Genomic DNA, 72089 nt, shown 5'->3' on the forward strand with positions numbered 1-72089 from the left:
GAAACTGAATTTGTAACAATCTACTTTATTGAAATGATATTTATTACAAATTTTTAAAATAAAGTACTCAAGTGGAAAACAAATAACGCATCACATGTCTACATCAAAATTATCTCCAAGGATGCAACAATTTTGTATTGATCTTGTATAATGCGTATGATTTTTTAATTTAACTTTTTTCCCAGGAGACTTCATAAAAGTCAAATATCAGTTTACAACATGATTTAAAATCTTGACCCGTGTTGAGGTTTCAATCCTAGATCGGATTGATATAGTTTCGATATCATATCGTGTCGTGCCGATATTGTTTCGATATTTTTTAAATATAAAATATATTAATTAAAAATAAAAAATTTAATTTAATATTTAAAAATAAATAATAAAATATTATATATATATATATATAATGGGATAATTTTTTTAAGCTTAAATTAAGTCTATCTAAATTATTTCAATCATAACTAGAAGTTGATTAAAGTTATTAGTCTAAGTTATTTTATTAAACCTAACTAAACCTTGGCGCCCTCCTGTTCTGCCGTGTTTCACGATGCATCCTAAGGCGTCGTTGAGCTCGCGTGACCTGTCCGGATGTGTCGCGCTCCTGTTCCAACTTGTTCTGCAATGCTCCCAAGCTCGCGCAACGACACATCCGCGGGGCTCGGTGGTGCTCTAGCATAAGAGGCATGCATGTGCTGGTGCCGGTCCGTGGGTGAAAAAAGATGTTTCGCCATTATTGGACGAAATGACTCGAGATTTTAATCAATGATTTGCAGTAGTAAGAAAAGTTTCTATTCTTTCCACATTAAGAACATAGAATCATTGAACTATTGCAATTTGCCTCAAGTTACTAATTCAATACATTCCTTTCCTGTATATATTTATTGTTATAGACTGATCCTTAAGAAAAGGACTTCAATATAAGAAAGGAGGCTGGTAGGAGATCTTTTAGAGCTGTTGTTAAGGAATACATATCTCCAGTAACAAACAATTTTCTTGAAATCCATTTCTTTTGGGTTGGAAAGGTACTTGCTGCATACTGTATAGTCATGCAAAGCAGAATTTCGCTTTCTTATTTGAGATGGCCAACTTCGAATATTTAGTGATGCTGGGACGTGGCTCTGCTGTGGACTTGGTGAAGACTCTGCGCTGTCCTATAACACAAGGAGCATTAGTGTTGGGCTAGGGAAGAGGTCCTGGTGTTGATCCTCTGATGCTCACTCAGTCTTAGAGAAGAAAGTAATGAACTGTAGCGAATGACGTGTGCAAATAAAAAGCATCACATACCTCCGTCTATAGATGGAGACCCCTTTTATAGTGTGATTGTTGCGTTGTTCACGCATCTCAAAGCATTAACACGTTTCTCAGAGCTTTCCTAAGAAATGATAGGTCATATGAGCTCACAAATCGTTGTAAGTTGATGGGCTGGAAGCTTCTAAAGGATGATTTGCCGGCGGGATATTCTTTGTCCTTTTCGGCACAAACTTCCAAAAAAATATGATATGACATGTAGGTGGGTCCCGCTATAGGCCGACCGGCCGTCACTCGGCCGGTATGTCACCGCTCGGCCACACAGAGTAAAGCTACTGATATGTTCTTCACTTGGCTTTCATATTGTCAGAGAGGCGTATTGTGTCCGATCGAACCTAAGGTTATATCGGCAAGGTAGGTGGGCCGGGTAACTTAGCATTTGGCTCTTAACCACAGCTGCAAGTTTTGAATGGACAACCGTTTGAACGATCCAGTCGGCCTTTCACGTTCGACCGGTGCTTAAAGTCTGCTCAGCCAACCTTGCCTGATCCGCAGTCTCGTGGTCCATCCGACTTTGCGAATTTGACCGTTTGACTTTGACCTCCACGTTAGCCGGTCTTCACTGCTTTGACCCACTTTTTGGGGGCCCATCTTTATCACCATATCATTTAGAATGACTGCAGATTTTACACCTGCCGTATCAAATAAACCACTTACTGCAAGCCCTGAAAATGACCATAAGCATAAGCGTTTAATTGTTGTTTTTTTTGCTGGTGTTGCTGTTGTAGTGTTGTTAGCAATATGTGCAACCTTTATGTTAATTCAATGACAAAAAAGGATAAATGAACCATCTAAAGGTACTTGTCAGCATACTAATTACTCATATAATCATAGCTTAATTAACATTTTAAATCTCTTGGCAAAATGTTTTGCAGTATTAGAAGGACTAGATGTGAAATCTTACCCCTTTAGTTATGCTGAACTGAGGGCTGCAACCGAAGACTTCAATCCTACCAACATATTGGGAGAAGGTGGTTTTGGTCCAGTGTTTAAGGTAAGTATAATTGGTTCAGTGAATAACAAGTTTACTTCCTCTGTATTCACACAATCACATAATTTGGATGGTTAACCATTTTTTTAAGAGCATTGTACATGTAAGTTATTACCTAAATGAAAGAAGGAATTTATATTGGTCAATAAATTAATGGTGAAGTGAAAATTATTTTTTACTTATTTTACACTAAGTTACCAATCATTTATTCATACAATAATAAGTTGGGACCAATTGAAGCAAATTGTCATGCTGATGAGAAAGATGAAGGCGTCAAGTGCATTTTGAAACTTACAAAGCAAAGAGAAAGATCAGAGGTATAAAAAAAAAATAATTTTATAGTTGTTCACTCGTATCGTCCCATTGCTATTTGAACTTTTGATGTTTCAAACATTCTTCTCATTGTTAGTCTCTTGTGTGGCAAAAGGTGATTCGCTCGCCCCCAATGCCCCTGCCAACCCGTCCCTAGGTCAACACGGAGGAGGTAAATCATGGGTGACTACTAGCTATTAGTGCAGGTGGCCAAGGCAAGGGAGAAGGCATGCTCGGACGCGTCGAATTTCTACCCCAAGACCTCATGTGGTAACACCCCATGGCTTAACCACCGCACCGTCCCGAGGGGACAAATCTGTAACTTGATATGACATCCGTTCATGATGCACAAACAGATTGAACTCCCAATAGAACTAGTACATCCTTTATTCGTATTAGACATGAAATATTTTTGATTGATACTATACAATGCCCTATATTGAAGCTCGACAACACTATTTCCTCGTTGCTCCATGTATTTAAGTGTCTTAAGTATTATCCTTAGTAATGCACTTGCCATATGCAAATTTCGTGGGTTCACGAGTTCAGATGAAAGTGGGTGGGGCTTCTCATAAACGACCCAGAAAAGATGCTAATGGTATTTCTCTATTTGATCAGAACATGAGGTATCATTCTCAACCGTACAACTTTAGCTTGTTATCAATCATGACAATAAAAAATAAACTTCTACTATTGCAACCACATTATGGTCTTATTTATTATTATGTTTATATGAAAGCTACGACTTATGGGGTTAAACGAGATACTAGAGCCTCCAATCTGATTTTTTTAAGGCTAAAAAATATGGCCATGCCTAACTAAACCAGTGCAGGTATATCTGAACTCAGCTTCTGTTTCCTCATATTTTTGTAGTTTTTTTTAACTCATCAAATTGTAAACCAAGGGTGGTGATCTTATAGTTAGAAGGGACAAAATCATCGTATTCTACCATTGTAGATAAATCACATTCTTCAATTAGAATTCGTCAATTTAAGTGAAATAGAGATATTAGGCGTTAGCTTTGAAGTAGGTACTACTTTTGAATAATCTGATTTCCTTCAGAGTAAGTGTTGAGAAGAGTTGGGACACTGAAGAAAGGAGGTGTTGCTGTGATAAAAGGAGGCAAAGTAGATTAGTAGGAAGGTTCTCCCCTTGGCACCATCAAATTGTTGTGGAACATGGGCAATGACATTAGGGATGCAAGAACGTACACAATAGGTGATGCATGTGGGTGGTTGGCGATAATAATTGGGTGTGTGGCAATAGCTATTGAACACAACATTGCAGGGGAAGTAAATTCCTCTCTTGTGGTAGAGGGGACGAATAGTGCAGCGACGGCAGTGAGCTCGCTGATGGTAGGAGGTTATGGTTTGCTCTCAGAGATTGAGAAATCAAAGGTTGTGGGAGGAGAGGGAGGTTGACTTCGATGGGTGAGCTTTGTGGATCTAGTAAGAAGTGACTTACTAGAAGTGGCTATTTTACAGAATGCATGTTCTATTCATATTATCTCCTCATGTGATTGCTGTTTTACCAAACTGTAGATCACCAATTGAAGTCTATGGATTCTTCTTGTGCTGCCATGTTGTCATTGCTATTGTCGATCATATGCACCTGGCTATTGTTTCACTTTAATTTGGTGATGAGCAAACATATATCAATTGCCGTTTTTTTATTTTTATTTTTCAACTTGGCACCATCACTTATGGATATATTTATTTGTTGAATTTTAAAGGATCGTTATTATAATCATGGTTTAAAGTGTCGTGCCGAAACGGTCGAAACGGGTGAAATGTCTCGTTCCGCTCGGCGACCAGCACCGGCATGACCTCGGCACCAGACCCACGACAAGTGCGACGTGTTGCACGATCCCGTGGTCACAGCGGAGGGGTCGCTCGACCCTACAATAGTAGCGGAGGGGTCACATAACTCTTCCGTTGCCGCCGCGGAGACATCGTGCGACCCTGCGATCACTGTAGAGGGGTCGTACGGCCAATGTGGTCGCGCCGAAGGAGTCACTCAATCCCCGCGACCATGGCTGGTCGCACAACCCTACGACAACGCCGAAGTCATGCGAGCTCGCGAGTGGTGTCGGATTTCAAATATTTTTTAATTAAATTTAGGTTAATTATTTTAATTAACTCCTAGCTATGATGGAGATAATCTAAAGAGACTTTATTAAACCCTAATAAAATTATTTAATTAATTTTATATTTCATTTATTTTAATTTAAAAATTATAATAAATTTTTTTTTTATTTATTTATCTATTTTCATATCTTTTCCTTTTTTAAAAGATTATTTTTTTATCTTGTTTATTTTTTAAATATTTATGTTGAATATTTTAGTTTTTAATTAATATATTTATATTTAAAAAATATCGAAACTATATCTGCATGGTACGATACGGTACTGAATCGTATTGTTCCAGTCCAGGACCGAAACCTCGGCACGGGTCAAAATTTTAAACCTTGATTATAACGGAAACCTTTTACTTTCTACTACTATTCCTTTGTTGTATTCCTGTTTATTGGATAGGCCATGCTCATTGTACTTATTTCTGTTTAGTTTTAAGCAATTCTGCATCAATTTTGCAAATGAAAAGCTTCAACAACATTTTAATGAGGTGTGAAGTTATATTTTATTGGTAGCAAATTTGTTTGTGTTTATATGCTTAGCTTTCTGTTAACGGTTAGGGATGAGATATTATATCTTTTTTGTGATGGTGCAACATGTTTTTAAGATGGAGTCGGAAGAAGACAGGAATGAGGAAATTAATTGGAGCTATATTGAAATCAAGATGTTCTAGATTTGATTGAGAAGGTTTTTACACTCTTCCTTGAAAAACTCGGGCACTTATCCAACTACTCTTCGTGTACCTTTTTTTCATTCTTAGTACTTGAAGAAACTTATTCGCCTTTGTGTTGCATTTGTTACATCATAAATAAATCATGTTTGTTTTACTGACATGTGGAAGAACTATTCATTTCCTATGATCATTTGTTTTGTAGAATTATGACGATGGACAACAATTTTAGTTTTGAACAAATGGTATGTCATGACATTATATGTTGTTTGATGCTAGGAACCTTGAATTTGAGAAGTATGTCATATTCTGTTATAGAGTATGGGAGATTGTAGGCCAATAGATGATCTACAATCTTTTGTGGAGATGAGTAACTGAAACTCATGAACCATGTTGTAATATTGGACCAAATCTTGTCCATTTGGGAATTATTCTATTGATTTTGTTGTGAAGAACATGTTACTAATTGGTAATGTAATGCACTATTTGTTTCATTTACTCAAATCATATTAGTATTTGGCCAGGTGTTTAAACGATGAAGATTTTTGTATACCAATAAGTTGGAAAAGAAGAGGAGATAAAATTACCATTAATATATATATAAAAGAAATTTTATTCTTGTGAAAATGTTAATCCCATTGCAATCCTCTTAAAGTTCCATTACAGTTTGAAGTTGTAATGCATGAATAGGAACATGGTTCCCAGCATATAGGAGAGTAATCAAGACAAGTTGAAAGGAAACTCATTAATTTGATTGTTGCATTTGTTTATCTAAAAGCTATTTGTAATGCATTGAAATGCAAATGGATGATCACCAGTGTTCGAAAACTCGGGCTAGGCGGCGGCCTAGGCGCCGCCTAGGCGCTGCGCAGCAGCAAGCTGCGCCGGAAACCTCCCAGGCGGGTGCCCTAGGCGGCTCTCGGCGGCCCTCGGCGGGACTCGGCGAAACTCAGCGGGCCTCGGCAGGCCTCGGCAGGCCTCGGCCGAGTTATTTAGGTTTTAAACTTTTAATATTTTGTTCCAAATTTGCTGTTTACGTCTTCCCCGTGCGCCGCTTCGTCTTCCAAATTTGCTGTTTACGGCTGACTTCTCTCATCGTCGCTGCGTCGAAGGCTTCGTCGCTGCGTCGAAGGCTTCGTCGCTCCGGGCAACGGTAAGTTTTTACGTCTTGTTTCGTTAAGTTAACTTTTTTTATTCCTGTTGAGTCATCGTCGCGCAGTCTTCGGCGATGCCGGACGCGTCCGCAGCCGCCAGAAGCGTCGTAGGATGCGTCCGGCAGCATCTCGTGAAGCTTCCAGCGGCACTGGAAGCTTTCCACGACGCTTTCGGCGCCGCTGGAAGCAACGTCGGACTTCGCAGGACGCGCCGGACACGTCTGGCGGAGCTTCCGGCGGTGCCGGAGGCCTCCCACGAGGCGTCGGTGGCGGCCGGTGGCGTCCGCACCGTCGTGCGAGTCACGACAGAGAGATGGGGACGACGTTTTTTGTTTTTTTGTTTTTTCTTTTTTTTAGATTTATTAAATTAAAACAATTCCTAACGGGGATAATTTCAAATTCAATAATAGGTTGGTTCGTAAAACCTAATAAAATTATCATCCCAATTAAATATATTTTAAATTTATTTTTTTATAATAAATTTTATTAATTTTTATAAAAGAAATTTCAATATATAAAATTATATATAAAAATAAAATTCCATTATTAATTTTATAACTTATATAATCAGATTTAAATATATAAATAATATACTTAATTTTTTTAAATAAATAATATTAAATATTAATTTATATATTAACAGATTTAAAAAATATAATAAATATTATCATTTATCAGATTTAAAAAAATAAAAAATATTTAAAATTTAAAAAATATAATACATATTATTAATTTATATTTTATATAAATCATATTTATAAATTTTATATATTATTAATTTATATTAATCGGATTTATAAATATTAAAATAAATTAAAATTTTAAAAATTCTAATAGATATTATTAATTTATATAAATCAGTTTTAAAAATATGAAAAATAAATTAAAATTTAAAAAATTCCAATAAATATTATTAATTTATAAAAGTATAAAACAAATTTAAAAATATAAAAAATATATTTAAAATTTAATTTATTTAAACAAATATCGAATAAATTTTATTAATTAGATTAAGATATATAAAAAAATATTCTCAGACTTGTTAATGACTTAATGTTATTGAAATATTTTGTATTGTATGTCTGTATGGTATAATTAAATTTTATTATCATGTTAATATGTTATGTCTTGTTATATATAATTTTTTCAGATTATCTGTTAGACTGCTATCAATGGCAAGTAATCTATCTTCGACAACATCTGTCACTCAACCCGAATCCGGGATTCTTAGAAGAAAGTCAAATGATATCGGATGGGAGTTTGGGATATTGATTGATCCTAAGAACCTCGACAAAATTAAATGTAAGTTATGTGGAAAAGCAATGTCAGGAGGAGTGTATAGGATAAAGGAGCACATTGGAAATATACCTGGAAATGTATCTGGTTGTCGAAAAGCATCTCAAGAAGACAAAAATAAGTACAAACAGACTATTTTAGAAGGGAGGAACAGAAAGAACAAAATAATGGAAGAACAAAGTTGTAGAGCAGAGGTGGCTATTTTCGTAGATGAAGAAGAAGGTCTTGAAATTGAAGGGATGGATGGAGTTAAAAACCTCTTTCACTTGGCCCCATGGATAGATATGCATCGGCAATTGCTCCAGAAAATGCAGACTCCAGTGGAAGTAAAATGCTTCGCCAAAAAAATATAAATGAGGCTCTTTTCAAAGAGAGAACTCAACAAGTTTAACGATGGGTTTATGAAAATGGAATCTCATTCAATGATGTTGATAATGATAGCTTCAAGCAACTAATGGAGGCAGTGGGTCAATTTGGACCAGGATTCAAGCCTCCAACTCAATATCAACTTAGGGAGCCACTATTGAAAGCCGAAGTTGAAAGAACAAAACAATTGCTGAAGAAACATGAAGAAGAATGGGCAAAGAATGGATGCTCGATCATGACAGATGCATGGAGTGATAGAAAAAGAAGAAGCATCTTAAATTTGTGTGTTAATTGCAAGGAGGGTACTACATTTTTAGAGTCTAAGGAGTCTTCAGAGGAGGCGCATACAGCTGAACTTATTTTTGAGTATGTTGACAAGTGTGTTGAACAAGTAGTAGCTCAGAATATTGTTCAGATTGTTACAGACAATGCCACCAACAATATGGCTGCAGCTAAATTGATGAGAGAAAAATGACCCGGGATCTTTTGGAGTTCATGTGCAACTCACACTATTAATCTCATGCTTGAAAGTATTGGCAAACTTCCACGATATAAAAAGGTGATTGAGCAGTCCATGGCTTTTACCATTTTCATCTATGCTCACCATAAGACTTTATCATTAATGAGAAGTTTCACGAAGAAGAGAGACATAGTCCGACCAGGAGTTATCAGGTTTGCATCAAATTTCCTCACATTGCAAAGTTTGATTGAAAAAAAAGCTAGTTTAAGGGCCATGTTTACAAGTGATATGTGGGAGAAATGTAAATGGTCAAAATCAAACAAAGGAAAATTGGCTTACTCTACAGTGATGAGCATGAGTTTTTGGAATGGTGTGACACTTTGTTTGAAAATATTTGCTCCTTTGGTAAGAGTTCTTCGATTGGTAGATGGAGATAGAAAGCCATCGATGGGGTTTCTATATGGGGAGCTTCTTCAAGCTAAAGAAGATATCAATGTGGCTCTGAATAACGTGGAATCAAATTATCAGCCTATCATAGTCATTATTGAGTCAAAAATGAAGGATAGACTTGATACATCATTGCATACCACTGCATTTTTGTTGAATCCTTATTTTTACTACAAAGATAGTTCGATTGGGCTTTATGAGGAGGTCGCGATGGGGATTTTTGAATGCATGGAAACTTTGCATGCCAATGAGTTAGATCTACAAGATACAATTATTAACAAGGAATTTTCAAAATATAGAAATAAGACTGGGTTATTTGGAAAAACATTGGCAGCAAAGCATGTGAAAAAAATGATGATACATTTGATCCATGTGCATGGTGGAGTACATACGGTGCTCACACACCTAACTTGCTAAGGGTGGCATTGAGGATACTTTCATTAACTACAAGTTCATCTGGGTGTGAAAGAAATTGGAGTACATTTGAAGGAGTAAGTTTTAAACTTTCAGTCTACTCTTTAATTAAATTAGTTATAATTTTTAATATCTATACTTTATATTCAGGTACTAACTATAGTATTTACTTTCTCTATTTTTTTTAGATTCACACAAAGAAAAGAAATAGGTTGGATGCCAACAGGTTGAACAATCTAGTATTTGTCCAATTTAATGCTAGATTGTTGAACAAACAAAAAAAAGAAAAAGAAAGAAATGTTGATGTCCTTCTTGCAAAAGGTTGGATTGTGGATGGTGGGGAAGATGATGAAGTTGAACTAGGTTCCGGGCTCACTTGGCAAATGGTTGATGAAGCAAGTGGAGCAGATGAAAATCTACAACCCCGAAGAAGCTCTAGAGTGAGAGAATTCCATGAAGATGATTTTGAATCCGAAGAAGAAGACGAGGATCACAATAATGATATTGAGTTTGTGTCCGATGAAGAACAAGTTATTGAAAATTATGGAGAAGAAGAAGCAGAATAAATATGAGTCTATGAGATATTATTAGTTGTGTAATTTTGAACTCATCTTGTTAAGACATGATTTATGTTATTTAACAATTATATTTTGCTTAGTAGTTACTAGTTCACAATGCATTGTAATCTTGAATTGAACTATTGCTACTATTTTCCAATGTTCTACTGTTTACTATATGATTATGATAACTTACTGCATGTTCTATTGTTTAACTGTTTCTTTTACTCATATTTACTGAGCCTAGTATATTTTCTTTGCACAAAACTATTAGTTTTCTTTTATAGCTTTTCATTTTTTGGTATTGGAAAGTATGTATTTATTTCAGCATACATAGTTAGATCTTCATTGCTATGAAATTGTTTAAGACAACATTTAGATTTGCATATGACATTGTCCACAGTCCACATGAAACAAGGGATACCGAGGAATCCGCCTAGCGGCGTCTAGTCCCCGCCTAGGCGGCCTAGGCGCTAAGCGCTGGTCTGCCGCCCGACTAGCACCTAGCGAATTTTAGAACCTTGATGATCACCAAATACCACAAATGATGAATTTGCATACCATGTACCTTTGATACCAGAAGGTTCATATTTATTCCGCCGGAATGGAATTTGCATTAGATAGATAGTAACAATGGTTAAATTGTGATGTACACATTTTCTACTTAAGCCATGGTTTGTTATAGCTATAGATGTACACACTTTTCCTTGATTCATTTCTATTTTTCCTCCATCATCTTATTTAAACATTTCTATCTCTCTCACTCTCCTCTCCTCTCCTCTCCTCCCTCCCATTTCACCCTTCCCTTAAATTGTTTCTCCTCCTTTAGTTAATAGTGTTTGAGCCATCCTATATATTGACTCGATGATCACATCTAGCTGGTGTCTATGATTTCTATTCAATTTCATGTTGTTTATAATTTCCGTTTATTTATGTACTATCTATTAAATGAAATTGAGTGGGAGACTATTGGATGAAACCTAGTAGGAAGACACTAGCTCCATTTGAATAATCTATTACTAAATAAGGAACGAAAAATAATTGGGTTTGTTTTTACTATTTGGGATCGATTATATTAATTTTATTTCTCCTTGAGTCGTATATAAGGCTATATTTATTCAAATTATTGATATTATTTTTTATCATATTGATTACTACTTTCTTTGTTCCTCACCACTCACACTTTTCACTCTAATTGATGTAACTCTTTAATTACAAAATACATTTGTTGCCTTTGAACATGTCCATTCAAACATCTTAGTCTATTTTTTCTCATTTTTTCATTTATTGGAGCTACACTTAGTTGCTTATAAGATTTTTATTTTTTATTTTTTTTATGTTTTTGTATTTTAAATTTACTTAGTAACTTATATAGTAAAGATAAAGTTAAATTTAGTGAACAATTCTCAATATTGAACATTGATATTAGAAATTCCTTCTTGTTACATGGGTTTGTGAAATTAAACACTCCTAAAGGCTTTGTAAAGTTATTGACGAGCCATTTTTTTACTAGAGGTGCAACTGATGTTTCACAATCTTTGTTGATCATGGACATTTGTTCACCTGTTTTCTATTTTCTCAATCTACAAGGAAAGGATTAACATTTTCATTTTTTGCAGAAACCTATTGGGATTATTTCGCTATTGGATAAGGCTTGGTAAGTGGACAATCTTCTTTGGACATACAATGTATTAATTTCTTTGACAATTTACAGAAGTTCAAAAGACTAAAATTGTGGCTACTCTTATCAGCATGTTCCCAAGGTCAACACATCAAACATTTTCTGCCTTGACTGTTTCAGAATCTTGGATCACATTCCAGATTGGGAAAGGAAAAATTTGCTGAAATGGATTTGATCATAGCGCATTATGCTGGAAAGGTTGACTCCACAAACTGTTTGATTCATGGAACAATGTGCGACCTAATAGATTTGTTGTACCCTAATGAAATTTTGTGGTTTATGAATCAAGAAAAAATTACTTGTATTTTTGTATGTCTATTTTTTATTTATTTTATTGCTACTTTGATTCGAGTTTTATGTAAAGGAAAGAAAATTTTAATTTTAAATGAATGAGATTCACTTCTCTCTTCCTCCTGTCATCTTCTACCATCCTATAAGGAGTCCTACTTTGATTTATTATTAAAAGAGTTTCTCATTCTCTTATAAAATGACATGATTGTCTTCCATGATAAAATAATAATTTATTTATATTATTCTCTCCCCTATTTTTTTCGATTTAAATTAGCTCGTTATAACAACTACAGAAGTGTAACTGTTATAATTGTGTGACAGTTCAGTTGTAGCAAATACAAGTTTGTAGTTGCTATAGCATGGAAAAAAAATTAAAATTAAAATTGTTTGAAGACTTAAAAAAGATTTAAATGATGTTTTTTTAGCTTGAAACATGATCGTTATTGGTATTATCTAGTAATAAGTTGTAGAGATTTTAACAAATTTTGATTTGATATATTTTATGTTTTATGGTTTAATTCGAGTCAAAAGTTATGATCTTTTAAAATTTAAGATTTAATATTTATGTTATAATAGTTATGAGTTTATAGTTGTTACATCGTGTGTGTCGGTTTAGGCCAAGAAAGAATGTCTAGGAGAGAGCTAATAATAATGAAAATAAAATTTTATAAGGAAGGATAGTTAGGTCATAAATTTTTTTTTTTATAATAAATCAATATAGAGTTAATTTTTTTTTAAAAAAAGTGACGTCCTTACATTAACATTCTTCTAATATCGATCATGAATATAAAGAGATATATACAGGTACATAAATATTGATTAATATGCCAGAGATATCGTTTATGCTACTTTTAAGTTCTTACCCAGATTTACTTTTAGCCCGTGAAGCTCGAGTCTGCTACGACCACAAGCTATCTCGAGTCATTCAACTCCTTATCTCAATCCCTGCTTCCTCCCCCTTTCGCCTTCCTCCTCCGTCCCTATGCATACCAATCACTACTCCTCCTGCCCGCTTTTCCCTCCAAATCCACCAATCTGAGCTCTCCTCTGTGCCCCCCAATCCAATTTTTGCCTCTCTCCATGCCGTCGAGTTGATATCTGATTGCTCCTGGGTCTCCCAGAAGCCTTATTTGTCTTCCTGTGATGCTTTGATTTGGAAAGCGGAGCTCCCTGGTTTTGGCAGCGTTCCTCAAGTGCTTGAAGTAGTAGTCGCATCGAATTCTTCATGGCCTCCTCGACGCCTCCCCACTACTCCATCACCGCGGCCAAGCCGCAACACAGCGCCCACCCGACCCCCCATAGCACTCTCCAGAAACATCAGCAAAGCCGCCGTAGGAGCTCCCACAGGATCCAATCCTCCGCTTCCCTCGGTTCTTCTGCCACCAGTAACAACGCCGTCACCAACGTCGCCGCCGCCGCCAGCACCCCTATTGCGTCTACTGCTTCGGCAAGAAGCGGCTCTGGTCCTGGCCCATCGCCCCATAAAAATGGGATCTTGGGGCGGAACCCTGAATTTCTGCATTACTACTCGCAGCCAGAAGCAGGTCTGACCCGTGATTTCCGGCAGAGTCGTACCACGAAAGTCATCTCCAAGAGGAACCTCAGCTCGCCGAAGTCCTCTCATGGTTATCCTCGCACAGGGTCTCCAGCCGCGGCCAGATGCCTCAGCCAAATCCTTAGGTCTGGTCCCAGCGACCGTGCCTTAGGCAATATATTGATGGGTTTTGGACCTGATCTCGGCATCCCGGAGGATTACTGTTACATTCTACACGAGCTTGGAAATCAAGATAGGTGCCCCTCAAAGGCTCTTGGGTTCTTTTATTCTTCCATTTCCTCTATGAGAAACCCTACAGAGCAGGGGAAGCTGCTGACTGCCGCTATTGGTGCTCTTGGCAGAATGGGCCGCCCTGATCTTGCAAGGCAGATATTTGATGTCGGTATCACATTGGGGTACGCAAACACAGTTTTTGCACACTCCGCTCTCATCTCAGCATATGCTCGAAGTGGACTTGCAGCTGAAGCAGTGGACATTCTTGAGATGATGAAAACAGCTGGCCTGAAACCCACCACCATATCCTATAACGCCTTGATTGATGCCTGTGGAAAGGGTGGTGTTGATCTCAAACTCACGCTTGGATTCTTCCGTGAGATGCTTCATGGTGGGCTTTACCCTGATAGAAAGACTTTCAACTCCCTTCTTGCTGCCTGTAGCCGTGCTGGCCATTTGGAAGATGCAAGGATGGTGTTTGATGAGATGCTACACTTGGGAATTGGCCAGGATATCTACACATACAACACCTTCATTGATGCCATTTGCAAATGTGGTAATATGGATCTTGCACTACAGGTTATGTTGGATATGCCCATAAACAATGTAGAACCAAATATTGTCACCTATAGTACTTTGATGGATGGCTACTCAAAACTTGAGCAGTTTGATGATGCATTGAGTCTCTATGAAAAAATGAAAGCTTTAAAGATTGGATTAGATAGGATCTGTTACAATACATTGCTTTCAATCTATGCAAAGACTGGAAAGTATGCAGAGATTGCCAAAGTTTGTGAGGAGATGGAAACTACAGGTGTTGACAAAGACATAGTCTCTTATAACTGTTTAATCAATGGGTACGGAAAGCAAGGCAGGTTTGATATTGTTGCTCATTTGGTTCAGGACATGAGAGAACGGGGTGTTACACCCACCATACTCACCTATTCGACTCTGATAGATGTTTATTCAAAAGCTGGAATGTATGGGGATGCAGCAAATGTGTTCTTTGGATTCAAGGAATCAGGGTTGAAGGCAGATGTTGTCTTGTATAGTTCCTTCATTGATATTTTAGCTAAGAATGGATTGGTAGACTGTTCTGTGCGGTTGCTTGATGAGATGATGAGAACGGGAATTGAGCCAAATGTAGTTACTTACAACACTATAATTGATGCCTTTGGTAAGTCTAGAATTGTGCACGAGGGGGATGGTGTTGGAAATGAGTTGGAAGGTGGGGGAGCTGGAAGCCAAATTGTTGGTGCTTTTTGTCATGTAGCAAGGGGAATAGGTCCTCCTGCAGTTGAAGAGTCTAGGAGATCCGAGGAGCTGCTCTGTATTCTAGGTTTATTTCAGAAAATGGTCCAGCAGGGAGTCAGGCCTAATGTGGTGACATTCTCTGCCATACTCAATGCATGCAGGCAACCTCTATCTGCCCTATCATGGATCTAATTCTTTATCTTTTACATAAGAAACAGTTTTAGGACCATATTTCATTATTCTATTAGTGAATTTGTAGTTCAATCAAACCTTAATTTTGCAAATAGTCTTGAATAGTAAACTTGCAAAGCTAGTGATTGTTTTAGCAACTTGGTTTGGAGAGGCAGACAGAACTAGAAACTGGAAAGGGAGAAATTTTGTCAAGTTAAAATTAAGAGAATTTTGCGAGGAGAAAAATATCTTTCATCATCATCATCAATAGAAACAGGAAAGAGAGAAATGTTTTCAAGTTAATAGTAAGGGAATTCTGATGGAGAAGAGAAAAATTGTCAAATCATGTTTTTTCTGTAGCTGAAATGTATCTGAAATTGGAAACTGGTAGCTAACAATCTCAATAGTTAAAATTAGAAGTTAACCAGAAAATTTAAATACTTTTGGCTATTAGCCAGAATTGTTGGGCTACTTGTATATTTGCAACATTGGTGGAAACCAACAGGATTTGCTTTTTGATGCAATGGCCAAGTTTATGATATTACTATGTGAGAAATTGGCTTCTATAAACTTTTGTCAAGCTAAATACTGTTAAAATCATAGAATTGTTTCATCATTTTATCAAGCAAATCATCTTTTAGAGGATTTCTATGGTTTTAATCAGCCATTAAATATTTGGTTTAGTTATGAAAACATTCAATTTTGTCCTATTCTTATCATGAAATTGGTTTGCAGTCGTTGTAACTCATTTGAAGATGCATCCTTGTTACTGGATCAGCTGCGATTATTTGATAACTTTACGTATGGTGTTGCACATGGACTTCTCATGGGCTCTAGAGAGGTCTTGGTTCATGCTCAGTCACTTTTTGATGAATTGAGGCAGATGGATCCTGCAACATCCTCTGCCTTCTATAATGCCTTGACTGATATGCTTTGGCATTTTGGGCAGGTAATTTTGACCAGAACATATCAACTAGACTTTTATTTCTTATCGCCCTTTTCATTATCATGGTTCATTTAGAAATTACTAGTAAAGATGATTAAATGACTGGATTCAGTTTTTCTATTTTCCTTATGAGATTTTGCCTTTTTCTCTATGAAATTATACTATTTAGATTGCTTCTCAGTGGCATTATTATCCTGATTGATTTAAACAAATCACATTGGTGTTTTCAGAGGAGCAACGTACATGAGTTGATATGTTTTTAGATCAACTTATATGTTCTTGGTGATTATCAAAATGATGATTTCTAAATTTGTGTTATCTACTTAAAAGTATGTCAACTTGTACTTTCTTATGCCAAACAAGTTTCACTTTTGATGTCTCTACAGTAAATTGAATCAAATGTCAACATTAGTATATTGTAGGAGCTATAAACCCTGTAAATCTAATATGGAGTCTTCTGGTCTTTCTCTCTGCTTAGATGCTAAGATAGGGCTGCCCTGGGATCTAGCCCAACCCTAAAAAAACTTACATAGGTATTCTATAATCTACAATTTGGCACCAAGGAGAATTGATCTGTTCTTTTTCTCTTTGTTCATTTTGTTTTAGTGCTTGGCCTACCCCTTCGACACCAAAAACCCAGCCCACCTCTATTTCTAGATCCGTCCCTGTATTTACTTAATTCAATTTTTCTTTTTCTTTAATAAAAACTGTTTCCCTCATGTTTCCAGAGACGAGGGGCGCAGCATGTTGTGACTGAAGGTGTACGCCGCCATGTTTGGGAGAGCACATGGACTGAAGATAGTCTAGATTTGCACCTCATGTCTGTTGGTGCTGCCCAAGCAATGGTTCATGCATGGCTCCTGGCGATACAGGCCATTGTTTTTGAAGGTCGCAAGCTGCCCGAAATTTTAAGGTATTATTCATTTCAAATTATGCCAATTGTTTTGCTAGTCTAGTTGTCCCTTGCTCAAGAAATGTGTCATTCATAACATGAGTGGACCAACTACTACTTTATTTGATCATATGTATAGAGTGAAATGCTCCATCATTACACGTATGCATGAGCAAATTGTCCATAAAACCTCAGCCTCTAAATTATGGTACTCTCATCATTCAAATTACGCTCACATGTATCATCTATAACGTAATAGAATTATTGTATTGTTGCTGTTATTACACAAGTTTTGACTAAGTCTGATGCTTTTCTTCATTTGATTGATTAATTACCTGCACGATCTTAGTTACAGAGGAAAACCTTGTTATATTCTCCTAAGGAAGGTTTATAGTTTTTGTTTTGACAACTTCAAGATTTATCCTCATTAGTAAAAGTATCTTGGGCAAAATGGGTTTTCCTTTACTTCATTGTCTGACAATTGTGTTGGGTATCTTACTGCCGTTCTGGTTTTGTTGCATTTTTTTTTTTGTTTTTAGGAAACAGGCTATCTTGCTCTTCTTTTAGTCTCTTTCTTTTTGTTGTTGAAGAAGAAAAATTTAGATAACTAATGTATTAAAAATTTCACATTCATAACCGTACCATAAACTGTTGGTTAATCCCCTATTCAGCTAACTCTGCAAGTTTGTCACAGCATTTTGACTGGATGGGGAAAGCACAGCAAGGTACCTGGTGCCAGCACCCTTCGCCATGTCATCAAGGCGCTGCTAAATTCAATCGGTGCCCCTTTCCACCTGGAAAAGTTCAACATTGGGCGCTTCGTGTCTGCAGGTGCTACCTTAGCTGCTTGGTTGAGGGAATCTGGCACATTAAACATCCTTCTCCTTCGCGATGAGCGGGCGCAATCAGATAGCTCATCAAATGTGCTTCCAAGGCTGCAAGCACTGCAGTTGTAGATTCAGCTTTCTTTTAATTTTTCTTAGCAAGTTCCTTTTGTGATTTGTGACTTGTGATTGTACAAGTTATGCCCAATAAAGTGGAGCCTGTGTTGGGTGTTGATTGTTAGCACTAGCCAAAGTTTGCATTTCTTCAAGAGGATGAAGAATGCTGCAACCTTTTCGTACTGTCTTTCATGTTAAGGGGCAAGATAATTTCTAAATTTGTCTAGGCGGTTGTCTTAGCACCTGACATGGATGGCCGCATGTGTTCGGGTCATGCAATAGGAGCCCAACGTGTGTCCCATTAACTTCCTGGCGTGCTATCGCTGACACAGTCTCGGGCCTACGGTGGGGTAACGTCGTACCTTTTTAATTTTTGAGACATCTTAAGATTGGGTCGTAGTTTTAAATAGATAAATTTTTTTAATATATAGTTCTGAAAATCGACCATCTGTTGCCAATTTATATTGAAAATTGAATAGTTAGTACTAACTATATTTTGTTTTTTTTTAAATAGCAGTATTGTTATCTGTCTCCTGGGTGGAATAATCCCGAGACTCATAAATAGAGCCTCAGCCATGGAGGGAATTAGAGAAGTTTCTAGTAAAAAGGAGTGAATAATAACACCTAAAAAAAATTCATTTGGTAGTTTCAATTCACACTTTGTTTATTTTTGTTGGTACAATTATATCCTAGTAAGAGAATCATATCCTAAGTAAGAGAATCATATCCTAGTAAATATCCTAATGCGTCGAGCATCCATGTTAAATTTGCTTTCTTAAATAAGTTAATCAAGGAAGAAGTCTGTATAGGTCAATCACTTGGATTTGAAGATCATCCTGACTATGTAAACTCAAGAAAACATTATATGATTTTAAACAAGTACCTAGGAACTGATATGAAAGGTTAACCTATTATCTAATGTCTAAAGGATTCAATCAAGGTCCAGTTGATCTAACTTTTTTTGTGAAAACCCTTTAAGCAAGATATTTTTATAACTCAAGTATATATAGATAATATAATTTTTGGATCAACAAATTCAGAATTTATATAAGAATTTATCACCTTAATGGAATAAGAATTTGAAATGAGCTTATTAGGTAAATTAACCTATTTCTTAGGTTTACAAATTAAACAAATAAATGACAACAAAAATACACAAAAAAATTACTTAAAAAAATTGAAATAAAAAATACTAAAGAAATAAAAATACCAATGATAACTAATATAACTTTAGATAGTGATCCAAATAGAAAATCAGTAGATCTAAAATATTATAAAAGTGTCATAGGTAGTCTATTATACTTAACTTTAAGTTGACATGATATTTTATTTATAGTTAGTATATGTGCTAGATACCAAACCTGTGCTAAGGAATTTCATCTAACTAATATAAAAAAGATCTTTAGATATTTAAAAGACACACCCAATGTAGGAATTTAGTACCTTAGAACACCTAGTTTTGAACTTATAGATTATTCTGACTCAGATTATGCCGGCTATAAATTAGATCAAAAAGGTATAATTGGTTGATGTCAACTCCTTGGACCATCACTTGTCAGCTGGTTTAATAGAAAATAACATTGTATTACTTTATCTACTACTAAAGTAGAATATATAGCAATGAGTGAGTGTATAGCAAAATTGTTGTGGATGATGCACACATTAAAAGAATTTAACTTAGAACATAAAAATGTAAAAAATCTTTATTGATAATATAAATTTAATTAACTTAACCAAAAATCTAGTACATCATTCAAAAACAAAATATATTAAAATTAAGCATCACTACAACGTCGCTAAAGGAAACATTGAACTCAACTATGTTAACTTTAAGTCAAATCTGACTTACATTTTCACTAAACCATTATGGCAGAATATGAGTCTAGTAATTTATGAAGAAAATTAGTAATGTGCACGATAGACTTGAACTTGTTCTATTTTCAATATAATTTTTTATGTTTCAATGCATACATTTTATAAAACCTATTTTTGATTAAAGCTATGCTTTTAAACCTAAACTTTTATAAACTTAGCCTAGGCTTTCCCCCTAGAAAGCATGCACCTATAGTTTTAGTAGCCAGCATCTCACAAGACACTATAATTACTTTGCTTGTGTATTTAAAAACTTAGAATGGTGTGAGATGCATAGAGTTTTGCCTAATATTTCAGATGCTTATAATTTTGCATCACCATAAATCTAGGTGAAAATACCATAATATATTATCAAGTTAAGTAATCCTTCTTAGTAAATAATTAGCTGGATAAATGTACTTAACTTGACTAATCAAGTGAAAACTATTATCTTTTAATAGTTAGTTAGTAACTAAAGGTTATACATTTAAGGACTAATTTTTAGATGATTAGTTTAAAAACTAAGTTTTCAAAAATACCTTGCATGCTTCATCAGGTTAAGGGGGAGGAATTGCTTTAAAACTATTTTGAAAAATTACTTTAAAAATATTCTAAAAAATATTTTAAAAATTACTTTAAAAAAATGTTTTGAAAGATACTTTGAACATTACTTTGAAACTTTCTTTTAAAAAAAATGTTTTGAAAAAATACTTTAAAAATATTCTGAAAAATACTTTGAGCATTACTTTAAAAATTATTTTTTTAAAATATTTTAAAAAAATACTTTAAAAATTATTTTAAAAAAATACTTTAAAAATTACTTGAAAAATACTTTAAGAATATTCTCTTAAACTTATTGAAAACCGTTTGAAAAAATACCTTGGAAAATTCTCCCTCACACCTAACTTGTAACTTATCTATAAGTTTGTGATTATTATCTGTTATGCTTTTAATGAATGACAAAGAGGGAGGATAGTAAGGGTAAAACTTAGAAAATATTAAGAATCCAAAGATTAAGAGAATGAGCATCATTACTATTAATTTTTCTCTTAATTATGCTATTATTGTTTTACATATTTTTTTCTAACTTTAACCCAAGTTGTCATTATATCAAAAAGGGAGAGATTATTAGTACAGTTGACACTAATAGTTGAACTTTAGTTTTGTTGAATGATAAATGGTTAAAGTAAGATTCTGTGTGATTTGATACTTTTACCGAATGTATAGGAATTGACGGATCTAGATGACCTGATATCAGGCTGAAGCCCAATTATGTTTGAGAACCTGATAACTGACACGAAGTCCAGATAGATCAAGGGATGACTTGACAGTTGGCTGAAGTCCAGTTATCAGGTCCTCAAACCTAACTGGGCTTCAGCTTTGTGTCAGGTTCTCTAAACCCATTAATTCCTATATAATCGGAAAAAGTATCAGATCACACAGAATCAAACTTTAACTATTTGTCATTCATTAAAACTTAAGTTCAACTATTAGTGCCAACTGTACTAACATTAACAACCATCAATGGGCGTTTGAACAAGGTAACCCTCGCCTGTGATTTACCTCTTCCGTGTTGGCCCTGGGACGGGTTGGCGAGGGTGCTGGGGGTGAACGTATTCACCTTTTGTCAAAATTGAACAAGGTAACCCTGTAAAAATCATCGATAAGTATGCTGTGAACACACTTGACTTGATTTCCGCAAAGATGGATGCACTAACAAAAAGGTTTGATACACTTAAGGTAAATTATGTGAACCTTACTAATGCATCTTGTGAAATATGTGGTGATGCAAGGCATGTGACAAATACATGTCAACTTGGTGCTATCACAACACAACTAGCTCAAATCGAACAAGCGGATGCTGTCAATAACTTCAACCTGAGGAAAAACAAGCTTTAGTTAGGGCCATACAATATAATCCTAATTGGAGGAACCATCCCAACTTATACCGAAATAATGAAGATCAAGGAGGGTAGAGAAATTTCAGGCAAGCAATGGATGCTCAAATAACATCCCAGCTAACTAGAATGGAGAAGATGATGAAAGTTTCATGGCCATGTAATCCCAGATGAGTGAGGACTTTAAGCAACTGAAAGGTACAGTTGACAATTTTGACAGTCATACTAAAGTGCTTGAAATTAACTTGTGCAAGTCGCTACCTCTTCACAAATTTGTATGCATTCGGATATATCATACATAATAGGGATATTAGGCAAATATTTATGTAACACTATAATAAATATGACTTTCCGCAGTGTCAATTATCCTATTCACAACGTGCATCTGCACACTGCACAACTGCAAGCTATTAAAAGTCATAAGACATTGACAGCGTGCATCACGCATTGTAGTTAAGAACATTCGCAACGTGTAGTGCGCGCTGTGGTTAAGAGCATTCACAGCGCACGATGCACGTTGTGGATAAGGGCATTCACAACTCACGGTGCACACTGCGGTAAAAGCATTTGCAATCCACACCAAGCCCGATAATTTCATATAATTATCAACATCATATAATTATTATTAATTTTTATTTAAAATATATGATTCAAATTTAAAATTTAGGCATCATAACAATTTATTCATCACTTAAAATAGAAATAAAAATAATTTAAAATACAATTAAAATGACAATACATAATTTTTATTTATCTAATATAAATTTGAGTCAATTTTACAAATGAAACACTACTAATAAATTTTTTACATCCAAAGCTATTACAATATTAGAAATAATAGAAAAGAAATCTACTCTTTAAAAACTTATTGATACATGATAAGTATCTGCGCAATTCGACACCCAAGTAATTTTCTTGTTGGGTTTTATTGATCTTGAAACTTTATAACCACTACCAAGAGATTTTTGGATGGAGACTTTTACATTATTAAACAAATCTGCCTCAATGTTTTATTGAATGTGCTATTCCCAATGGCCAGCTCTTCATGATCCAGATCCCCTGAAAACAAGAAATTAAATCAGATTTGCTTACTGAATTCATTCAAATATCAATAACATTTGGAATAAGATGACCATACCTTCACTTGTAAAAAGGCACTATCCCAAGTTAAACTTTTGTGTAAATTATATTGGCCAGATTTTGTTTGGTTTTCTCAGGAGACTCTGAAAGTTTGAGCACTTGTTCAACTTGTTTGCTTAATTTTTCTAGACGATCATCTTTATCAGCACCCTCAATTACTGACTCGAAATTGTTGTTTGCTGAAGGATTGTGAGAAAAACCTAGAAAATTACAATTAAATACACAACATGATTGATAATAACATCATGATCACAAGTTAGCAATAGTGGTTAGCTCTAGATTGTTCAAACTATTCATGAAGCACAATGAGTCATAGTAAAGAGTGACAGAATTATATGTGGATGAGGATGACAGTGTAATTATAAAGAACAAGTTTCACATGGCCACATTGGAAAATGTTACTGGTTGTGTGATGTTCATCAAAATCATTTCGGAAGTAGGCAGTGTGATGTTCATCAAAAAATTTTGCAAGAAATCTGGAGGCTAGCAAACTTACAATCATTGTAGAAAATATGCCCACAGTCCATCTTAGTGATTGTATATGTAGGAATGGTATCAAAACAAACATTATAGGTGATTGGATTTGCTATAGTGGAAAAGCCATTGTTCTCCACAACATTGACTCCCACTTTTGAAAGCAATCGGTTCTTCCCCTTTTGATCGAGCAGTTCAAAGATCCTCTCAACTTCCCAGTTGTAATGAATAAGAAGGGTCCTTGTATGTTGTTCTTTAAGCACCAACAGCTCGATCCCTAAACAATAGTCATGGAAAAAAAATCAAATATACTCCACACTGATCTAGGTGGCTGTGAGCAAAATAAGTTTACCTGATCTACTAGGAGGGACTCTTTTGTGATAACCAGCATGACAAGAAGAGGAGAAAATTGAACAAAAAAAATGGTTAACAAGTAAAATTCCCATGCCAAAAGATCAAAATTTCTATTTTCAGACAAAAAGTGTTTCTTTCTCTCAAGACAACAAGGAGGCTCCGACAGCGACCAGTGGTAGCCCCCTCGCCGCTGCACGCGGCATTTTTCATTTTTGCTCGAAAACGCACAAAGCAGGCATCGCCGCCATCAATTGCGAGTTGTGATAAAGCTTCCTCTATTACTTGTGTCCGGCTGTGTAAATTCTTTACTGTTTCTCCGGAGTCATCGCGCGTAGTAGCCGTCACTTTGCATAGTCGTGACCATTGCCACGTGTTCGTCCCGCGCGTAGTAGCTTCGGCAGAGATGGATTCGATAGAAAGGGCTTCGGCAGAGATGGATTCGATAGAGGGCTTCGGCGAACAGGGATTCGGTGGAAATATGACCCAGTTTGGCTAATCCTGAGATCCGTCCCGCCAGAACAAAAAGAATCCGCCTAGTTTTTTTCAACCAATCCGACTCCGCTCCGCGAACCTTCTAAACTTAAAAAAAAAAAATACAATTCAACAATAAATTATTATTATTATATATATTTACTATATAATATATATATATATATATATACAGAATCGTTCCGCTGCGGAACAATTCTTGAGGACTGCGGACGTGGCAGCTGCCATGTCATATTTGTTAAAGTTTTTTTTCCTTGCAGTGTGACTTTTGTGAAGCATCGTGGAACACTTCTTTGCCCTAACCCTTCTCACGATTTTTTTCCGCCGCAGAAGATTTGCTCGCCTCCCGCAGCCAAGGTTTCCTCCCTTCTCGCATCGTGAAACGCTACTCCGTAGCCCTTCTTCTCCCGTCTGCCGCGAGAAGATCTGACGCCTCCCGCCGACCTCAGCTTCCTTCTTCTCGCGTCCGCCGCGAGAAGATCTGACGCCTCCCGCCGACCTCGGCTTCCTTCTTCTCGTGTCCACCGGCACCTGACTCATCGTCGTGCCCTCATTCCCTCTTTCTCGCGTCCCTCGCCACCAGCAGCTCGGCCTCCCTCCCTCGCAAGCTCTGCTCGTGGCCGCCGCCCTCGCGACAGACGACCTCGTGCCGCGACAAGGCTTACAGATAGGCTGTGAGGCTTGGAGAGACGAAGCTAGGGTTCCCAAGCTCTCGCCATATCTAGGGTTTCAGGCGCCTCCCTCACACGTCCACCCAACGAAATCTAGGGTTTCTCTTTTAGGTAAAACCTCGTTTGTTTCTTTCTGTTTCTATTGCAGGTTTGATCTTATAAGAAATCAGTAGTTTGATTGATGTTCGATCACAGTGTTTTGTTCAGCTTGGCATATTTGTTTTTATACGACATATTGTTGTGGGTTTTGTTTGTTCTTCGAATTCCCTTTTAACACTTATGCAAAATGTTATTGCTCTTCAAAGTAACTACATCAGTTTCTATAAGTAATAACAGTCCTTAAAGTTTCTTTTAGCTCTTTGGCTTTCATGTGGTTTCTAAAGTAAATGTGTCATCAGCCTCATCTAGAGTTGAGGCAACACAATTGTTTAGTTTAATTGAAGTTCGATCTTAGGGTTTTGTGATGTTCCATATATTGTCACTGGAATACCATATAGTTATATTGTCATTGGAATACCATTTAGTTTCTTTTGTACAACACAGTTTATTTTAACACTTATACAAAATACAATAGCAGTTTCTATAAGTAACAATAGACAGTAATTTGGTCTTCGAAGTTTATATGGAACTTGCAGTTCCTATTGCAGTTTTAAAATTTGGTCTTCGAAGATTATAAGAAACTTTGCAATTTCTATTGCAGTTGTTAATTTTGTTAAATTTTACTGTTTAGGTTGTTAGTTTATTTTAACACTTACGCAAAATGTTATTGTTTATACAACAGCAGTTTTTATTTTCTTCAAGTAATGTTTTTATGCAAAATTGCAAATTTTATTTTATAAGAAATCAGTTATGGTTTTTGTCTAATTATCTATTGTCAATTCTAATATGAGGGAGCCTAGAAATGGAAGAAAATAGAGTTGATGATCAGGAATACATTCCCCAAGTTTCAGATGATCGAAAGCCAAAAATTGGAATGGAATTCTCATCACTAGAGGATGCATATTCGTTCTACAACCAATATGCACGAGAAGCTGGATTTAGTTCAAGGATGCACACGAGCAAGAAAAATAAGATAACAAATGAAGTAACATGGAAACAAATTGTATGCTTTAAAGAAGGGCATACAGATCTAATGCGGTGGAATAAACATGCAAAAGTTGATCAACTGACAAGGGAAAGAGCACGTGGGTCAGTTAGAACGGGATGTAAGTCAAATATTGCATTTGTCAAGAAACAAACTTGACCTAATTGGGTTGTCTGTAACTTTATAGAAACCCATAATCATCCACTCGCAACTCCATCAAAGGTGCATTTGCTACGCTCACATCGTAATGTTTCTGCAGCAAAGAAAGCTTTAACACAATAATTTTCAGAGGCTAATGTGCCAACTTGTCAACAAATGCGATTATTAGAGATAGAGTATGGAAGGCCTGAGGGTGTAGGTTGCACAGAAAGGGATATTAGAAATTTTGAAAGAAATCTAAGGGATGAACAAAAGGGTATTGATGCTGAAACACTGATCGAGTTTTTTACATCTGAGCAAGAGAAGAATTCGGCTTTTTTCTTTGATTACGAGACTGATTCAGATAACAGATTTAGTAGGTGCTTTTGGGCTGATCATATATCAAGAAGGGCATACAGTGTATTTGGTGATGCAGTTGTATTTGATACTACATATAACACCAACAGATATGACTTGATTTTGGCACCATTTGTAGGTGTTAATCATCATCATCAAACAATTCTTTTTGGTTGCGGGTTTCTTAGTGATGAGAAAGCTGAGTCATTTGTTTGGTTGCTTACAAAGTTCTTAGAGGCTATGCCTAAAGGTGCACCAAACATTATTATCACTGACCAGGATCCTGCTATGACAAAATCTATTGCACAGATTTTCCCTCAAACAGCGCATCGATATTGTTTGTGGCATATATTGAATAAATTTCCAGATAAATTAGACCCTTTGACTTTCTGAAACAACTATCAAAATATAAAGAATGTCATTGTAAATTCTACAACACCTGATGATTTTGAAAAGTCATAGGAAGAAGCTATCAAGTGTGGTAACTTAGAGAATAATGATTGGTTGTATTTGATGTATGAATTGCGACACAGATGGGTATCAATATATTTCAGCCATATATTTTGTGCAGGAATGTCAAGTAGTCAAAGATCTGAAGGCTCACATGCATTTTTCAAGAGATACGTCTCAAATAAGAACTCATTGATGGATTTTATCACCCGTTTTAATAGAGCATTAAGACACCAAAGACACAATGAGTTGGTTGCAGACCATATTGATATGAATGAGCATCCTAAGATTAATACAAACTGGCCAATGGAAACTCAAATGGTTAAGGTGTATACAAAAAAGAAATGGCTAGAATTTCAAAGTGAAATGACCGAGAGTCATGGTTATTATGTGCAACATGCATTTACAGGTGTCGACTCAGTGGTTTTCCATGTGATGAAATTTCAAAGTACTTCTTCCTCTAAATCAAGGGTGTTCACGCATGATAAACAAAGGGACTACATATCGTGTAGCTGCACGAAATTCGAGTTTGAAGGCATTCCATGCAGGCATATGTTAGCTTTTTTCCTTATCAACCAAGTGTTTCATTTGCCTGATACATATATACTTAAACGATGGACAAGAGATGCAAAAGTTGGAGCAGTATATGATTTGGGTGAGCAAAATTTCATTGATGATCCAGATTCAGAAAGGTTTTTGATGTCGAGACACTCAAGGTTATCCTATAAAGCTTCAGTATTAATTGATGATGCATCTTTAACTAATGAGGGGACAACCTTCTTGGATGAACAATTTGATTGTATATACAATAAAATTCAAGAGATGAACATTAGTAGAACATCCAGTGATAGAAGTCAAAGGAAGAAATCTATGGATGAGGGTCTTGGTATTATTGATCCTTCTTTAGTAAGAACAAAGGGATGTGGAAAGAGGTTGAAATCATCGAAGGAGAAATCAACCTCAAATTCGAGGCTATGTCATGGATGTGGACATCGAGGAGTGTCACATGACAAATGTAATTGTCCAAATTTACAGCAAGGGTATGTGTCGATTAATTCTGTTAATTTTATTTGCAAGCACAGATTATCTTTATTACATTTTCTAAATATGACAATGTTTTAATTATCAGGTCAACTCAAGATAATTATCATAACAGTGTTGACGACACATATGAACTAGATTTGGCATCTATAGCTGGTACTATCAAAGTTTTAATATATTAAAGTATAGTGATTCATTGAGAAAATAAAATTAATAATTATTTTTATTGTTACAGGTTCTAACAACATGCGCTAGGATGCATGTAATTATCTATGGTTGGTATTCATCTTTTTTGCTTTGTTTGTATGTTTGATTGGTTTAGTGCATCTATTCATATGGTATGCTTATTGTTAATTGGTGAAAATTTTGGTTTCATGTGCCAGTCATGTTTAGTGTCATTATGTTTGATTGGTTTAGTGCATCTATTCATATGATATGCTTATTGTTATTTGGTGAAAATTTTGGTTTCCTGTGCCAATCATGTTTAGTGTCATTATGTTTGATTCGTTTAGTGCATCTATTCATATGGTATGCTTATTGTTATTTGGTGAAAATTTTGGTTTCATGTGCCAGTCATGTTTAGTGCCATTATGTTTGATTGGTTTAATGCATCTATTCATGTTTAGTGCCAGTCATGTTTATGGTAGTTGATCCTGTCCGAGTGATGAGTGGATGGACACTGGGAACGTGGCGCTCTCCGCTGTCTCCGGCTGTTGATGTGGATCTCCGCCGCTACCTGCAAAGAAGTCGGGCCGGGAGGAGTTTCCTGGCGACGACCCTCCGACGCTCAAGTCAGGCAAGAGGCAAGCATAAAAGTGGCTCCCAAGATGATAGATTGCGTACCTCCGGCGAAGTCTGAGGGCTCTTATATAGAGCTGTGGGGAGGCTTATGCACACCTACCGAGGCGTACACGTGTCCTTTACCATACCTTAGTATGGGCTTACTAGAGGAGCATGCCTGACACCATACTGCTACAGTCCGAGCACCTCTCTGATGGGACAGCAGAACCTTCCGTCGTAGGATTCTGCGTATGGCTTGGTCGTCGAACATGCTTGTTGTCAGAAGATGTTCCCCAATGTCCCCTTGTCTTTGTCTCTTTTTTCCCCGAGCCGAGCATACATCCACTCGGCAGGCATCGGTCCGACTGGGCGTAGTATCGGTTCGACCGGGAAGATTTCACTCCATCACGTGCTCGGCTGAGACTGTTCCTTCATAGCATTGCTGCTTTACGCATCGGCCGAGCGGGCTACCCGCTTGGCCCGGCGACCCTGTTCACCATGAGCGTCGGAAACCCGACTCCCCGTCAGGTTGTCTTTGATTCCACCCGGACCCGTTCGGCCGGTTGACCCGACCCTTCTCCGATCGGATGGACCTCATGCTGACCCTTTTGACTCCTGACCTCCACGTGTCATTGACTCCCCACAAAGGGGGTCCCCCGTCCTTACTACCGGATCACTTGCCTCCCCTTCAAGTCTAGTCGAAGGAGGCGATTAGTCCGACTAACTGGACCGCCAGTCACGCCAAGCGGCGTCTCTGTGAAACTGTCCTCCGCTCGACCCCCATGGAGGTAGCTATGACCTTAGTCAACGCCAACATTCCTCAGCTCTCTTCGAAATTTGCGCCAATCTTCGACATTATGGCCGGGCATGCGCTTTGTGCCTCATGAAGGCGCTCATTAAATGCACTCCAGTGGCCGAATGCCATGTGGCGCTGCTGCCGTCATCTTACGGTGGCGGCATCGCGGGCGACGAGACCGAGGCGGTTTGAAATGGACGGCCCGATAGCGTCCTTGGTTTTTGCGACCTGCATCCAAAGGCTGGGGCTGTTCGGGCCCAACCTTATAAAGCTTTCGCCTTCTTCCTCCGCCGCATTCTTGCTTTCGCGTGCCCAGAAGCTTTCCCTGCCGTTTTTGCTCCGGTGATCTTGCTGCTGCTTCTTCCGGCGACCTCTCACATTCTTCCTCCGATCTTCGTCTGCTTCCGTAAGGTCCTTCTGCCATCTTCTTTTCATTTCCTATTTTTCCTCGTGCTTTCTTCTTCTCTTCGCGTTCTCGTCTTCTGGTTACGATTTGGTCTCCTCTTTTAAGCTTTTTGCCCTTTCATCCATCTCTTGCTCCTTTTCCCGCTCGGCTTATGGCCAGCTCTTCTCAACCTCAAGACCCAGCCCTCGGCCCGTGGTATACCACCATGGAGTCGCGCTTCGATCGGCGCGACGCCGATATTCTGATGGACAATTTTGACATCCCCTCTGACTTTGAACTTATCTTACCCTCACCCTCCGCTCGGCCGCACAAACCGCCGCGCGGAGCTATCTGTTTTTTTCGCGACCAGTTCATAGCCGGTCTGCGCTTTCCACTCCATCCCTTTATCGTAGAAGTCTGTAACTTTTTTAGTATTTCGCTCGGAAGCTTAGTCCCTAACACCTTCCGTCTTCTATGTGGCGTTGTTGTCTTATTCAGAATCCACAACATTCCCCTCCGCCCGGAGGTCTTCTACTATTTTTATTATCCTAAACAGTCCGAGCTGGGTACTTACATGTTCCAGGCTCGGCCCGGTTTAGTCTTCTTTAATAAACTGTCCTCTTCCAATAAACATTGGAAAGAGTACTACTTCTATCTTTGTCTTCCCGAACGGGCCCTTTTCCGAACCCAGTGGCAGGTCGGACCGCCAACCTCCCCTGAGCTAAAGAGGTTCAAGACCCGACCGGACTATCTTCACGCTGCCAACATGCTAGCCGGTCTGAAGTTCAACATCAATAAGTTCTTACCTGAGGGGTGATGTACATATTTGGTCTGAGTCCGATCCGGACTCCCCTCCCGAGCAGCTTCGGTAAGAATTTTACTTGTGCATTTGCCTTGATTGCTAACTGATTTTCTCCTTTTTCCTTTGCAGCGGACATTGTCATGGAGTCCGTGATGGCCGGGATTTTGAAGAGGAAAGCGGCGGCGCTCGAGGCCACAGCTGCCAAGGAGATGGAGCAACTGGGCATCACCCCGGTCGGCTCTAACGAAGGAGAGAGCGAAACGAATGCGGGGGAGTCGGCCGCTCAGGCTTCTCTCCCGGAGCGGGCGGTTGGCATAACTTCTAGCTGAGAGCCTTCCGTCCGGGAGGAAGGCTCCGCTCAGGAGGAAGAGCGCCCTCTCCGACAAAAGAGGCGCCGAACGGAGACACCACTTCGATCGGCCACTTCCGCGGTCCAGCCGTCTGAACGGACCACCGCCGATTCTCGCGGCAAAGCCCCAGAGGTGGAGGCGATCTCATCTGATCGGACCCCATCCCAACTGGACGCGTCCACGGGCCCCCTCGAGGCCATACTTGTCAGCGCCCTTCCGCCCTCTCCCCGCCGAGTCCAGCGCTCGACCATTTTGTCCCAGCTTTCTGCACCGGCCTCTGATCCTTCCCCAGCTTCCGCTCAAACGACTCCCGGTCGGCGCCGTACCATCAGGGTCTCCCTGCATCTCCCCACCGAAGAGTTGATGCCCGAGTTCGATCGGCCAACCGTGCCTGAGCACATGATCACCATGAAGGGGCCCCTAGCCGAGATGTGGGTCGACGCTCGGGCACGTGTCGCGATGATTCCACTCGGCAATCTGGCCAACAACCATATGTAGCAGGCCACTGGGGTAAGTGTGTTTTCTTCCGAAGTTTTTTATGCCGTAATTCCGATCGGCTATTAATATTCCTATTCATGCCAGAGATGGGTAGAGGAGATCGCTGTCTCCAATCGTCTGGCCATGGTGGACGAAGAGTTAAAGAGGCTAAGGAGTTCGGGCGGCGCACCCTCCCAGGGTCCTTTATACGCCGAGCTACAGAAAGAGCTCAAGAAGACCCAAGATCTGTTGGCGGCTGAGCAAAAGAAGACGGTCGACCAGGCCCATACTCTGGCCGAACTCGAACGACAGGTCAAATCACGGGACCGTAAAATAAGCCTGGCAACCGATCGGAAGAACACGGCTATCGCCGATCTGGAGAAGAAAAACGTCGAGGCCCGGGGCCTGGAGCAACGAGTCAAAGAGCTGATGGAGCAGCTGGACGGCGATAAGGCGAGCCGCTCGGCCGAGGTGATTAAACATAAGGATGAACTGAAGACTTTGCAGGAATCTCTCGAAGCTTCCCAAGCCGCCTTCAAGGAATATCAAGAGGCGGAACCCGGCCGAGTCGCAGCCCTGAGGCTGAAGCACATCCGCTCGACCGAATTTTCAGAAAAAGTGTGCGAGCGGATGTATGCTGCCTTTGAGCTTGCCATCACCGCCACGACGGACTATCTGAAGTCCAAGGGTCAGCTCCCTAACTCCGCCAGCATCCCGACCCAAGACTATGCGGCGCTCCTTAGCACCATCCCTAAGGACCTTTATGATTTTCTGGAATAGAAGTCTTTATGTTTTTCGGCCGTTCGGCCAAAAACTTCCCTTTTTGTAATTCGGCCGCTCGACCTTTATTCCTCTAATTTCAATGAAAAATTTATCTGTGTTGTGCAACTTCGTTTTTACTTTGCATGCTTGTGGGTGATTGGTCGGGGCCTATGACATACAACTCGGCAACTAGGCCTCCCGAGCGGGCGTAGGTGCATACGACTCGTGGCATACGACTCGTGGCATACGACTTGTCACTACTTTCCCTTGTCGCTTATCTTCAAGCATCTTTCGTTCCGGCTGGAGGGTTTATAGTCGCCGGTCCGACTCTCGATATTTAACGTCGGAGCTCGACGGTCTTCCGGCCGGAGGGTTTATAGTCGCCGGTCCGACTCTTGATATTTAACGTCGGAGCTCGACGGTCTTCCGGCCGGGGGGTTTATAGTCGCAGGTCTGACTCTCGATATTTAACGTCGGAGCTCGACGGTCTTCCGGCCGGGGGGTTTATAGTTGCCGGTCCGACTCTCGATATTTAACGTCGGAGCTCGATGGTCTTCAAGGCTAATTTCAACACGGACGATATACGCCCTGCCGAGCGGCACGGGGTCTTCGCGTAGTCGGCCGTTCGGCGAATAATGACAAATGCGTTTTATCACTTTGCTTCCTGCATTAAAAGGACATAGGCGACCAAGACATACATAAAATGAATTACATCGGCGCACCTCTCACCCAGCTCGGTACGGCTGGAGATGATTTGCACTCCATGGTCGATCCAGCTGCCGTCCGTCTTCATCCTCCAAATAATAGGCACCCGAGCGGACCTTTTCGATGACTTTGAAGGGGCCCGCCCAAGGAGCCTCCAGCTTGCCAACGTCCCCGACCGACTTTACTTTCTTCCACACTAGGTCTCCGACCTGGAATGCTCTAGGGATCACACGCCGATTGTAGTTCTGCTTCATTCTCTGCCGGTACGCCATCAGCCGGACGGACGCCTTGGCTCGCTCTTCGTCGATCAAGTCCAACTCCATATTCCTCCGCTTGGCATTGTCATCATCATAGTTTTGGATCCGGACGGACTCTACGTCGACTTCAATTGGGATAACTGCTTCGCCGCTGTACACTAAATGGAATGGCGTGACGCCCGTTCCCTCCTTTGGAGTCATGCGGATAGCCCATAGGACGCCTGGTAGCTCGTCCACCCAGCTTCCTCCCATATGGTCGAGCCGAGCCTGAAGAATGCGAAGGATCTCTCGGTTGGCTACTTCGGCTTGACCATTGCTTTGGGGGTACGCCACGGACGTGAAGTGCTGCTCGATGCCATAACTTTTGCACCATTCTTCGAGCTACTTCCCGACGAACTGTCGCCCGTTATCAGATATGAGCCGGCAAGGAATGCCGAACCGACAGATTATATACTGCCAGATAAACCTTTTGACCATCTGCTCGGTGATCTTGGCCAGTGGCTTGGCCTCCACCCATTTGGAAAAGTAGTCGACCGCCACTAGTAGAAACTTTCGCTGACCGGTCGCCATAGGGAACGGACCTACGATATCCATTCCCCACTGATCGAACGGACAGGACACTGTAGATGCTTTCATCTCCTCAGCCGGTCGGTGGGAGACGTTGTGGTACTTCTGGCAGGAGATGCACGTCGCGACGGTCCGAGCGGTGTTTGCTTGCAGGGCGGCCAGAAGTACCCGGTCAGCAGGATCTTCTTAGCCAGCGATCGCCCGCCCGGATGTCCTCCGCATGATCCTTGGTGCACTTCCTGGAGGATGTACTCCGCGTGTCACGCCCCAGAGGAGTCTTTGTCCGAAGAAATTTCGGCAGCATCTCCCCTGTACGGCGGACAATATGAAACTTTCTACATATCACATATACATCAGCCACAGGCGGCTGGAATGATAACAAAAATAAAAAACAAACACCACGCAGTTAATAAAGATATTCAGCCTCTGGCTGTCACAACCACGCAGTTATAATAGTAATCAATAACCATAGGACTCTGACTCAAAATCCACCCTACTCCACTACACTCGTAAAGCTCAAATCCAACGAACTCACCTCTTCTGCCCTCCAGGCAGGCACGTAGTAGAATGAAATCCAATATCATATCAAAAATCCATAAAAAGGTGTCAGTCCATACAATATCTATAGGAAAAATCCAAAGACAATACTAAACAAAGTCTGATATAGAAAAAGGCCAAAATAAAACCAATAACGAACTAGTAGAGAACTAGCTCTACATGAATATGGGGGGCCAGCGACTGGAACTACTCCGGACAGCCTAAACCTGAAAATATCAACAATGGAGGTGGGGTGAGTCCAACACTCAGCAGGTACAACTGATATGCATAATAAAACAAATAACAGACAACACTAATCATGCGTACAGTCTCCTGAATACGAGAAGAAATAAATGCAACTGAAATGAAATCAGGAGATAACTGTACTAATCGGGATCAAGGTACAAAGGTAACAGGTCGTCAGACCGAAGAAATCATAATCCTGTATGCATGTCAATCAAATGCATCCATACAAATGCAGCATATAAGTGCAGCAATCACAACAATAAAATGAAATAAATGCATATGGTGACCGTGCACTCTGACATCACTGCTCCTGACAGTGACTGAGTGGACGGAATGCTGTCGGAGTACTCTTGTCCTCTGGCCCCAAATCATAAATGGGGGAGCTCAATGCTCTCATCTCCCGGTACACAACGACGGGGAGGAAAAATCTCTGCCGGCTACCACGCTGAGTCTCCTGACCAACGGAGCCAAACAGAGTCCACCATCTGCCGGCTACCACGCTGCCCTAAATGCAAACAGAGCGGAACTGACTGCCGGCTACCACGCTGAGTCACCTGACCAACGGAGCCAAACAGCAGAACCGCCACACTCCAGCCAGATATACAACTAATCCATGGGTGGTGGTGGTGTGTGCAGTACATGTAACTGGCGATGGGCTCAACCATAGTGGAGCCGACAATCGCACAGCATGCAAACATGATGCATGATACTAAGCATGGCAATCTCATGAATAGCATAGCAATGACCATATAAATAATACAAAGTGTGTACTACTGGAAGATGTATCAGATAGAAGGTACACAAATCAGATAGGGCATCAAATAAACCCTAGATCCAGAAGATAACATAGCATGTGGTTGGGTCACTACCTAAAGCATATATGATCAGGTAAATAATATGCAATGCAGAATAAATAAACAAGCAACCACGTAACTATCATGTAGTGACCAACCGAAACAAAATGATTACACAATCACTACTATATGTTAAACATATTATTATGCATATCAAAGACATAAGTCAAAGTACCCGCCTCCAATAAAGTGGTCCAATCCGTCCAAATCTGGACGTCGAGATACTCGTCTCGCGTCAAGGTCCTGTGTTAAATCGCACAGTTTAGCTAATTTAATTATAAACAAATAGCTAAACTAATTTCTAACCCACTGACTAGTTAGGGTTAGTTTCATGAACCCCAATCACACAGTTATACAACTTATAAACCTAAATCAACACATGAACAACTATCTAACATAATTGAATCAGCCCATGATCCATAGCATGTATAAAATGCTTAACTCCTTACCTTATTCCTCAGCCTTGTTGATTTCTGGAACAAGGGGTGCTACTGTAAAAAGGGAATACTGAATGGTTGCTGCCGAAACCAGGAACTCCCCATAGTACACAATTCCCGCTTGAAATTTTCCCCTACAGTTCAGTTCAAGGTGAGACCAAGCTAGTGATCATGAATGCATCAACCTAATCATCTTACCTCTTCCTTTCCACTGGTCGGAGGTGATCAAGGATCCGCTACTGTGCTAAGGCATGGCCCAAGAACAAGGAGTCGACGGCTCTGCTCTGCCGGAAGAGAGGAAAGGATGGGAAACAGGAACTTGACTGGCGTCGACAATTAACAGATAGGAAGAGGGCTCGGCAGTGGAGAACCGGGCTGATCAAGAGAGGGCTTGATACTCCCTCTTCCGGCCAAAACTCGCTGACAAAAAGGGGCGGCGATCTGAGTCCTCCACGGCGAGAGGCGACGGCTGTGATCGGTGTCGACTAGGGCACCAGGGGTTTTGCGGCGTTGCTCCGTGTGTCGCCGGCGGCTAGGGCATAGGCCGGAGATGGCTCGGCTGAGGCTTCGCGCGGGCACAGGCACAGAGAGGAGAAAGAAATAGGGCTCTGCGGCGGAAGAACAGTGGCGTCGGGCAGAAGAAATGAAGAAGAGGAGAACCGCTGGGCCAGCGGTTAGGGCACGGAGGAGATCGGGCGCGCGGCGAGGGCTCGGGCAAGAGTTGTCTCGCGTGGAAAAGAAGAAACGGCGAGAAAAGAAATGAAAAGAAATAAAGAAAATAAAAGGAAAAAGGATATATAAATATAATCTTTTCCTCGCTTAAATGGGTAGCCTAAACAGGCTTTTTCCCGGCCCCGTTTTCATCCCCGTTAACTCGTCTATACGAGCTCCGAAAAATTCCCAGAAAATTTCCAAAAATTTCGGAAAATTCCTTTATTAATATTCGCCTATTTTCGGTATTTTACACCGCGTCCTCCGAGCTCACACATTTCAAAAGTGGGCGGGAGAAAGCCTTTTTATAGAGTTGGTCTCCAACGAGTGTGAACCGGCCGGCTCTCCTCCTCAATAGCTGGGCTTCCTCTCGATCAGATGGTGTCTCACCTGAGCGCAGAAACTCCATGATGGTTGTTCTCCAATCGCTCGGGAATGCGAGGCCCTCCATCCGGTCAATGTGCGCCACCAAGGATACTTGCTCCATTGGCTGCTGGATGACGACCGGTGATATTGAACTTGCGAGCTTGGCTAACTCATCTGCTGCCTGGTTCTCTGCTCGGGGTATCTTCTGGATAATGACTTCTCTGAAGTGGGTCTTGAGCTTTTCGAATGCCTCAGCGTAGAGCTTGAGTCGAGCGTTGTTAATCTCAAAAGTGCCCGAGAGCTACTGGGCGGCCAGCTGAGAGTCTGAATGGAATGTCACCTGCCCGGCTCCTACATGCCGAGCTGCCTGCAAGCCGGCTATGAGGGCCTCATACTCCGCTTCATTATTTGTGGCTCTGTAGTCCAGCCGGACGGATAGGTGCATCCGTTCTTCTCGGGGAGAGAGTAATAGCACACCAATCCCGCTCCCGAGCCGAGCGGACGATCCATCCACAAATATTTTCCACATAGCTTCGGGCTCGGGATTTTGCACTTCGGTAATAAAATCTGCTAAGGACTGCGCCTTTATCTCCGAACGGGGTTGATACGGAATGTCAAATTCACTTAACTCCGTTGTCCATTTGATGAGCCGTCCGGATGCTTCTGGGTTCAGCAGCACTCTTCCCAATGGGTTATTTGTCCGGACGATGATTGTATGTGCTAGGAAATAAGGATGAAGTCTTCGAGCGGCGAGGACCAAAGCAAAAGCCAGCTTCTCAAGCCCAGTGTAGCGAGATTCAACATCTTTTAGAATATGGCTCAAGAAGTACACGAGTTGTTCTTCACCGCTCGTCCTCACTAATGTCGAGCCTACTGCCTGCTTGGTTGAAGATAAATAAATACAGAGCGGCTCACCTACAACTGGCTTGGCTAGCACGGGCAAGGAGTTCAGGTATGTCTTCAGCTCCTCAAACGCCCGATCGCATTCCTCGTCCCAATGAAACTTAGTAGCTTTGCGTAGGATCTTGAAAAAAGGGAGACTCCGGTCGGCAGTCTTAGAGATGAATCTTGACTATGCAATTATCCGCCCGGTCAGACGCTGTACTTCCCTCAGATTTCTTGGGGGCGACATATCTTGCAACGCTTTTACCTTGCTGGGATTTGCCTCTATATACGAGTACGAGTTTAAACGTTGATCTACAGTAGATCTACATAAGGATAAACCATTTTATACCTTTGTAGCGAAGCCCTTCGCAATCCCGCTTGTCCTTGGTTCGCCGGATCTCGAAAGTGTCAAAGTAGACACTTCTCTATGTGTATCCACACAAGCAAGAGATGGAGAAGAAACCTTAGAGTGTGCTAGCACTCAAGCAAGGTCTCGGCAAGAAGGAGGAGAGGGAGAGAAGAATTGTGAGCAAGAGGAAGAAGATGAAATCAATTAGCCTTGAATGAAAATAAAACATTCATTCACACTAAAAGTGGCCGGCCACATTAAGCCTTGTAACCCCCATGGAATATTAAGAGTCACAACTCTTGGTAACTCCCATGAGGTGGCATTTGGTCAAGTCAAACTTGACCAAATGAAGAGGCCTTGATGATGTGGCATTGGTCAAGTCAAAGTCAAGTCAAAAACTTGACTCTTCATCTTCCTACTTAAGTCAAGTCAAACTTGACCACTTCTATCCCTTGGTTGATCTAATCTAACCATTGGTTCAAGCCAATTTTAATTTAATGAATCTCTATTCATTGAATTAAATTAATTAAATGAGTCTAAGTCCAAATTAGACTCACTTAACACATGAACCAACTTGAGTCCAACTCAATTAACATACTTTGGATTACTCTTAATCCAATTTGGTTCATCATATGAACCTAATCATTTAGGTTCATCAAATGAACCTAGTCTCCATCTAATTTCCCTTAGTGTGTGACCCTATAGGTTCTTGTAACGTTGGCAATGCCCCTAAACCCATTTAGGAGCATAAGTAATGAGCGGTATCTAGCAACACATCATTACTACCCAAGTTACAAGAATGTTGAGATCCAACATCACCTTGTGACTACTAATTGTGACTCCTCACAATATATGACATTGTCCTTCTATCCTAGACATCTAGATTGATCAATGTGAAGCATAGACCGTGTCATCCTCTAATCAATCTAAATCTTGAACTCTAAGTAGACTCACTAAATCAAATGAGCTCAATATCCTATAGTGACTCATTTGGGCATGGCCATGCACTTCGTGGTCTCACTCTATCAAGAATACTGATGTCTCTCCAGTCATATAGGAGGGATAGATCCCATCTACATCACTCACATCCCTCCGCATAATTTGTTACATACCCAGTAATCGCATTTATAGTCCACCCAGTTACGGGTGACGTTTGACGAAACTAAAGTACATAACTCCTTATGTAGGGATCCATGGTGACTTTAGGTCTAAGGACTAATAGGCATACTAATAGCCACATGAGAAAGTATATGACACTCATATAACGATCCATGATACTTTCTCATGGCGGGTCATTCAGTATACATTCTCCAATGTATACCCATGTGTCAACTTGATATCTCTATATCCATGACTTGTGAGATCAAGTCATCGAGTTGACCTACATGCTAGTCTTATTGCATTAACATTGTCCCTGAATGTTAATACTCGACTAGGAATGATTAAGAGTAGTGTTCCCTATATCATCTCACTATCGGTTCAACTAACCGATTGATATATGTGAGAACCGTCTACTCAGGGACATTATTATACTTAGTTTATTTGGCACCAATACAAGTAAGTATAATAACCAAAATCCAAATGCCCTTTATTTATAAAGAATATGATACAATAAGTCCAATATACAATCCAATGCCCTTTATTTGACATTTTATAATACGTGTCGTAAAGAAAATGTCCTAATAGACCATTTTTCTTGTAGTGTTCGGTTCGCAGTCCTCTGGGCGGCTGGTGGCCAGTGAGCGGCTTCTGCTCGGCATGGGCTAGCCGCTCAGTTGGAGCTTCTTTTCTTCGGGCTGCCTGTGATTCCTCCACATTAATGTACTCATTGACTCGGTGTAACATATGATCATAGTCTCGGGGCGGCTTTCGAATAAGTGAATGGAAGAAGTCACCGTCCACGAGGCCTTGCGTGAATGCATTCATCATTGTTTCTGAGGTGGCCGTTGGAATATCCATGGCCACCCGGCTGAATCGTTGGATGTAAGCTCGGAGCGACTCCCTGGGCTCTTGCTTGATGGCAAATAGACTGACACTGGTCTTCTGGTAACGCCGACTGCTCGCAAAATGATGGAGAAAAGCGATGCAGAACTCTTTAAAGCTGGTGATGGATCCGTCAGGCAGCCTCCGGAACCATCGTTGCGCCGATCCTGAGAGGGTGGTAAGGAACACCCGGCATTTCACTCCATCTGTGTATTGATGTAGCGTAGCTGTGTTGTCGAATTTACCTAGATGGTCGTCCGGGTCGGTGGTTCCGTTGTATTCCCCGATCACCGGGGGCACATAATGCTTTGGCAGAGGGTCCCGTAGGATGGCCTCTGAAAACTACCGGTTGATCCGCTCAGGTGAGGCATCCGTTCGGGGGGCCTTGCCTTTTCTGTAGTCTCGCTTGGGCGCCTCGTCGGATGAAGATCCTCGATCAAGGTTAGCTGGTGAGACTCCAGGAGGCGTACGGAATAGGGCCCGATGAAATGGAATCGGGGCAGGCGGTGCTTCTCCTTGGATACTGATCGGATCCTTATCTCGACCCCACGCTCGGCCCCCTGACGCTGACGTCGCTTGTTGCTCCAGTCGCTCGACTTGCGCCTTCTGTTTCTTTTGCTCCACGAGCTTAGCTGCTCTTTCCTCGATTAGAGCGTCGAGCTCCTCCTGGGAGAGCATCACGGTGTGAGGTCGTCCAGCTTCGTCCATCTCTTCCGCTCGGATGTAGGTGCGTTCCCACAGACAGCGCCAATTTGATCCTGTTCGAGTGATGAGTGGATGGACGCTGGGAACGTGGCGCTCTCCGCTGTCTCCGGCTGATGATGTGGATCTCCGCCACTACCTTGCAAAGAAGTCGGGCAGGGAGGAGTTTCCCGGCGACAACCCTCCGACGCTCAAGTCAGGAAAGAGGCAAGCGTAAAAGTGGCTCCCAAGATGATAGATTGCGTACCTCCGGCGAAGTCTGAGGGCTCTTATATAGAGCTGTGGGGAGGCTTATGCACACCTACCGAGGCGTACACGTGTCCTTTACCATACCTTAGTATGGGCTTACCAGAGGAGCATGCCTGACATCATACTGCTACAGTCCGAGCACCTCTCTGATGGGACAGTAGAACCTTCCGTCGTAAGATTCTGCGTATGGCTTGGTCGTCGAACATGCCTGTTGTCAGAAGATGTTCCCCAATGTCCCCTTGTCTTTGTCTCTTTTTTCCCCGAGCCGAGCATACATCCACTCGGCAGGCATCGGTCCGACCGGGCGTAGTATCGGTCTGACCGGGAAGATTTCACTCCATCGCGTGCTCGGCTGAGACTGTTCCTTCATAGCATTGCTGCTTTACGCATCGGCAGAGCGGGCTACCCACTTGGCCCGGCGACCCTGTTCACCATGAGCGTCGGAAACCCGACTCCCCGTCGGGTTGTCTTTGATTCCGCCCGGACCCGTTCGGCCGGTTGACCCGACCCTTCTCCGATCGGATGGACCTCATGCTGACCCTTTTGATTCCTGACCTCCACGTGTCATTGGCTCCCCACAAAGGGAGTCCCCCGTCCTTACTGCCGGATCAGTAGTTTTTTCTATTATGCTTGTGTTAATTCAGACTGAACAAACAAAACAAGCTACTGCTGTCATTCTATATCAGTATTCTCACATGTTTGCTACTGACTCAATATATCAGTATTCTCACATGTTTATGGTAGTTTATTTATTTCTAGTTCACATACTGTTTTAATTTGTATTTTTAGCTTATTTTAATTCCACCGATCATTCTTATACTATTTAATTTGTTTATCCAATTAGGCTGATATTTTGCTGTGTGGATATCTTGGTTCTGCTATCTTGGTTGGAATTTACAGCGTGGTGTTCAAGTGCTTGAAAAAGTTTTCCCAAATGTAATTTTGTGTAAGAGCCACAGAAGCTAGCAGTTTGCTGCGTGTTGCTTCTTTTTCAAACCGCACAGGAGTTGTATTCTTAATTCTGTATTATGTGACATCTTAAACTATTATCTTACTCTTCTCTTATAATGACTTTTCTAATGATTGTATGTATTTACTTGTGGATGATGGATGTAGTTCATGGAGTGGTTTTAATTGATTAGAGGGTTACTTGAATATGTTGCTATGATAAACGATATAGATCATGGACAGGTTTTAGTTGAAAGAAATCTTGCAGAATTTGACAGGTTTTCATTGGATAAACCATCAGAGTTTCTTCATTAACGAGCTCGTATCCCTCGGCCACCTCCACTGAAGTCAGAAAGAGTAAACTTCGCAGATAAAAAGCCACGAAATCAGCAGTTTCAGAAAGATCTGTCTTCATTTCTGATAAAAGAACAAGGGCATTAATAAAGCTACCTTTAAAAGCTCTTCTGCCTCTTTTTCAACCATAATCAACTGATGTTCTTCCTTTGTAAACTCCTCATTTTCTCAGATTTTGCAGAGCATTTAGCTGCATGTTCTTCAATTTCATTCTTTAGCAATATCATCCGAGTATCAGGCTAGAAAACAAGACAACTTAAATACGAATGGTCTGATTTGCATACCATATGCACGCAAGACCATTTTTCATCATTGCAACCCTTCATTCTTTCAGCCAGTGGAGGCTAAAAGAAATTGTGCTATGCAAGATATGGGTTTGCATTAGTCCGAAGCAGCTAGCGCTAAAATGATCTAAACCTATAAACATGATTCAGAAAACTATTTGTTTCTGACCTGTGATCATCATAATCAAGTTATTGGCTTCCTGTAATCTCCCTTAAAATATATACCATTTAGTAAGACAAACAATAATTTTAAACTATTGCATGCTAGATGCAGAAATCAGGTAACTGAGATATCACCTATTCTTGTTTTTTTAATGTAATACATACAGTTATTAAAATTATTTAGAGCTAAATATGTATAGAGCAATTCATAACTAAATATGTATAGTGGGAAAAGGGTATACATCAAAGACGGAGTACAACAATTCATAAAATTAAATTGATCCATTACAACTTACAGAATCTAAACATAATACAAGTACATGCTTCTAATTTTCCATCTAATTTCTTTGTCACATTACAACACTAGTACTAATTAACTAGATCAACCAACAAACAAAACAAATATATAGCTACAAGAATTAGGTTCACTATCACTAATATCCATACCACAAACGGTACATTCCAATTTCTCATATTATGACTAGGATAAGCAACATGTTCACTTCCTACTCTTGACTCCACTCTTGGCAACATCCTAAAATATATATCATTGGTGTCTACATTTAGTCCAGTATCAGACCTCACCCACTTTAACTATCCATGCTGCCTACATCCATAATATAGTCTTCTTGGATTCTTGATCGATCTAGAGACTAGCACAAATGTTGTTAATCCGCAGTCCCTGCATCGTACAGTTTCATATTTGGTATGGTTGATGCTGCTGTTACTTGATGATGTCATTCAATAACAACCTAAACAGTAAAATTTAACAAAATTAAGTTAAACATTAACATGATATATAAGTATTTAAAACTGCAAGTTCCATATAAACTTCGAAGACCAAATTACTGTCTATTGTTACTTATATAAACTGCTGTTGTATTTTGCATAAGTGTTAAAATAAACTGTGTTGTACAAAAGAAACTAAATGGTATTCCAGTGACAATATAACTATATGGTATTCCAATGACAATATATGGAACATCAATCTACTTGGATAAGTCAAGCTGTACAAAATCCTAAGATCGAACTTCAATTAAACTAAATGGTATTCCAGTGACAATATATGGAACATTATGATGGGCAGATCAATTGTGCTGCCTCAACTCTAGATGAGGCTGATGACACATTTACTTTAGAAACCACATGAAAGCCAAAGAGCTAAATGAAACTTTAAGGACTGCTATTACTTATAGAAATTGATGTTGTTACTTCGAAGAGCAATAACATTTTGCATAAGTGTTAAAAGGGAATTCGAAGAACAAACAAAAACCACAACAATATGTCGTATAAAAACAAATCTGCCAAGCTGAACAAAACACTGCGAACATCAATTAAACTACTGATTTCTTATAAGATCAAACCTGCAATAGAAACAGAAAGAAACAAACGAGGTTTTACCTAAAAGAGAAACCCTAAATTTCGTTGGGTGGACGTGTGAGGGAGGCGCCTGAAACCCTAGATATGGCGAGAGCTTGGGAACCCTAGCTTCATCTTGCCGAGCCTCACAACCTATCTGTAAGCCTTGTCGGTGCACGAGGTCGTCTGTCGCGAGGGCGGCGACCACGATCAGAGCTTGCGAGGGAGGGAGGCCGAGCTGCTGGTGGCGAGGGACGCGAGAAAGAGGGAACGAGGGCACGGCGATGAGTCAGGTGCCGGCGGACGCGAGAAGAAGGAAGCCGAGGTCGGCGGGAGGCGTCAGATCTTCTCGCGGCGGACGCGAGAAGAAGGAAGCTGAGGTCGGCAGGAGGCGTCAAATCTTCTCGCGGCGGACGGGAGAAGAAGGGCTACGGAGTAGCGTTCCACGATGCGAGAAGGGAGGAACCCTTGGCTGCGGGAGGCGAGCAGATCTTCTGCGGCGGAAAAAAATCGTGAGAAGGGTTAGGGCAAAGAAGTGTTCCACGATGCTTCACAAAAGTCACACTGCGGGGGAAAAAAAACTTTAACAAATATGACGTGGCAGCTGCCACGTCCGCAGTCCACAAGAATCGTTCCGCAGCGGAACGATTCTGTATATATATATATATATACATGGGGTATATTCGGGACGAATGCATTGAAACCCATAACTGACCCCGAATTCACTTTTAAATCCAGTCAATGGATTTAGACCCGTCCCATAACGTGTTTGATCGGGTTTAAACGTGCTCTGAACGGAGTGGGTTTAATACTAGATCGGGTTTAAACCCGCCTCATTGTCATCTCCAGTGGAGAAGTTCATGGAGAGGGGTTTGTCAGAAAGGGCTTGGGCATTAACGTAGAGAGAGCTTAGGGTTTGTGAGAGGTTCACCGAGGGTCATGGCATTCAGGGAGATAGTTTTGGTGGAAAGTCTACGGCAAAATATTTGTAGAGTGTTTAGGGATTGAAAATATTTTAAAACTTTAAAGACAATAATGGTGCATATTTTTACACTCCGTAAATAATATTTATTAATAGCGTATATTTTTTGCACGTCCTTATTTATATAAGTACAATAACATATACAATGTGCTCTGCAAGGCATTAATATTAAGTTTTAATAGCGCACTTTGCATGTTGTAAAAAATTTTATTGACAGTGTATTTTTTTTCTATACGTTGTCATTTGTATAAATATAATACAATCCATAGCACACTTGATTAGGCGCGTAGTAAAAACTATTATTAATGGCGTGACCTAATCGTGCGTCATTGATGACGCGCTGCGGAAGTCAAATTTGTTGTAGTGTTTAAGTAATCCAAGACTAGTGCATTGGAAAGTAGTGAAGAGAGTGATAAGACATTTGTAGAAAACTAAGAAACACATGCTCACGTATCTATGGTTTAACTACAGGTGATTGGATATTTAGATTCCGACTTTGCTGGATGCTTGGATAGTAGAAGATCCACTTTAGGCTATATTTTCATGTTTTCTAGATGAGCTATATCAGGGAAAAGTATCAAACAAATACTAGTAGTCACTTCTACTATGGAGGTAGAGTTGATAGCTTGTTATGAAGCATCTAATCATGAGATTTAGCTGTAAAACTTTATGATAACATTGTAAATTGTTAATGAAATTGACAGGTCATTGAGAATCAACTGTGATAATAAAGTAGCAGAACTTTATCTCAAGAATAATAGTAGTTCATCAAAGTCAAAGTACATTAACATTAAGTTTCTGGCGGTTAAAAAAAGTTCGAAGTCCTCAAGTGATGATAGAGCATATCTGAACAGATTTCACATTAATAAATCGACTCATCAAAAGCTTAGTACCTAAAATGGTTCAACACATGTGGTCCATATGGGGTCCTTATAACATATGAAATACCCATTTAGTGGGGAGTCTGTATTTGGTCTTTAATGCTCTATATTAATAAACACATACATTTTTTTAATTTATTGTATGTATTTAAGTGTAAAATATTCATATGTATTTTATTCTACTATTTTTTTTAGCATATGATGCTTGTAAATGTGAGATGTATTCCTTTTGAAATTATGAGGTTTAGATCATGATTTTCTATTATATTTTAGCATAAAGTGTTTACAAATATAATTATAACCCTTTTGAGATATAAGGAGGACCAATTGAAAATTAACATGTATAGATCACATTTTATATAATTTTCATAGTACACATCCATATCTTAATCTATATCATTAATAACATTAGTATTGTGATTATTATTGGAGCTTCTTACTATCATATTATAATAATTATGATCTCTTTAATCTTATACTAATGAAGTAATCAATAAACCAGATTATTTTACAGCAGTATTCTTAATCCATAAAGTTTGACATTGTTGTTGATGTCTGATCCTGTCCGAAATCTGAGTTAGATGAAGGTCGGGTGAGTTGTTGCTGGCGTTGACGGAGGGGTGACTGAGACACCTTTCTCGTATGCGCTTCCAAAAAGGGACTCCCACGTGGTGCTGACGGACGATGATGACTGAGCCGGCGGTACCTGAGCTCTGCGCACACTCAAACAAGCACACGGACGTTAGAGGCCAGAAACCAAGGAAAAAGTCCCCAGAGCAGGCCCTCCGATGCTCAAGTCAGGTACTTTTTCCCCAAAAGAATAGTGTACGAAAGAAAAGTAGAAGACAAGTGCGAATGTGCGAGAGAGCGTACCTGTGTAAGGGAGATGACCTCCCTTTTTATATGATAGTGTGTACCTTCTGGAGTCTGACTGATGTTAGAGAATGTCGGGTGTTAGAACTTGTTGGTGATAGAGGACACGTGACATCCTCTTGTATACTGAAGGAAGGTTTCATTCGTAGGTGACTGCAGACCACTGGAATATTCCCTGATCTTTCGCAGTTATTCCCTGACAGGTAGTTACGATTCCCTGACCTTGTTGTCGCGTAACACCTTCTATCCCGATCTGGTATGAATAGGGCAACTCGGGATGATCAGCCGAGTATACTACCTGGCCTAAATCGTGGGGGGCCGAGAGCTATGGAGAGATTATCCAAGCGCCGACCGGGAGTTGGTTGACTGGGCTTTTAGCTTACTGAGAGCACTAGGCCTAGGTATAACCAAGCCATGAGAGCCCGACCAGTCAGATTCTGGTCAGGTATCACCCTGACTGCCTACCAGGTCTTAGACCAAGGTGTCTCAGATGCGGAGTTCCGGTCTGTGAGAACCCGACTGGGAATCATGTTGCTAACGTCGTCACACAATCCTATCTCCTCTTTTCATACCTGTTGACTGCCCCATCTCCTTAACTTCTGACCGCCACGTCCCCTTGACTTCTGACTGCCACATCCCCTTGGCTTCTGACTGCCCAACCTTATCGGACCCCACCATTATGCACCGTATCACAGGCCTCCCCTAAGTCTAATCAAAGGAGGCTCAGGTTTGACTGACTAGACACAGGCTCTGATTTACTTATTCCACCATAGCATCCTTAAATGATGTTCCTTTAACCATAGTATCCCCTGTACTTCATTAAATAAATGCAAATCTGGTTGGCCCTCAGTTTTTGTTTCTTTTTCCTTTTTACTTTTTCCTAGTACTTCTTTGTTTGTTGATAACCTACTCGAGAATAAGAGTGCAAAAGGCTGTCCCGCGAGTTACTAAGCGTGGTAGTGTGCTTGTTTATAACATGTGCTAAGATGTGAGGACGAGAGTTTGAAATCCTGCCCGAGGGATCGTTGGTCATGAGAGCAAGCTCACTTATAACTCACGCTAGGGCGAGAGTCTGGAATCTCGACCGAGAGGTCATTGGTCATGAGAGCAAGTTCACTTATAACTCGCACTAGGGTGAGAGTCTGGAATTGTGAGAGCATGCTCACTTATAACTCGTGCTGGGGTGAGAGTCTGGAAGCATGAGAGCATGCTCACTTATAACTTGCGCTTGGGCAAGAGTCTAGAATCCCGACAAAGAGGTCGTTGGTTGTGAGAGCAAGCTCACTTATTGTTAGAGTGTATACTAAAAGCCTAGTTTTTTGTAAATATTTATTTTGAAATAGAGAATCACATTGGTCAAATGTCTACATTTATATGCTAAGTGTAGTTGTTCAATTAATTTATATTGTAGATAATATGGTGTGTGGTGTCACACACAAAAGATCATGTTATCAGTTCCTTATAAGTTATAAAAAGTAGCTCACGACTAAGATGGAAAGGAACAACCCATTGGAATAGTCGTAGTGTAATTTGATATTAGTTTTTCTTAACTATAAAATTACACTAGTACACTCTGAGTGTATTGAGCAGGATCATTTAAGGTAGTTTCTTTTTATACTGACTATATAAAAGAACAATACCTCAGTTATTATAGAAGTGTGTACTCTTAATCATGATATAATAACAAGCACATATACTTAATACTTATTTCTTTAATTTATCAAAGGGTGTGATTTAGCTCGTTAAATCAATAGGCCCGATAAGTTGGGAAATGATATTATTTATATGGTGTGTTGTTGATTATAGAATGAAACTGTGTCCTAGTAATTTAGGTTGATGATGTCCCCTTGAGGAGATCATAAGGATTTTCATGTAAACCCTGCAGGTGGATTTAGTCCGACATGACGATAAGGTTGAGTGGTACTACTCTTGGAGCTAGATATTAATTAAGTGAGTTGTCAGCCACTCATTTAATTAGTGGGCATTTAATATCTTAAACACAGGGAGACTAACACACTCATGATAAGAAGGAGTCCATATAGTAATATGAGATTGGTGCGGTAGTGCAATAATAACTCTTTAGTGGAATGAGATATTATTGATGAACTTGAGTTGAGTGTTCAGGGCGAACACGGGAAGCTCAAGTTCATCGGGAGACCAAAACCAATTCCTCCTCTCGGTCCCTATCATAGCCTCTTATTTATAAAGTTTTATACCCACCTTCTTACCCATCCATAGGTGGCCGGCCAAGCCAATCTTGGAGCCCAAGCAAGGGCCGGCCAAGATAAGCCTTGGATGGATCAAGTGGTGGCCGACCCTAGCTTGGAGCCCAAGCTTAGGTGGTCGGCCACAATAAAAATAAAAAGGATTTTATTTTAAAATCTTTCCTAATATGGAAGACATGATTTTAAAAGAGAGTTTTAAAATTAAATTTTACCTTTTATAGTTTCTACAAAGGATTAAGAGAAAGGTTTGATATCTTTCCTTATTTGTAGATTGAAATGAAGATTTTAACTTTGGAGAAAACTTTCCTTATTGTAATCATCCACATGTTTTAATAGAGAGATTTTAATTTGTAAAAGTTTTCTTTTATAACCAACTATGAAGGAAATTTTTTAAAAGAGAAATTTTTATTTTAAAAAATTTTCAGAATAAATTAGGAAGTTTTAATTTTGTGTTTAAAACTTTCCTAATTTGGAGGACTTGTAGGGGTCGACCATTAAAAGAATAAAAGGAAATTTTAGTTAAATTTTCCTTTTGTTCATTGGAAAGGGGAAATAAGGAAGTTTTAATTATGTTTTAAAACTTTCCTTATTTGCCAAGACCAAGGAATATAAAAGAGAGGGTAGAGATGCCTCACCTCATAACAATACATCTATTTCTCTCCTCTTCTTTTCCTTGGTGGTGGCCGACCCTCTCCTCTCTTCTTTCTCTCTTCTCCTTTTGTTGAGGTCGGCGGCACTTGGAGCTCTTATTTCATCTTGGTGGCCGGTTGCGTGTGGAGAAGAAGAAGAGAAAGAAAGCATCCCTTGGAGCTTGGTTGGTGGCCGAAGTTCTTCATCTCTAAGAAATTGTTGGTGGTCGAAACTTGCAAGGAGAAGAAGGAGGCTTGGGTGGATTCTCATCTCAGTAGATCGTCGCCCACACGATGTCCAAAATAAGAAGAGGAATACGATAGAAGATCGTGAGGTTTATAAGCTACAAAGAGAGGTATAACTAGTTGTCTTGTTCTGCATCATACTAGATTTTTTTGTATGGATTTTGAAATATCAAACACAAGAGGCTAACAATTCTAGGTTTCAAATTTATGATTCGGTTTTGTGTTTCTTTTGTTTTCAATCTTGTGATTCGATTGTTCTTAATGGTTAAACCTAGGGTTACTATAAGTAGATTAAATATTGAATTTCGTTAAAAGGCTTTGTCTAGGAAGTGGTGGATGATCCCATACCCAAGAAGGCCTAGTGCCTCGCCATGTTTAACCTGGTAGCTGATCTCTGAAATAAATATTTAATCGAATTTGTAACATAGGTGGATTTGGATTAATAATGTTAAGCATCATTTGCGATCCAAGTCTAAACCTCTAAGAACAGATAAGTTGAATTTGGAATCAATAATATTAAGTGTTGTTTGCGATTCCAAATTTAATTTCTAAAGAACACAATAGGTTGTTAGGAATGGTTCGGGACTTGTATAAAATTTTTGTACAGGGGAACCAGTACGATATTCTGAGTAGCAACCAACAATTGGTATCAGAGCTAGGGGTTGTCTATGTGTGTTTGGTTTCAGTTTAATTATGCACATGTCATACATATTTTAGGCAGGATAATAGTAGGATGTTCAAATAGATTTAACTCTGTGGTTGCAGGCATCCTATATCCAACTATTATGGCCCTAATGTGATTGTGTGTGATTGGACCCTCGGACATGTCGAGGGTATTTATGTGTGTGCATGATTGTATGTATTAAATACAACAGAAGCTGTATTAGTTTTAGGATTTTACATTTTTGTTTCGGTCTAGATTACATATACATTCCTTCGTGGAATATAGGATCAATATATGTAACATTTTATTTTTGTCGCGGATCGTATCCTTGCGAGGCGTGGTACTATTTGTGGACCAGAGGTGCAGCAGAAAAAGAAGCAAGATTGATGCGGCGACTAGACCCGATTGCGGTGGCTAAAGATGGCGGTAGGTAGGGTTGACAACACACAGAGGACAATGATGGAAAATGCCATAATAGTTGGAAAATTATTTTTCCATATTTATTGCTTTATTTGCTGTGATGTGTGTGTGCATGATAAAATCCTCACCTTAAATAACTAAGTGAGAGAGGGATTAGTAAATAAATTCCACGATCTCCATTACTGGTTTGTAAGTGATGCAACAAACTTGCGTGTTAGCTTTGAGTGCCTCCCTCCACAACAAATGAGTTTGTTTGCGGATCACTAGATCAAACTTCCTTTATGGATGATTATAGGGAATTATTTAGGAGCGTGTGATCTTCTCCAACTGAATGGGCACAATCCTATTTAATGGACTAAGTATTAAGTAATGGTATACACTTAGACACATTCAATAGTATCCTCCCCAACGGAGTCACTGCTATTTTTTACGCGACCAAAGGAAAACCAACTATTAATTTTATTTGTCATAAAGTTAGGATGACAAGATAATAAAATTAATGGGTAAAACCTCCTCTTACAAATGTTGAATTTGTATATGTCCACACTAATGTGACATGCAAAATTCACGGTATTTTAAGGTGTTGGTAAATTTAAATAATATTGTTTGAGAATCAATATTATTCTAAATTTAGAGTCTTGACCAAAAGTTTATTTTGTGATTCTTAGGATGACTTTCAACCCACTGGCTATTATTCTAAAAGAGAACAAACTTACTGGTCCCAACTACATAGATTGGAAAAGAAACCTGGACATTGTCCTAACTGCTGAAGGCTATAAGTTTGTACTGTTAGAGACCTGCCCTGATGAGCCTAATAGTGATTATAGTGAAGAGGAGATTGAGTATCATAAGAAATGGGTAAAAGCAGATGAGATGACACGGTGTTACATTTTGGCTTCAATGTCAAATGTGTTGCAACATCAGCATCAGGACTTGCGCTTATGATATGATGAACAATGTCAAAGAACTCTTCGGACACCAGAATCAGGCTGCTAGGCAAGAGAAAATGAGAAAATTAATGACAGCCACTATGTCAGAGGGGGCACCTGTAAGGGATCATATCCTAAAGATGATGACTTATTTGAATGAAATACAGATCCTTGGAGTTGAAATCGATGGGGAAACCCAGATCGATATTATTCTCCAAATGCTACCCAGAAGTTTTGAGCAGTTCCGCATGAACTATAACATGAACAAAAGGGCTTATACGTTGGCAGAACTTCTAACAGAACTTCAGGCAGCATAAGGTATATTTCGTCATAGTTCTCAGATTCACTTTGCTGAAAATGTTTCTACTTCTAAGTCGAAAGGCAAGAAGAAGAAGAAATAGGCTAGCTCAGCAAAGAAGGTGAAAAGATCTCTAGGTACTGGACCTAAAGCTGGAGTGAAGAAGCCAAAGGGAAAGTGCTTCATCTGCAAGCAGTCGGGACATTGGAAGTCGGACTATCCTCGTAGGAATCAGAATAATAAAGGTATATCTTATTCTCTAGTAGTTGAAACATGTTTAGCGGTGTTATTTACCAGCACCTGATGTGTAGATACATGAGCTACTGATAATGTCTATAATACATTGCAGGGGTTCCAGGAAATCTAATGACTATATGAGGGGGAGATAACCGTCTACATGGTCAATGCTACGAAAGTGGCGGCTGTTGCAGTGGGAGATGTCTACTTGTCATTCGATAGGAAGAGAAGTTTGGTTTTGAGAAATTTTCTTTATGTACAAACTTTTAGAAAGAATTTAATTTCAGTTTCTAAACTGTTTGTGGATGGATATAATGTTTCTTTTGATGACAAAGTGGTTGTCAAGAAAATAGGATAATTATCTGTTTTGGTACATTAGTTGGCAATTTGTATACTATAAATCCAATAACTCCCATAAAGCAATAAATAGAAATTAATAGAACATCTTCTAATTCTAATAAGAGAAAAGAACCTTTGGAAATGAATCAAACATATCTTTGGCATCTAAGGCTTGGTCATATTAACTTGAGTAGGATTCAAAGGCTAATAGCCGATGGACTCTTGGGTTTATTAGTGTTGGAAAACTTTCCAACTTACGAATCTTGCTTGGAAGGTAAAATGACCAAGAGACCTTTTAAGGCCAAAGGGTATATAGCCAAAGATGTGTTGGAACTGATTCATTCTGATTTGTGTGGTCCTATGTCTATCCAGGCAAGAGGTGGTTTCGAATATTTTGTCTCTTTTATAGATGACTATTCGAGATATGGGTACATTTACTTGATGCGCTGCAAGTCTGAATGCTTTAATAAGTTCAAAGAGTACAAGGCTGATGTGGAGAAACGTCATGGTAAAAGTATCAAGACACTACAGTCTAATCGTGGTGGCGAATACCTCTTTGGAGAGTTTAGGAATTACTTATTAGAGGTCAAGATCAAATCCCAATTGTCTACACCTGGTACACCCCAACAGAATGGTGTGGCAGAAAGAAAGAATAGAATTCTTATGGAAATGGTTAGATTGATGATGAGTTATTCAGAATTACCAGATTCGTTTTGGGGATATGCTCTGGAAACAGTAGTGTACATTCTGAATATGGTACCTTCTAAATCAGTACCCTCTACTCCCATAGAATTATGGGATGGACGTTGTTAGAGTGTATACTGAAAGCCTAAGCTTTTGTAGACATTTATTTTGAATAAAGAATTATATTTGGTCAAATTATCTACATTTATTTGTAGTTGTTCAATTAATTTATATTGTAGATAACATAGTATGTGGTGTCATATACAGAAGATAATGTTATCAGTACCTTATAAATTATAAACAGTAGCTCACGACCAAGATGGAAAGGAACAAACCTTTGGAAGGTCATAGTGTAATTAGGAATTAGTTTATCTTAACTATATAATTACACTAGTACACTAAGAGTGTATTGAGTAGGACCATTAGAGGTTGTTTCTTTTATACTGACTTTATAAAGGAACAAAGACCTCAGTTATTATGGAAGTGTGTGCTCTTAATCCTAATATAATAACAAGCACATATATTTGATATTTATTTCTTTAATTTATCAATGGGTGAGATTTAGTTCGATAAATCAATAAGCCTGATAAGTTGAGAAATGATATCACTTATAGTGTGTGTTGTTGATTATAGAAGGAAACTATGTCCTAGTGATCTAGGTTGATAATGTCCCCAAGAGGAGCTCATAAGGATTGTCATGTTAAACCCTGCAGGTGGACTTAGTCCAACATGACGATAAGGTTGAGTGGTACTACTCTTGGACTAAAATATTAATTAAATGAGTTGTCAGTAACTCACTTAATTAGTGGACATTCGACATCTTAAACACAGGGAGACTAACACACTCATAATATGAAGGAGCCCAAAAATGTAATTTGGGATTGGTGCGGTAGTTCAATAATAGTTCTCTAGTGGAATGAATTATTATTGATAAAATTAAGTTGTGTGTTCGGGGCGAACACGGGATGCTTAATTTTATCGGGAGACCAAAACCAATTCCTCCTCTCGGTTCCTATCGTAGCCTCTTATTTATAGAGTATTATACCCACCTATACCCACCTTTATACCCATATTATAGGGTCCGGCCAAGCTAGCTTGGGAACCAAGCTAGGGCCGGCCAAGCCTTGGTCCATGGGTGGTCGGCCCTAGCTTGAACCCAAGTCTAGGTGGCCGACCATTAAAAATTCAAAAGGAATTTTAATTTTAAAATTTTTCTTATGTGGAATACATGATTTAAAAGAGAGTTTAAAAATTAAAATATTTCCTTTTATAAGATTCTACAAAAGATTAAGAGAAGAGTTAAATTTCTTTCCTTATTTGTAGATTAAAAGGTTGATTTTAATTTTGGTATAAACTTTACTTATTTATCATCCACATGTTGAAAAGTTAAATTTTAAAATTATAAAAATTTCCTTTTATAGCATCAATCATGAAGGGATTATTAAAAAGAAATTTTATTTTAAAATTTCTCCGGAAGCAAATTAGGAAGCTTTAATTTTTCTAGCGAAAAATTTCCTTGATAGCTTACATGAGGTGGCCGGCCATATAAACTAAGAAAAGGAATTTAATTTTAATTTATTAACTTTTCCTTTTCAATGGCAATAGAGTCAAGGAAGTTTTTATTAAATTTTCCTTATTTGCCAAGGCTAAAGGATTATAAAAGAGGGGGTTTGGGTGCCTTTGTGGTAACAACCTTTATTCTATTTCTCCCTCTTTTCTTCCCTGGTGTGGTCGGCCTCTCCCTTCTCTCTTCTCTCCATCTTTGTGGCCGAACCTCTTCTTCCTCTTGGAGATCAAGTGGTGGCCGGATCTTAGCTTGGAGAAGGAGAGAAAGCTTGCATCCCTTGGAGCTTGGTTGGTGGAAAAGGTTCTTCATCCTTTGGAAGCTTTGTGCTTGGCCGAAACTTGAAGGAAGGAGAAGAAGGTGATAGGTGGTCCTCATCTTGGAAGATCGTTGCTCACACAACGTCCGAGATTAGAAGGGAATACGGTAGAAGATCAAGAGGTCATTATCTACTAAGAAAGGTATAACTAATATTGTTTTCCGCATCATGTTAGTTTTATCTTCATGTAAAAATACCAAATACAAGAGGCATGCGATTCTAGTTTTTTCAAATTAGTTTTTCGAAATTGTGTTCTTTTGTTTTTTCTTTTCCTTGTGATTTGATTGTTCTTAGAGGTTAACCTAGGGTTACTATGGGAAGGTTAAATATTTAATTTCCTTAAAAGGCTTTGTCTAGTCGGTGGTGGTTGCTCCCATATCCAAGAAGGTCATGTGCCTCGCCATGCAGTACTGGAAGCCAATTTTGGAAATAGATATTTAATTATCTTCGTGACCTAGGTGATTTGAATCGAACGTGTTAAGTTCCGCAGAAGATCTAAGTCTAAGCCTAAAAGAACAAATAAATTAAACATAGGATCAAACGTGTTAAGTTCCGCAGGCGATCCAAGTTTAATTTAAAAGAACACATGATAGCTAGGAAAAGGTTCAGACCTTTGTACAAAATTTTTGTACAGTGGAACTATTAGGTTTTCCGAGTAGCAACCAACAATAAGACTAGTCTGAGTCATATTTGGATATGGGGTAATCCAGCACATGTGCTAAAGGGAGATACTGACAAGTTGGAATCACATATAGAAGTTTGTCTATTTGTAGGATATCCTAAAGGTATGAAAGATGGTTTGTTTTATAATCCTAAAAATTAGAAGATCATTGTTAGCACCAATGCTCGATTTTTAGAGGAAGATTATGTAATGAACCATAAGCCCAAGAATGAAATTGTTCTAGAAGAAATGCGAGAGGACACACCTACTTTAGTACCAGCAGTGCAAGATGAAATATCACAAGAAACTGCAACACGTATCACAAATGATTCACAATTACAGACAGTGCCTCGTCATAGTGGGAGGATTGTGAGCCAACCTGAGAGATTCATGTTTTTTGGAGAGTCTTCGGACTTGATCCCTAGTGAACATGAACCTGATCCCCGGACATATGATGAAGCACTCCAAGATAAAGATGTAGCATCTTGGCAAAGAGCAATGAATTCAGAAATAGAATCTATGTATTCTGACAAGGTCTGAGAGCTTGTAGAACCATCAAATAGTGTAAAATTTATTAGATTTAAATGGATCTACAAAAGGAAAAGAGGGACAGACGGGAAGGTGGAAACCTTCAAAGCAAGGCTTGTTGCAAAGGGGTACTCAGAAAGAGGGAATCGATTATGAGGAAACCTTTTTACCAGTAGCTATGCTTAAGTCTATCCGGATACTCTTATCTATTGCTGCTCATATGGATTATGAGGTTTGGCAAATGGATGTCAAGACAACTTTCCTTAACGGAAGTCTTGAAGAGAACATCCATATGAAGCAACCAGAGGGGTTCATAGCAAAGGGCAAAGAGCATCTAGTTTGTAAGCTAAATCGGTCTATTTATGGACTGAAGCAAGCTTCAAGGTCTTGGAACATCCGGTTTAATGAAGTAATCCAGTCGTATGGATTTATTCAGTGTCTGGATGAGTCTTTTGTATACAAGAAGTGTGATGAAAACGTGGTGGTATTTCTTGTACTATACGTAGATGACATTTTGTTAGTTGGAAACAATATCAAAGTGTTGTCGGAAGTAAGGGTATGGTTGTCCAAGAAATTCGATATGAAGGACTTAGGAGAATGCACACATATTCTTGGGATCAAAGTAATAAGGGATCGCAAGAAAAGAATATTGTGCTTATCCCAAGCTTCATATATCGATACAATCCTAGCTTATTTTAGCATGCAAGACTCCAAGAAAGGTTTTATACCCTTTAGGCATGGAGTATCTTTATCTAAAGAGATGTCTCCGAAGACATCAAAAGAGATAGAAGAAATGAAGGCAATTCCTTATGCTTCAGCTGCAGGAAGCCTAATGTATGCTATGTTATGCACGAGACCAGATATCTGTTTTGCCGTGGGCATGGTTAGCAGATATCAAAGTAATCCAGGACCGGGACATTAGATTGCTGTAAGGCAGATAATTTGCTCCCTGTGGGTTACACGGATTGGGACTGAAAGGTACAATAGTAAGTTGACCTCGGGGTTTGTGTTTACTTCAGGAGGTAGAGCCATAACAATGAAGGAGTGTTAAGCAGAGATGTTTTTTCGGACTCCACCATAGAAGCTGAGTATGTGGCAGCCTCTGAGGCATTCATAAAAGTTGTATGGCTCAGAAACTTCATGATGGACTTAGACGTGATTCCTGGTTTGCCCAAATTTATTACAATTTATTGTGATAATAGTGGTGCAGTAGCAAACTCGAAGGAACCACGAGCCCATAAGGCGAGTAAACACATTGAGCGTAAGTACCACCTAATACGAGACATTGTATAAATGAGGAGAAGTTGTTGTCGCCTAAATTGCATCAGATGATAACCGGAAGATCCTTTCACTAAGGCCCTTAAGGCAAGAGCTTTTGATGGGAATGATGAAGGAATGAGAATAAGATGTATGGCAGCATTTATGGCAGCATAGTCTTTTAGTATAAGTGGAAGATTGTTAGAGTGTATACTAAAAGCCTAGCTTTTTGTAAATATTTATTTTGAAATAAAGAATCACATTGGTCAAATGTCTACATTTATATGCTAAGTGTAGTTGTTCAATTAATTTATATTGTAGATAACATGGTGTGTGGTGTCACACACAGAAGATCATGTTATCAGTTCCTTATAAGTTATAAAGAGTAGCTCACAACTAAGATGGAAAGGAACAAACCATTGGAATAGTCGTAGTATAATTTGGTATTAGTTTATCTTAACTATAAAATTACACTAGTACACTCTGAGTGTATTGAGCAGGATCATTTGAGGTAGTTTCTTTTTATACTGACTATGTAAAAGAACAATACCTCGGTTATTATAGAAGTGTGTACTCTTAATCATGATATAATAACAAGCACATATACTTAATACTTATTTCTTTAATTTATCAAAGGGTGTGATTTAGCTCGTTAAATCAATAGGCCCGATAAGTTGGGAAATGATATTATTTATATGGTGTGTTGTTGATTATAGAATGAAACTGTGTCCTAGTAATTTAGGTTGATGATGTCCCATTAGGAGATCATAAGGATTTTCATATAAACCTTGCAGGTGGATTTAGTCCGACATGACGATAAGGTTGAGTGGTACTACTCTTGGAGCTAGATATTAATTAAGTGAGTTGTCAGCAACTCATTTAATTAGTGGGCATTTAATATCTTAAACACAGGGAGACTAACACACTCATGATAAGAAGGAGTCCATATAGTAATATGGGATTGATGCGGTAGTGCAATAATAACTCTTTAGTGGAATGAGATATTATTGATGAACTTGAGTTGAGTGTTCAGGGCGAACACGGGAAGCTCAAGTTCATCGGGAGACCAAAACCAATTCCTCCTCTCGGTCCCTATCGTAGCCTCTTATTTATAAAGTTTTATACCCACCTAAAATCACCTTCTTACCCATCCATAAGTGGCCGGCCAAGCCAATCTTGGAGCCCAAGCAAGGGCCGGCCAAGATAAGCCTTGGATGGATCAAGTGGTGGCCGACCCTAGCTTGGAGCCCAAGCTTAGGTGGCCGGCCACAATAAAAATAAAAAGGATTTTATTTTAAAATCTTTCCTAATATGGAAGACATGATTTTAAAAGAGAATTTTAAAATTAAATTTTACCTTTTATAGTTTCTACAAAGGATTAAGAGAAAGGTTTGATATCTTTCCTTATTTGTAGATTGAAATGAAGATTTCAACTTTGGAGAAAACTTTCCTTATTGTAATCATCCACATGTTTTAATAGAGAGATTTTAATTTGTAAAAGTTTTCTTTTATAACCAACTATGAAGGAAATTTTTTAAAAGAGAAATTTTTATTTTAAAAAATTTTCGGAATAAATTAGGAAGTTTTAATTTTCTGTTTAAAACTTTCCTAATTTGGAGGACTTGTAGGGGTTGACCATTAAAAGAATAAAAGGAAATTTTAGTTAAATTTTCCTTTTGTTCATTGGAAAGGGGAAATAAGGAAGTTTTAATTATGTTTTAAAACTTTCCTTATTTGCCAAGACCAAGGAATATAAAAGAGAGGGTAGAGATGCCTCACCTCATAACAATACATCTATTTCTCTCCTCTTCTTTTCCTTGGTGGTGGCCGACCCTCTCCTCTCTTCTTTCTCTCTTCTCCTTTTGTTGAGGTCGGCGGCACTTGGAGCTCTTATTTCATCTTGGTGGCCGGTTGCGTGTGGAGAAGAAGAAGAGAAAGAAAGCATCCCTTGGAGCTTGGTTGGTGGCCGAAGTTCTTCATCTCTAAGAGATTGTTGGTGGTCGAAACTTGCAAGGAGAAGAAGGAGGCTTTGGTGGATTCTCATCTCAATAGATCGTCGCCCACACGATGTCCAAAATAAGAAGAGGAATACGATAGAAGATCGTGAGGTTTATAAGCTACAAAGAGAGGTATAACTAGTTGTCTTGTTCTGCATCATACTAGGTTTTTTTGTATGGATTTTGAAATACCAAACACAAGAGGCTAACAATTCTAGGTTTCAAATTTATGATTCGGTTTTGTGTTTCTTTTGTTTTCAATCTTGTGATTCGATTGTTCTTAATGGTTAAACCTAGGGTTACTATAAGTAGATTAAATATTGAATTTCGTTAAAAGGCTTTGTCTAGGAAGTGGTGGATGATCCCATACCCAAGAAGGCCTAGTGCCTCGCCATGTTTAACCTGGTAGCTGATCTCTGAAATAAATATTTAATCGAATTTGTAACATAGGTGGATTTGGATTAATAATGTTAAGCATCATTTGCGATCCAAGTCTAAACCTCTAAGAACAGATAAGTTGAATTTGGAATCAATAATGTTAAGTTCTGTTTGCGATTCCAAATTTAATTTCTAAAGAACACAATAGGTTGTTAGGAATGGTTTGAGACTTGTGCAAAATTTTTGTACAGAGGAACCAGTACAATATTCTGAGTAGCAACCAACACTTATAACTCGCACTGGGGCGAGAGCCTGTAATCGTGAGAGCATGCTCACTTATAACTCGCTCTGGGGCGAGAGTCTGGAAGTGTGAGAGCATGCTCACTTATAACTCGCGCTGGGGCGAGAGTTTGGAATCCAACTGAGAGGTCGTTGGTTGTGAGAGCAAGCTCACTTATAACTCACACTAGGGCGAGAGTCTGAAATCATGAGAGTATGCTCACTTATAACTCGTACTGGGGTGAGAGTCTGGAAGTATGAGAGTATGATCATATATAACTCGCACTGAGGTGAGAGTCTGGAATCGTGAGAAAATGCTCACTTATAACTCGCGCTGGGGCGAGAGTCTGGAAGCGTGAGAGCATGCTCACTTATAACTTGCTCTGGGGCGAGAGTCTAGAATCCCAACTGAGAGGTCGTTGGTCGTGAGACCAAGCTCACTTATAACTCACACTAGAGCGAGAGTCTGGAAGCGTGAGAGCATGACCAGGAAGGGATCTAGAGGTCTGATCAGGACTTGATCTGGAGACCTGACCAAGACTTGATCTGGAGACCTGACCAGGAAGGGATTTGGAGGTCTGACCAGGACTTGATCTGGAGACCTGACCAGGACTTGATCTGGAGAGCAGCATCTGTGGCTTAAGGGGGTTGTGCTCGAGGACTTAGGTTGATGCTCCAGCGACCACAAAAGGCAATACATAAGGTTTTAGTCAAATTTAAACCTTACTCTGATTTTGAGGAGGCATAAAGGCACCGAATTTGGAGTGACACTTCCCGCCGCCTTCTTCTTCATTTCCCGAGGCAGCCGTATGGAATTTTCAGTTTTTAAGGCATGGTCTTCACAAGGTAGGGGATTCCTATTCACATATCCCTCTCCATGATTTTCTTGTCACTTCCATCATAAATGTCCATTCCTAGAAAGATGACACGTGCCCCATGACCTTAATTCATCATAATGTATGACGCACGCATTTTGCACACGACCCCAAATCGCTTCCACTTTTTGATCTGACGGCTGACGTGTGCTATGCTGTTTTAGTTGTCCAGCTCGCTTTCCAATGCTTCCTAAGGGTTTTGATTTAAAAACCCTAAAGACTGTCCACCGTTGTTCCTCATCGCTTCGACTTCCTTCGAGTTTCCTTTTCCTTCTTGCTTTCATTTGCTCGCCTTCTCCTTCATGTATTTCCCTTCTGTCCTTCCTTCTTCATCTTCTAGTAATGGTGGAGGTGTCATGTATCATGGTATCGGTTTTATAGATTATAATAGTGATCTTAGGACAATTCGGTCGAGTTATCCACTTGCATCCAACGGCTGTAGTGTAATTTGGTATTAGTCTGTCTTGACTATAAAATTACACTAGTACACTATTCATGTTATCCAAAGAATTTGACACTAGTTTGTCTTGACTATAAAATTACACTAGTACACTATAAAATTACGGCTGTAGGAACCAATGTCCCTTGAAGTCCGCTTCCCTCAACACTACTCCATTGCTCCTCGTCCGATGGTCCTTCAGATGCACTATCCTTCACCGATCTCAAGGACCTGAGCCATATGATGAGCTTTTCCATGCTTGGCTGCACTAAACTCCTCATATGTGTTTCACCAAGTCCCGCATGACTCAAACACACATATCAAACATATATGAAACCTAACTTAAACTCTTTGACACACACATCAAAATCATGATCGTAACCGATCAAACCTAGGTCGATTGCACCAATAATCTCTCTCTTTTTTTATGTGTGGCAATATGTTTAAGTTAGGCATAAATAACAATATGAAAATTACAATCATAGCATACACATGAAGCATAAAACCCAAGCTCCCTCTTAACATATGCTTTATCACTTAATTTTCATATTTTGCACAAATATGGAGAAAATAAGTTTCTAACTTAAACTTTCTCATTTCTCCCCCTTTGACGCTATCAAAAAGATTGTACCCAAACAATCATACACACTATGGTTGTTGGTATGTATACTATAAGCCTAGCTTTTGTATGAACATCTGTTTTGCAATATTTTGAAATGAGAATCACTTTGGTCAAATGTCTGCATTTTATATTTATATATATGTCAATGCAGTTGTCTATTTAATTTATATTGTAGATAACATGGTGTGTGGTGCCACACAGAAGATCATGTTATCGGTTCCTTATAAATTATAAATAGTAGCTCACAACCAAGATGAATTCGGGCAAACCATTGGAACGGTTGTAGTGTAATTTGGTATTAGTCTGTCTTGACTATAAAATTACACTAGTACACTATGTGTGTATTGAGCAGGACCGTCTGAGATTGTTCGATTTATACTAATTACATAAAAGAACGGAACCTCTATTATTATGGATGTGTGTCCTCTTAATCCCTATATAATAACAAGCACATATACTTAGTATTTATTTCTTTAACTTATCAATGGGTGAGATTTATTTGTTAAATCAATAGGCCCGATGAGTTGAGAAATAGTACTGTTTATATGGTGTGTTGTTGATTATAGAAGGAAATTATGTCCTAATTATTTAGGTTGATGATGTCCCCTTGAGGAGCTCATAAAGATTATCATGTAAACCCTGTAGGTGGACTTAGTCCGGCATGATAATAAAGTTGAGTGGTACTACTCTTGAACTCAGATGTTAATTAACTGAGTTGTCAGTAACTCATTTAATTAACGGACATATAATATCTTAAACATGGGGAGATTAACGCACTCATAATAAAAAGGAGCCCATATTGTAATATGAGATTGGTGCAGTAGTTCAATAATAACCCTTTAGTGGTATGAGTTATTATTGATGAACTTGAGTTGGGTGTTCTGGATGAACACGGGAAACCCAAGCCCATCAGGAGGCCTAAACCAATTCCTCCTCTAGGTCCCTGTTGTAGCCTCTATATATAAAGTCTCGCATCCACCCATCCATAACCGGATTTGGTTTAACTTAACTTGGTTTGGTCTAACTTAACTTAGTTTAGTTTAACTTAACTTGGTTTGGTTTAACTTAACTTGGTTTGGTTTAACATAGTTTGTTTAGATTTTTTCTAAACAAAATTTTGTTAATTTTTCTTTCCTTGTAACCGATGACAAGTCTATAAAAAGGAGTAGGATGTGGCCCCTAAAAGCTAATTTTCTAATTCTCCGCAATATTCTTCTCTCCTTGTGGCCGGCACCCCTCTTCCACCTAGGGCCAGCGCTATATCCACCTCTTCTTCTCCTTGTGGTCGGCGCCACCTTCAACCCCACCAAGGGTCGGCGCCACCTCCACCAAGGGTCGCCCCCTTTCCTCTCCTAGCTAGGGCCGGTGACACTTCTTCTTCTTGGTGGTCGGCGGCTTGAAGAAAAGGAAGAAGAGGAATGCAAGGAAGAAGAGGAAGGAGAGGAAGAAGAAGAAGATTAGAAGGTGTCCCATCCTAGAGACTCCTCTTTGTGGTTGGCGATTTTGGAAGAGAAGAGAAGGAGGGTGCTTTTGATCTTGGTAGATCGTCGCCCACACGACGTCCAAGAAGAGAAGAGGAATACAGCAGAAGATCAAGAGGTCTTTAGCTACAAAGAAAAGGTACAACTAGTTCTTTAATTCTGCTGCGTATCTAGTTTCATTTTTCTTTGTATCGATTTTGCGTATCAATTTTGAATACCAACACAAGAGGCCAGCGATCTTGTAATTCAATCAAGGTGTGATTTGATCATTCAAGAACTTGCTTAATTGATCAAACATATGTTTGATCGAAAATGCGGGTTGCTAGGAAAGTTCTGTTCTTGTACAATTTTTTTGTACAGGGAAATTTAAACAGAACGGAATTCCAGCGACTTCAATGGTATCAATTTTGACCTAAAAAAATACCCAAAATCAGCTTCTAAAAGTGCTAAAAAATTGCTACCAGTCGACTGCTATCTGATGCAGTCGACTGGCACAAAGTCAATCTGAATTCTAGCTTTCTGAAACCAACTTTAGAAATGCATAGAAAATTCCAAAAAATTCAAAAAATCATGAAAATTTAAAAATATATTTCTTATATTGTCCTCTAACCAGGAAAATTTATTTTTTTATGAAAATTCATTATATTTTTGAAGTTTTGATAAAAACTCAAAAATTTTGAAAATCACTGAAGTTTATATCAATTTTAAGCCTTGTTTTGAATTCGTATGTTTCAAAATAATTGTACCACTGTAGATAAACATAAATTTTTTTTCAAAATATTTAAAATGTCCAACTATGATCTATGGACAAGATGTCCATTAATTAAACATTTTCTTTCCCCATAGTTGGTCTTTAATCACTATTTTGACACATTTCATGATTCAACAATATGCCACAAGTATAAGTGAATTATGAGTATCATCCTATCATCTCACATCTATCTCACATCTATGTTTAGAAATATAATGTAAGTCATTGTGAGATGAAATGAAGGTAACTTCTACTTAGCCCTTCTTATCACAGATTTCTATCAAGGCTAAGTGTTCCCCCTTAAGGTCTTAAATCAACCATTTTTTTTTCAAAAATAATTTTAAATATGACTTCAATGGTTGACCAATCAAAAAATCCTCTAACCCTTAAGGATTGATTTTGGTACCCAATAGACATTCTTTCTAATTGGGTTAACCAAATATTCCTTAGGGATCCATTTTTTATCTATGGTTTTTGACTTGGATTGCCCCTAGCAAGTAAGCAATGGTAAGTTTTCTCATTGTTGGGTTCATCATAACCTAATCCCTTTTTCTTAAAACTTGTCCTTTGGCTCCCAACGATCATGCTTAGGGTATTTGAGCCAATTTTAAATTTTTTAAGGGCTTTGGTAAGATACTACCTTTTCCCTTAATTTATTATTTTCTTCTTCTAAACATGAATCACTTAAACTAGAAGAAGCATGCATACTAGAGGAATTATTCACCTTAGAAGACATGAATTCTAATTTTTCCTCTAAAATACTAATCTCATTTTTCAAGGATTTATTTTTCTTTTTAGCCTTAAACAAATCTTCATTTGTACTTAAAATAATTTTCACTAAAGTATGAGTGGGTAGCTTGTATACCTCACTTACCGAGAAGTCCGAATCCGATGTTTGCCCTCCTCCTTCACTTGAGCTCCCTTCTTCTTCATTTGAGCTCTTTTCTTCTTCATTTTTGAATGAAGTGGAGGCTATGTCATCAACTCCCATTAAGGCAAAATGAGAGACATATATGCATGGTTTTCTTCTTCTTCTGATGATGATGGATCATCCCATGTTGCCTTTAGATTTTTGACTTTCTTCCCTTTTTCTTTTGTCTTCTTCTTTTCTTCCTTCTTCTTCCCTTCCTTCTTCTTCAAGAGAGGGCATTGATCCCTCATGTATCCTTCTTATTGGCAATTGTAGCAAATAATCCTCCTAGTTCTATTCTTACTTCTTGAACTTTTCCTAGCATGAGATTTATTAGTTTAAAAGTTTTTAAATATTTTTCTCATTTTCCTTACCATGTATGTCTCTTGATCACTATCCATTGAGACACTTGATTCTTTGGAGTCAGAGGATGGTGGTGATGAAGACTTCTTTTTCTTACCTTTTTCCTTATTTGCCACAAGGGCTACTTCTCTTTATCCATGGGCTTCTCCATCTAACCCTTCAACTCTATTTTTATGGAACTCCATTGTTGAGAAGAATTCATCTAGAGATGATTTCTCTAGGTCTTTAGAAATGTAGAATGAATCTACAATTGAGCTTCACGTTGTGGCTTTCATCATAATGTCTCTATTGGAGAGTTTCTCACCTACACTTGTTAGTCCACTCAAAATTTCTTTAATTTTAGCATGAAGTGAATATAATTTTTCTCATTTTTCAAGTTTGATGTTATTGAGTTGAGTTTGGAGAAGATCTCTTCTTACCAATTTTTCTTCCTATGTGCCTTCATGAAGCTCTACTAGCTTTTCCTACAAATCTTTGTTACTCATGTAGTTTCCAATCCTTGTTACTTCTTGTTGGAGAAGAACATTTAATAGATGATGCAAAGCCTTTGAGTTTTGCTAAGTGCTATTCCTTTTTCTTCTTGATTCATCTTGCTTTATTGATTATCATGTTATTTTCATCCCTAGGTATCTCAAAACTGTTTTCCATAATTAGCATAATATCAAAATCGGTATCAAAGAATATCTTCATTCTCTTCTTCCACCAAGAGAAATCTCTTTTGAATTTTGATGGTTGGATGTGTGAGCCAGCCATTTTGATGAAATTGCTCTTCTTGGTGATTAGTTCATTGAAGGGTGTCATTGCTCTGATATCACTTATTGAGGATCAGTGGCCGGCTAGAAGGGGGTTGAATTGCTTGGTCACCCTCAAATCATTTGCTTCTCTACAAGTTGTTAGTTGCGCAAGCAAAAATACAAATATAATGAAAGCAATACAAAGATAAACACTAACATGTTTCCTCTTACGTGGTTATGAGATTGCTTGCTCCTACTCCACGACTTATCCTTGAGGTGGACGAACCCTCAATCCTTTGATGGATTAGTCTTCGGCAATCTTCAGCTAAATGAGCTCCTTCTCGGTGGAGCAAAACCTCTCGCAAAGAAACTCTTCTTCTTTACAAGATTGGGAATTAGGTGTAGGAGGAAGAGTGTATAGGCTTTGGAAGCTTGGAGGCAAAGATTAGGAGTATTTCAATAATATCAGTAACCTCCTTCAATGCCCCAAGCTCCCTATATATAGAGAGGAAAGAGTTGATCACACATCAACTCATTTCCTACACACCAGTTGACTTATGGTTTTGCCAGTCGACTGATGCTACCATTAGATGTAGCCAACGACTACTTTATAGAATCAGGGATTCTACCAACGATCACCAACGATCACTTACCAGTTAACTGGTAAAAGTACAAGTCGACTGGTCGCTGCTGGCTGAGCAAATAGAATGTCTTTGTTCACTCCCCAGTTGACTGCTCAGTCGACTGGACCAGTCAACTGCTTAGTCGATTGGACCAGTCAACTGTAACTTCCATCAGTCGACTAGCCTGATTACACACTTACACTTATCCTCTCCGGAGTCACCCTTGAAGTCATCTTCCTTGGTCTTCATCCCTCAGATGCACTTGAGCCTGTAGCTCTTCTCCATGCATCCTTCACGTTGCCTTGAAGTCCGCTTCCCTCGGCTCCACTCCATCACTCCTCATTCGATGATCCCTCGGATGCACCATCCTTCACCGATCTTAAGGACCCGAGCTATAGGATGAGATTTTCCAAGCTTGGCCACACCAAACTCCTCATGTGTGTTTCACCAAGTCCCGCATGATTCAAACACACATATCAAACATATATGAAATCCAAATTAAACTCTTTGACACACACTTCAAAATCATGATCGAACCTAGGTTGATTGCACCCATAAGATGTTGGTGCAATATTCCCTAGGTCAAGATTGACCTGGTTGACTGAGCTTGAATTGGTTCAAGCTCGAGTCTTGATGTATGAGTTTCGATGTTTGACAATACATGTAGACAATACATAGAGATTGTAGGTGTAATTCTTCATGTGGGGAGATCGTGAAGGAGAGTCAAATAGGTCAAAGGTGACTGGATACTTGACTGGAAAATCTTGGTGAGTGAAGCCAGGTGAAAGTTCTAGTGAGTGAAGCTAGGTAGATGGAAAGTCCTAGTGATTGAAGCTAGGCAGTTGTGGAAAATCCTGGTGAGTGAAGTAAGGTGAAAGTCCTAGTGAGTGAAACTAGGCAGATAGAAAGTCCTAGTGATTGAAGCTAGGCAGTTCTGGAAAATCCTAGTGAGTGAAGCCAGGTAAAAGACCTAGTGAGTGAAGCTAGGCAGAAGAAAATTCTGGTGAGTGAAGCCAGGTGAAAGTCCTGGTGAGTGAAGCCATGCAGAGGAGAAGTCCTAGTGAGTGAAGCTAGGAAGAAGGGAAGTCCTGGTGAGTGAAGCTAGGAAGAAGGAAAGTCCTGGTGAGTGAAGCCAGGCAAAGAAAATCCAGATGGATCAAGTTTGACCAGACATCTGGTGTTGGGAAGCCCAAGTAGGTCAAAGGAATTGACCGGATACTTGGCACGGGAAATCCAGGTGGATTAAGATTGATCAAACACTTGGTGGAGATAAGTCCAAGTGGGTCAAGGATGACCGGACACTTGGCACGAGGAGAAAAGTCCAAGTGGGTTAAAGGGATTGACCGGACACTTGGTGAGGGAGTTCTAGCAGGTCAAGGGTGAACAGATGCTAGGCATGATGTACCAACAGGTCATGGTTGACCGGATGTTGGTCTAGGGGACTTTGGACTTGTTTTTGGGCAAAAACAAGAGCTGGATCAATCAGCCGATCGATTGGCTCATGCCTAATCGATCGGTTGATCGATTGGGCGAGTCCCTGTGATAAGCCTCCTCCTAATCGATCAGTGGATCGATTGGGAGAATCGCCGATCGCACAGAAAGCCTCCCAATCGATCGGTCGATCGATTAGGAGCCTCCAATAGATCGGCTGATCGATTGGGAGCTGCGATTTCACACAAAAAGCCCTAGATCGATCGGTCGATCGATCCAGGCAATTCCCGAGAGCATAGAGGTGCTCTGGATCGATCGGCTGATCGATCCAAAGCCTCCCCGATCGATTGGGAGCAATCCAATCGATTGGGATTTGACCGTTGGCGCAGGATATAGCTGTTGGTGAGCGTTTCCCGCAGTAGTTCTTCCTCGATTCTTCTCCAGCGACAGAGCAGATCTTCACAGCGACTTCTCCACAGCTCTCATGCCAGATCTTGAAGGTTCTTGGAGTCTTGTGCTGGTGCACGTCCAAGTCAAGAGGCGAGGAAGAAGCTAGGGTTAGGGTTTCTTGTGCATATCTTGTAAGCTTTTGCTTGTATTATATTTCCTTCCCTTTCTTCTTGTACTGTGAGCTTGTAGGGCTTCTCTGCCTTCGGTAGTTACCGTAAAGGAGTGTTTTATTAGTGGAGGGTGCGTGAGTGTGTGGATCCTTGGACTAGTCACCTATTCTTGAGGTGGATACCAAGTAAATCTATGTGTTAGCGTGGTGTGGTTGTTTCTTTGTATTTTCCACTGTATTTCATCACAAGAAGCAAGCAACGACGAGCACGAGATCGCGCTGAGCTATTCACCCCCCTCTAGCTACATTTTGGTCCCAACAAGTGGTATCAGAGTAAGGTTGCTCTTCATCGGAATCATCGTCGGAAGGGGCAAAAAGCTAAAGGGTGAAGAAGTTGAAGCAAATTCATCAAAGTCAAAGAATTCAAAAAGGCTCAACTTCAAGATGGAATTCCAAGATATCCTTGGATTCGACACAAGGGTGCTGTAATGCCCCGCCCCTTCCTGCTCAAGCTGACGGGGGTTACTTATCTTTTTCTTCTTATCTTATCTTACTTACTTGCTTGTTAATAACCTTTTCTACTTAAAACAGCGGAAGTCTTGTTTATAGTATATTTTTTTCTTTTTAAAACTTTTCTTTTACTTTTCAAATCATCATTACTAACTACCTATCATATAAAGTCACATAGCATGTTTAACATGAATTTAAGCCATAATACTAATAAGCATGATGAAATGTCATGGAGTCATGGAATAACGACATAAGCATAATTCTTATTAAATAAAAGCAGGTCTTTCTCTTTTACCCGAGCCACTACTACACACGTCCTTCTTGCCCCTCCTGCTCTTCCCTTAGTACATCCATTCCTTACCTTTATCTGTGGTACAAGGAAAGTAAGCTATGAGCACACAAGGCTCAGAAAGATCCTTCCTACTCACAAAAACCGTAAAGCATAGCATATTCATAAGGCATAAAGCATAAGGACAACTCATCATATCATGTATAGAAGCATCATATCGTAACATATTCGTAAGGTATCATGGCATATCATGACAAAATCATAAAGTGCATCCTAGCATAACATAACATAATCATAAGTATCATGACATATCATGGCATAATCATAAAGTGTATCCTAGCATAACATAACATAATCATAAGTATCATGGCATATCATGGCATAATCATAAAGTGCGTCCTGGCATATCATAACATAGTCATAAGTATCATGCGAGATGACTTTCAAAAACATGTATCATGAAAAATATATGCAACATGTCTTTTGAAAACTTATTACATACATACTTAAACATAATCTCAACATGAGTAGGGCCCCGACTTGTACCACATACATAAATGCGCGCGCCCTATGTAGGTCCAAGGTAGCAAGTCTTGAACCCTACAAGACATACATACTAGGCCTGTTTCTTAGTCCATCGACCTAGGGGCACTTAGGAGTCCATCCCTATCGAGGCCCGTTTCTTAGTCCATCGACCCCGGGGCGCTTATGGAGCCCACCCTTGGTACAATCCATATAAAGTAAAGTAGCATGTCATACATATCATGGTTCTTATTATTAGATGCATATCATATTTCTTAATGTATCATATCATACAAAATTGGGCACACAGCTCATCATAATAGCATGCATAATTTGGGCACACAGTACATCATAAATACATGCATAGTTTGGGCACACAGCTCCTCATAATAGCATGCATAATTTGGGCACACAACACATCATAAGGGTTATCAACATGCATAGATCATAAGCATACATAATTAAACATAGAAGCATAGCAAGCTCTTATCATATCATGAAACATTGCATGTGAGACACATGAGAATCATATTTAGGTCTCTAACCCTAATATCATATAGTGACCGAAACATATGGTTGTGAATTAGGTTAAAAATCAACATACAAGCATGTGAACCCTAAACCAATATCATATCATGTATCACAAGGAACATCATGAGCATTGTTTAGTTTAGGTTCTAGGTTTCCTAAGCTTAGAAATCTTGTCATGGCCGAATCTTATCAAGCATTACATTGGGTTAAAAGCAACATACAAGCATGTGAACTCTAAACCAATTTCATATTATATATCATGAGGAACATCATAAGCATGTTTAGTTTAGGTTCTAGGTCTCCTAAGCTTATAAACTTGTCATGGACGAATACCATCAAGCATCACATTTGGTTAAAAATCAACATACAAGCATATGAACCCTAACCCAATATCATATCATATATCATAAGGAACCTCATAAGCATGTTTAGTTTAGGTTCTAGGTTTCCTAAGCTTATAAGCCTACCATGGCCAAAACTTGTTAATCATGGGACTAGGTTTCATGTGGCATAAAAAATATGAAAAACCCTAAACCAATTTCATAGCATTTATTACAAGGAACATCATTAGCATAGTTAGGTTGGGTTCTTAGTTTCCTAGGCCTTTAAACTAGTTGTGGCCGAAAGTTCATAAAGCATGAAAAGTTCTAATCAACCCTAGAAGCATGAGCATGTCATGTTAACTTCATATTTTGTCTTAAGGAACATCATGGCATGCTTAATTTAGGTTTAAAGTTCTTCTAGACCCTAAAAC

At 39.3% G+C, this 72089-nt stretch overlaps 1 protein-coding gene and 1 long non-coding RNA gene across 2 annotated transcripts; both read left to right on the forward strand.

Moving 5' to 3' along the window:
- Positions 1-4953: 4953 nt before the first annotated feature.
- Positions 4954-12146, forward strand: LOC121967134. The gene is made up of 3 exons (XR_006107660.1): positions 4954-5430; positions 11727-11764; positions 11859-12146. It is a non-coding gene; the product is annotated as an uncharacterized LOC121967134 (long non-coding RNA).
- A 794-nt stretch (positions 12147-12940) lies between these two features.
- LOC122056742 (pentatricopeptide repeat-containing protein At2g31400, chloroplastic-like) lies at positions 12941-18175 on the forward strand. The gene is made up of 4 exons (XM_042618838.1): positions 12941-15262; positions 16008-16221; positions 16947-17131; positions 17805-18175. The coding sequence occupies exons 1-4, from the start codon at positions 13305-13307 to the stop codon at positions 18064-18066; spliced, it is 2619 nt and encodes an 872-aa protein (XP_042474772.1). The 5' UTR covers positions 12941-13304; the 3' UTR covers positions 18067-18175.
- The last annotated feature ends 53914 nt before the right edge of the window (positions 18176-72089 follow it).

Source organism: Zingiber officinale, chromosome 1B (assembly GCF_018446385.1).
Source record: "Zingiber officinale cultivar Zhangliang chromosome 1B, Zo_v1.1, whole genome shotgun sequence".
Taxonomy (NCBI): Eukaryota; Viridiplantae; Streptophyta; class Magnoliopsida; order Zingiberales; family Zingiberaceae; genus Zingiber; species Zingiber officinale.

Coding starts and splice junctions, on each gene's coding strand:
- LOC122056742 (XM_042618838.1), top strand. CDS start 13,305: ATGGCCTCCTCGACGCCTCCCCACTACTCCATCACCGCGGCCAAGCCG. Junction 16,222..16,946: donor TGCTTTGGCATTTTGGGCAG/GTAATTTTGACC, acceptor TCATGTTTCCAG/AGACGAGGGGCGCAGCATGT. Junction 17,132..17,804: donor AAGCTGCCCGAAATTTTAAG/GTATTATTCATT, acceptor AGTTTGTCACAG/CATTTTGACTGGATGGGGAA.